The sequence below is a fragment of the Ipomoea nil genome, unplaced genomic scaffold, assembly GCF_001879475.1.
Source record: "Ipomoea nil cultivar Tokyo-kokei standard unplaced genomic scaffold, Asagao_1.1 scaffold0117, whole genome shotgun sequence".
NCBI lineage: Eukaryota > Viridiplantae > Streptophyta > Magnoliopsida > Solanales > Convolvulaceae > Ipomoea > Ipomoea nil.
The window spans coordinates 1,296,492-1,368,580 of record NW_017616545.1 but is presented as its reverse complement, the minus strand read 5'-3'; the positions used below and the strand labels follow the sequence as shown (position 1 = coordinate 1,368,580).

The following is a 72,089-nucleotide window of genomic DNA, read 5'->3' as shown; positions in this document are numbered from 1 at the left end:
AACCAGAACTTTAAAAAACTGACGATGGACCATGAAATTACATATATATCCTCAAAAATCACAGTCAACAAACGGTCAAATAGACGGAGGACCAAATTGTGTTAAAATTACAAAGTTAAGGACTTAATTGGTTGAAATTGAAAGTCAAGGACCAATTTGTGAATTTAGCTATAGTCGAGGGACCATTTTGGGTATTTACTCTATATTATTTGTCCATTCTTGAGGCATTACACCAAAAACGTTATTTAGCAGCAATTATTTTGTTATTTTGCAACGATTTATAATTGTCACTAAATTATTTACCAGCGGTTCTTCAACCGTGACTAAATAGTGTGTCGTGAAAGATTTAGCGGCGAATTTAGACAACCGCTGAAATTATTGACCAGTATTACTTTTAGCGGCGATTTTGTAACCACCACTAAAAATAAAGTACTTTACTTTTATTTTTAGCGGCGGTTTTAAAACCGCTGCTAAATATATCTATTTATTTATTTTTTTCAATATTAGTGACGGTAATTAAGTGTCGTTAATTTTTTTTTTTAAATATTAGTGGCGGTTATTAAGTGTCGACTTATCGCTAAATATTTATTTTTATTTATTTTTAAAATATTAGTGACGGTTATTAACTGTCTCTAACTAATATTTTGTTTTCATAATTAAGTATAATTTACTGCAGTTTGAAAATCGTCATTCATATATATTTTTATTTTATAGTTTCATTATTATATTTATAATTATCATTTAATTATTTTCAAAAATCATTATATTCAAATGCATATTACAATCACAAATAAACTCTATATACACATTTAATTGAAAATAAACTTAATTATAACTAATATTTGTCAAATAATAACATTCAATAATTGTTAATAATATTTGAGCGTAATAGCTACATATTACGGAGTAATTAAATTCTATACAAAACTAAAAAAAAAAAAAAGTATTTTTTTTATATGAAAATATAAAGTATTTCTTATGTTTGGTTTGACACTTTGAAAAACTCAACGAGCCATCCGACTTTGGCAGTCTATTTTCTGAACTAATCCATGGGAGAGTTGCAAACTCCTTGCAACTTTTGCCTCCATAAATCCTGCTTCTCTAACTCCTCTCAATTGATCAATAACCTTAATTCATCACTACACTATCTCTGCAAATACATAAATACCCATTAAACACCAGATTTATTGAACGCAAATCCCTAATAACTCATATTATAATCCAATTGCAGTCGCAATCAGATTGAAATTTGAATAAAATTGAAATTGAAAAATGATCTCGGGTTTTTCGATCTCTTACTCTCTAGATTACCTGTATAGTGTATACAAAAACAGTCAAACATATTAAATGAAAAGAAAAAGTGGAGAGTTTTCTTACCAAATGTATATGCACTTGGAAGTCGTTCCTTGCATTTTGTCTCACTTCATAGATTATTCTCCACCAATGGCTCCCATTTGTCAGAAAGTAACAAAAAAAAAAAAAGAGCAAAGCTTTAGGAGACGAAGCATATATTCAATCCATAATAATTAACCAAAACTAGAGAAATGCACAGAAAATTAACAATAGATGACAAAGCTAGATGGACCATAAAACTATAGGCAAATTGTAGATGTGACAAAATTTACCTATGGCGAATCAATATGATAGTAAACTGTAATAGTTAGCCTAGATAGCTCTAAACAAACTTAATACAAAGTTTTAAAAAGTCTCTCAAATATATTTATATGGAGTATTCATATATTCATCAGAAAGTAAATTATAGACACCAAACCGCCAAAGCCTTAAACCTTCCGCCAAACGCCATACTGGATTTCAGTCTACTAAATTATATTATTATTATTATTATTATTATTATTATTATTATTATTATTATTATTCATCACAATATTATTATTATTATTCATCACAATATTACTAATGAAATGTGAGTTTTCATATAACAGTCATAGTTTTAAAGTTATATATTTTATATGACAGCTCTAATTTTATTATGAAAATTTTATATATAATAATGTCACGTATAATATAGTATCATATATGCCGTGCCAATTATGATTTCTTTTTTTAAAAAAAAAATTAACACAATTATAATAATTGGCATCAGTTATATAGCTTAATCAAATTTTATCTTCGTCAAGTTTTATTATTTTTTTTTTAAGAAAATAATATAGAGATCTCTCTCTAGAATTCTCTCTAGAGTTCTGCCTCCTTGCTAGGGTTTCGAAAACTTTCTTGCTTTCTCTTCGTCGATTCACGGGCGAAAGTTACTGCTGGGAGAATAACGACGGCAACGGCTTACGGTAGAAGGCTGCGACGAACGAACAGATGGATCCGGTGGTGCATGAGATCGACGAGGAACCTCCGGTGCTCGAACGGGCGGATGAGGTCATAGAACGCTTAACACAACGTTGGGGCGATATAGCGCTGGAGGAGGAGGAGGAGATCGGCTTTGAGCCGGTGGGGGAAGGCGTTGGAGTAGTGGCGGAGGAGGAGGAACGGCGATGGGTGTGTGTTGGCAGGTTCTTGACAACAAAGGTGGTGAAGTTGGAGTATATGCGGCAGGTGATGGCCTCGGTTTGGCAACCGGTGTGGGGTATGCAGGTTACGGAGATTCAACCGGGGTTGTTTATGTTCATCTTTTATGATGAAACGGATATGCGGAGGGTCCTCGATGAAGGGCCGTGGTCTTTTGATAATAGCACCCTCGTTTGTAAACAAGTGGAACCGGGTACAGGGCCGGCAGCGGTTGAATTAAACTCGGTGGATATGTGGGTACAACTGTATGACTTACCGTTGGGATATACATCGGAAGTGGTTCTTGAGCAAGCGGCCAATATTATTGGTTCAGTTGTAAAAATTGATGATCGTTATTCGGGTGCACCATGGAAGACGTTTCACCGGGTCCGTGTGTCAATACCGGTGGATAAGCCACTAAAACGGAGGATGAAACTTATTAAGCGAGATAAGACAAGTTGCTGGGTAAATTTCCGCTACGAATGCTTACATAATTTTTGCTTTTATTGTGGTTTACTGGGGCATGCCTATAAATTTTGTAAGCTGGCAAGGAAATCAGGACTCACTGCGGATAAATTTCCATATACGGCGGACTTGAAGGCGGGGGGAGGTAGCCGGGGGCCAAGACAAGTGGGGGATCCATGGTTGATACCGCTAGATGGGAAGGGGAAAAGTGTGAGGAGAGGGGAGGGAAAGATGGGAGATACGGCATTGGGTGATGGTGCGGGAGGAGGGGGTGTACCGGTTGGGGAGGAGAGGGCGAGTGAGGGGGTGGTGGTAGCGGCCTCTAAGAGAAGGAGGGGGGATGGGGTGGATGGTGGCAGTATAAGGATGGATGCAGGAGATGTGGTGATGTCTGAGTTCTCAAAAAACGGATTTACGGCGGGTCCTGGTGGTCAGGCCCGCCCATCTCAATGAGTACAATAAGCTGGAACTGTCGTGGCTTGGGCAATCCACAGACAGTTTGTGAAGTGGTGGACATGGTGTCTCGTAAGAAGCCCGATTTCATCTACTTAATGGAAACAAAAGTATCTCGGAGTCATGCAGAAAGACTATGAATTAAGATTGATTTTGAGGGTCTGTTTTATGTGGATCCAGATAGGAGAGGGGGTGGCTTAGCATTATTATGGAAAAAGAATAATACTGATAGGCTGTTGAGTTATTCAAAGAATTATGTGGATGTGGAGGTAGCTATAAGGGAGAAAGTATGGCGAATGACATGTTTCTATGGGTTCCCACAGAGGCATAGACGCAGGGAGGCGTGGCAATTGTTGAGTGGTTTGAGGGACAAGTCTACACTGCCCTAGGTGGCTTTGGGAGACTTTAATGATTTGTTATACCAGCGCGAAAAGAGAGGGGGGAATCCTCACCCGGATAGTCTTTTGAGAGGCTTTGGAGATACTGTATACAATTGTGGGCTTGTTCAATTGCCAATGCGAGGTCACCAGTTTACATGGGAAAAGGGGAAAGGGACTGATAGGTGGATGGAGGAAAGGCTGGATAAAGTGTTGGTGTCTACACGATGGACTACTTTGCATACTGAGGCATGGGTCGAAAATATTCTAACCCGAAAATTTGATCACTCCGCTCTCTTCCTGAACACTGATATTGTACGGGACCGCAGACATGGGGGACCGAAACAGTTTCGCTTTGAGATGGCATGGGTTCATGATGACGGTTGTCGGGGGGTGGTGGAGACTGCCTGGCAGGATAGTAGGGATAAGGGGCTGTTGATTTGTCAGCAGCATTGTGGAGGAAGGCTAATGCGGTGGGGTGGGGAGCATTGGCATAAGTTTGGTGACCGCATAAAGCAATTGAGGAAAGAGCAAGATGAGGTGCGTCACAGACGGGATTTAGCTGCATTGGCCGAAATTCGCGATATTGAGGAAAGACTGGGACAGGTGGAGATGCAGGAGGATGTATTTTGGAGGCAGCGGGCGAAGCAGCACTGGCTGCGTGGTGCGGACTGCAATACCAAATTCTATCACAGGTACGCTTCCGCTCGTAGAAGGAAAAATTATATTCCTAGATTAAAAAATGATGTGGGTGCATGGGTGGAGGGGGATAATATGAGGAAAGTTGTCTTGGAGTATTATGTTGCTATTTTTACATCGTCTAACACTGAATGTGAGGATCCCATGCTTGATAATTTTGCCCCCCGTGTGACTAGTGAGCAGAACACTATGCTCCTTCGCCAGTTTGAATTAGAGGAGGTTAGGAGTGCTTTGTTTGCAATGTTCCCTGACAATGCACCAGGACCGGATGGTATGAACCCTGGGTTCTACCAGGAATATTGGGATATTGTATGGGGAGATGTGTCTGAATTTATTGTGAATTGCTTAAACTCAGGCTCGTTGCCTGAGGGATTGAATGATACTACTGTGGTTTTAATTCCGAAGAAAGATGTGCCTGAGACAGTAGTTGATATGAGACCAATAGCACTGAGTAATGTTCTGTACAGAATCATGGCAAAGGTAATAGCCAATAGGATGAAACCACTTATGGGGAACCTCATCTCAGAAGCCTAGAGTGCTTTTATTCCTGGGAGACTTATTACTGATAATATTTTAATAGCTGCAGAGGTGGGACATTATTTAAATAGAAAGCAGTGTGGTAGGAAGGGGTGGGCGGCATTGAAGTTGGATATGGCCAAGGCATATGATAGGATGGAATGACGGTTTCTGAGAAGAATGTTGGAGGTAATGGGTTTTGATGACTAGTGGATTAATTTGTTGATGCAGTGTGTTACTACTGTCCAATATAACATCCTGATTAATGGTGTTAATAGTGGGAGTGTAACGCCAACCAGGGGACTACGACAGGGAGATCCTTTGTCTCCATACTTATTCACTAGTACAGATATGCACTTCCGCTACCCTTGTACAAAGCTAGCGGATGTGAGGGACGCTGAAAGTCATGAGCTTTCCGCTACCCTTGTATAGAAGGGTAGCGGATTCTCTTATTTTATTTTATTTTTTAAAGCACCCGCTACCCTTCTTTAAACATAAGGGTAGCGAACACTATTAATTTATTATTATATTTTAAAGCATCCGCTACCCTTCTTACAAAAGAAGGGTAGCGGATTATTTAATTATTTAAAAAAAAATTATTTTATTTTAAATCCCCCAATTTTTTAAAAATTCTATACGAAATTCATGCACTACATATCAACATAATATTAACCATCAACACAATATTATCAACAAACTATCAAAACAAAATCTTATCAACATAATATTTAATCTAAAACAAAAATTACATGCACTCTTTCAAAAAATATTTTGCCCATAACTCTCGAATCTCATCAATTTCGTTGGTAGAGTACGAATTTCCTTCCAATGCCTGCAAAATAATTTAGTTTATCAAATTACTAAATATGTTAATTAATAATAAAATATAATTTAACTACTACAAAGCAAAATGCCATATATCACTCATTAGTAATTCCCAATTTCATTAGATCAGATCCAAGCAAACTCCCAAGAAAGCATGTTTCAACTCCATATAAAGTTATGTGGAACCTATGCAGACCAACACCCAAGAGTATCAATACTATGCTAACTTATTATTGTATAACCTTAGCTCCTTGTGGGTTTAACATGAAAAACTTCTAAAATTCAAGTTCATTTCTTTAATGAGAAAAGATAGCTATAGGCACAACATACTAAAATAAACCACTGACCCATATTGGATGACATCAGCTTCTCCACGAGCAAGTCCCCGAGAAACAGCATCCTGAAAGAGATTAATTCTTAAGAAAATTAAAGAAAGACAAGCAGAGAAACAAAAGTGTTAGAGCGCATTCTTAATTCAGGAGAACGGTTGTTTGAAAATAACAATTTATGTCTTAAATCTGTCCTAAGAATAGGATCTTCTTCAAGTATATTTAAAGATGACTAGTTTAACAGGGGATGCCTTAATGATCTAGAGCCGTCAAGTTTCTTCTTCTCCAGCAACCATGCGGCAAACTCTACTGCTATTTCTTCTGTAACTGGCTTTGTGAGGTTAACAGGTTCTCCTTCAACACCAGCAACAATAACACCACGTATATCATTGCAAAGTACAATAAATATCAAAGAGAAATCACTATTTTTATGAAACTGCTCATGCAAATGCATCCGTAGAAATGCTGCATTGTAGGTCATCCAAATATACATATATCACTACTTATAACTGATCAAGTAAATTTTTTTCACCATATTGTGTTACATAAATGGCAGATGTCATGCAACTCGTGAAATACAAGCATAAAACAATAATTGAAACAAAGAGATCAAATAAAGAAAAGAAGAGAAGGACAAATCAGCAAAGCAAAGCTAGATACCTGCCATTTTGAAGCTTAAGAAAATCAGTTTTTTCACCAGTTGACACAGCTGTGTTAGATGGTGCAGCTGCATCAAAATTTAAATTCATGAATATTATGTGTGGTTGATGAAATATCTTCTATTGGATGCAGGAACAATATATCAATAACCATCATTTCTATCATAGGAAGGAATTAAGTATATATCAGTAAGGATAATAAGCAAAGAGGTGTTAGTAAACAATCAAATATTCAAAGGGATTGGAAACCTATTATTGAATCTGATATGAACCTGAATAGTGAGATTCCAGAACAGACAATTGCAATAAAATTTTCCTCGGTTGCATGGTGGAGTTGCCATTCCATGCCAACTTCCCTGCTAAAGGGGAAAGAAAGTCAAGCCTAATAAGGTCAACATGGTCCTATTGCGACCAGAGTATGTTGGACAACCTTCCCCGATAGTGCTGCATAAAATTTGAAAATTTCAACATTGTAAGATTTCTGATTGAAAATGACTGGAAGAGTGTCAAAATCATTGTATTATTTTGATGCATAATTTAAAAGAACATGAAGATGCAATTTATACAAAATTATAAATCCTTTTAACAATTTATACAATTATACTGCAAGGCTACAAAACAGAATCATTGACAGCTATGTATGAAAAGTATCAATGCTTGCTGAACTTTCACAGTAGTACTTTTGGAATCTAGAAAAATACAAATTAGAATATCAATGTAGTATTTATGAAGATAAGTAGACAGTGGTATGTCAGAAATTATATAATTCACTTAGCCATTTATACTAAAAGGTTATAAAGCATTGTGTCATTGACAGATAAGTGGTAAAAGTATCAATGGTTGCTGGAATTTCAGTAAGAAGATAACAACATTTACAAAAGCAAGAAAATCAAGAAAAATACTGCAATATTTATGAAAACAAGTAAACAGCTTTGCTCAAAAAAGTAAACAACTTAATAAAGCACAAGACTAGAAGCTTGCCGCTGCCCTGCCCGAATGCATTATCAAATATATCAATGACCACAAGATGGTGTAAGCACAAGACTGAATGAGGGAAAATGTAAAAGATTTCTAAAAAAAATGATACTAGTCTTCGGTATGTTTGATGCAGGATAATAAAGTTTAATTCAAGATAAGAATATAAGATGAATATCAGAACTCAGGCCCATATCTCCATTCCAATTCAAAGAATAAAACTTTAATAGTCTTACTAGAAGCAAAGTGAAGATAACCTTACCTGAACCAGGTACACACCCTCTTCATATGGTTCGGGCTCAATAGTAAGTATGATGTTAATTGTAGTATTAACTGGTTTCCACAAGTAGATGAACAAATATTACCGTAAAAATGCCGAATAAAACGTCTAATTACTTTCTTGGCACAGCCTTCACAATGCAAATCGGCCTTTAAAACGACGATGGTTGCCTTTAAAACGACGGTGGTTGCCTTCACAGCAGCAACGCTGCCGCCGCACTTTTTCTCCCCACCTTCCTTCTTCGGTTCTTCTTTCTGGAAAAAAAAATGATGAATCTAGCTTTGAGCATCGACTGTCATATATATATGATGAAATACAATGGCAGAGATTCGTATGATAGTGAATTAAGAGCTAAGAATTACCTGACCCATGGCCGGAAACGTGTAGGCGTCGATGGAAGTGGCGGAGGCGTCAGCAGTATGTGGAGGCATCGTTGTTGGCTGGATCTGGTCACCGGTGGCTAACGTGAAGAAGAGAGGCGTTGCTAGCGATGTCGTTGGTGGCTGAGAGGGTGGTGAAGTCGGCGGCGGAGATGAGAGGTTTTGTGGAGTCTGGTCGATTTCGCGATCTACAGATGTAGGTTTTGTAGTTAATTTATATTAATTTTTAATTAATAAATTTTCCGTTCCCCTTTCTAAGAAAATGGGTAGCGGAAAGTTTATTAATATTTTATTAATAAGTTTTCCGCTACGCTTTCTAGGAGAAAGGGTAGCGTTTTCTTATCACTTATTTACCATTATGCCACCGTGCTGTTTTTTTAAAACAATAAACTACCTTTCTTTTAAAAAGGGTAGTGGAAAGTTAGTCTTCTTTGTTCTATTTTGTACTAGTGATTTCTCATATGTGTTGAAGGGTTATCTATGTTATTGCAAAGAGCGCAAATGACTGGCTTAATACATGGCTGCAGAGTTGCTAGGGGAGCCCCACAGATATCACATCTGTTTTTTGTATATGATAGCCTATTATTTTTTAAAGCAGATAATAGAGAGGCAGAAGTAATTAAACAGTGCCTGAGACGATATGAGGAGCTTTCAGGACAAAAGGTAAACTATCACAAGTCCAGTGTCTGTTTTAGCAGAAATACCAGTGTGGAGGATAGGGAAGTGGTGGCAAGTTGCTTACAAGTAGACCAGGCACCCGACTTTGGGAAATATCTGGGGTTACCATCTTTTGTGGGGAGAAATAGGAGGACAGTGTTCTCATATATTGAGGATAAGATAAAACAGAGAATAAGCTCATGGAACAAGAAATTTCTGACACAGGCAGGGAAGAAAATTCTATTGAAAAGCGTGGCACAATTTATGCCTACCTTTTCAATGAGTGTCTTCTTGATTCCAGACACGGTCTGTCTATCAATCCAGAGAACAATGAACAAGTATTGGTGGGGCACTGGTATGGATAGAGGAATACACTGGAAAGCTTGGGATAAGCTGAGTATCCCAAAGAAATATGGAGGAATGGGATTTAAAGATCTCAAGAATTTTAATTTAGCAATGTTGGGAAAGCAGGCATGGCGTCTACTCACAAGTCCAGACACACTTGTTGCAAAAGTCTATAAGGCAAGGTACTATCCGAATACCACTTTTATTGATGCCAAGATAGGAGGATGCCCAAGCCACTCATGGAGAAGTATTATGGCAGCTCATGACATGGTGGTGGCACGGGTGCGCAGGAGGATAGGGGATGGTAAAACGACACTAATCTGGGGACACCCATGGTTACCTGATAATCCTAGCCCTTTGGTACAGACTAATACGCCTGTGGAGCTCAGGCATGCTAAAGTGGTAGGTTTAATAGATGAACAAACTGCTACCTAGGACTCACATATTTTAGCAGACTTATTTGATGAGGATGATGTGAGTAGAATACTGAGGATACCTGTCAGTCCGGGATATGAGGACTCATGGTATTGGCCCGATGACCCCAATGGGGTATATACGGTTAAAAATGCTTACAAGAACATTATGGAAGACTATCGAATTGCTTGTCACCGTTTATGGCAGAGGCTTTGGCATGTAAGGAAGCTCTATCCTGGCTATTGGAAAAGAATATAACAACAGTATCCCTTCAAACAGACTGTTTACAACTCAGGAATGCTATATGACAGAGATCAGCTATCATAATGTCCTATGTTGGAGTAATAGTAGACCAATGTAGGAATTTAATTTCGTCTTTTAATTATGTCTTGTTAAATCATATTTCTAGGCAGATTAACGCGCATGCGGATACGTTAGCTTCGTTAGCTTTTGTTCAGGATCAAGCTATGTATTGGGATTATATCCCCCAGACTGCATTGCAGCTTTGATTCATTAATACAATCATTCATTGGTTGGCTTTCAAAAAAAAAAGTTTTATTTTTTTTAATAGTTAAAGTTTTACATTTAGGCAAAATACACATTGAGTTATAAGGCAAGTGTAATTTTCATCTCTAATTAATATAGGAGTTAATTACCTATTTGGCCCCTCGACTATTAGGATTTCACCACTTTAGTCCTTGATTTTTAAAATTGTCCAATTTCATCCTCGACTATGAAAACGTTAACCAAAATGGTCCTCAGATCAGTCTGTTTTACCATCTAAATGCAAGGGTAAAATAGGAAGTTCCAATATTCTTCATCTTCCATACAATACCTATATTTTCTTTGCATTCTCACCAGCCATGGAGATGACGAAACCACCAGACCCACCCGAAACAGCCACTGAAATTGGCCTCCGTTTCATTATATAGCACATAAAGTTATGGTACTCATATTGCTCAATAGACACCAATACACCATTTGTGATTCTGAGTCAAGTGTGAGACAAAGATGGCTAACAGTCTACTGTTCAAGAGGCAACACAACAAGACATCAACTGGAGATCAACACTGCTTTCGCTTCCGCTCCTCCCACCTCCATCCAATTTCACTTTGCCACTCATTCACCACCCGTGTTTCCTCATTCCAATTGCTATTAAGCAGGGTGTCCAACTCCTTGAGAAATTTGTCTTCAATCCACTAACCTCTCTAGATGCTTGTGCTTTAATTTGGCCATTGCGCACCAAGGTTTTGGTCCCTTTCTGCAAAAACCATATGATTGAAGTGATCCCTTATAAGAGCTTTTATGACCCTCTTTTAGATAGTAGCTAGGGGCCTAGGGCACCAACGTTCATTGCTCCTCTAGCATACTTAGGCCTTACAAGTCTAGCTCAAAGGCTATCTTTTTGGGTAAGAAGCCTACAACCAATTTTGTCTAGGGGGGCCATATTCATATACTTGGAGTTGAGAAAGCCTAGTCCTCGTCACTCTTTGGGGCTTGTAACCAATTCCCAACGCACAAGATGGCATTTTCTTTTGTCTCGGTGCTGTACCATAAGAAAATCCTAATTTTCTATCAATGAGATCATTGTTATGAAACAAAACAATATATGTGGATGTCCAAACTAAGACTCAAACTCAAGATCTTCTACAAAAAAAAAAAAAAAAAAAAAAAAAAAAAAAAAAAAGATAAAGTCTCCTTCCACTAAACTACCAGCTCAACAATAATAAGAAAAGATAAGGGGTAATACAGGTTCCAAGAAAAACTACAAGCTGGAGTCAAACTCATGACCTATAGAGGTGGCATGACGCCTAATCTACCAACTAGACTAGTCTCAACATCTATATACACTAAGCAACATATAATATTTGTTTATTATCAGTCTGGTGCTATAAATACCTATCACCCCCTTATGTAAATCATCTGAACATATACGAATAAATATATATATACAGAGTCCATCTTTTCCATCTCCAATCTGCTATTCACATATATTATATATATTACTATCATTGTTATTATTATTAAATTTATAACAATCACAAATGCTTATTGAGATGAGGGTTATCTGCTTCGTATAATAGGGTATAGTGCAAAGTGTATCTTGCGCAAATACGAGGCGTCCCACAAGGGTTAACATTTTCCTTTTCCGCTCCTCCAATTTGTTGTTCAGACGATCAATAAGTTGGCCAAAAAGATTGGTTTTCACCCTAGAATAAGGGATCCCATAGGTATCTCCCTAGTTCTATATGCTCTTCGGATCCCTACTCTCTTCTCAATTTTATGTGCACCTCCTTGCTCATTCACTTAGAGAAGTAGATATGAAACTTGTTAAGGCTCTCTCGTTGCCTAGAAAAAATGTCCAAGCACTCATTGATAATGTGGACATGCTTCTGCTATGCCTCAGGGAAAAAAAAAACACCAAATCATCAACAAAAAATAAATGGGAGAGGATGGATATATACCTAGAGATCGAACAAAATGCCTTTCCGTTTGTGCTTGTTCACTGCTTCCAAATCACTTGGTAAACCTTTTGACGTCTAAGACAAAGAGGTAGGGGGATCCCTTGTCTTACTCCTCTGCTCGACTTTATTCACTCAAGATTTTCACCATTACACAAGATAACATGCCTACCATTTTGAACACATCACTTGATGTATGTTCCTGACCCACCCTTCATTCACTACAAGAAAAATGCACATAGACAACGGTTATTAACCGTTGTCGTAGGGGTATAATTTCTGTTGTTGAAGCCAGTGTTGTTGTAAGTCCCGCGCATAGACAACGGTTTTTTAACCGTTGTCTTTTCTAGAAACAACAACGGTTTTTTAACCGTTGTCTATTCAGTGTTGTTGAAGCCGGTGTTGTTGTAAGTCACGCACATAGACAACGGTTAATAACCGTTGTCTTTTCTAGAAACGACAATGGTTTTTTAACCGTTGTCTATTAAGTGTTGTTGAAACCGGTATTGTTAAAAGTCACGCACATAGACAACGGTTATTAACCGTTGTCTTTTCTATAAACAACAACGGTTTTTTAACCGTTGTCTATTAAGTGTTGTTGAAGCCGGTGTTGTTAAAAGTCACGCACATAGACAACAGTTATTAACCGTTGTCTTTTCTACCAACGACAACGGTTTTTTAACCGTTGTCTATTAAGTGTTGTTGAAACCGGTGTTGTTAAAAGTCACGCACATAGACAACGGTTATAAACCGTTGTCTTTTTTACCAACAACAACGGTTTTTTAACCGTTGTCTATTAAGTGTTGTTGAAATCGGTGTTGTTAAAAGTCACGCACATAGACAACGGTTATTAACTGTTGTCTTTTCTACCAACGACAACGGTTTTTTAACCGTTGTCTTTTAAGCGTTGTTGAAACCAGTGTTGTTAAAAGTCACATACATAGACAACGGTTTTTAACTGTTGTCTTTTCTTTAAAAGACAACAGTTATAAATTGTTGTCTATTGTGTGTTGTTGAAATCGCTTTTGTCACACCCATAAACTGTTGTCTTTTGTAGAAAAGTCAACGGTTTCTAACTGTTGTCTATTGTAAAATAGACAACGGTTTTTAACCGTTTTTCAACTGCTTAAATTATAATCATATAAAAAAAAACAATTTATCCATTCACCATATGTTTCAAAGTGTAGTTACATAATTGTGCACAAGCTAATAAGGTTCAAAATAACAAGTCAAAAGACTTCCATGACCAATTCTAATTATCATCCAAGTCATAATACTACTACACAAAAAATAATTCCCCGAACCAATTCAAGTCCAAATAATCACAACGTTCTAATGACCAAATCATACCTACTCTATATGACTTGATAGAATATCGGCCCATTCAGAACGCACCATATCAATAACCGCTCTGTCATAATCAACTTGTTGAAACTACATGTAAAAAGTAAGAAAATAAATTAGTATAGATATAAATAATTTGCAATGAAATGCAAAATAAGTTAGGAGTAATTCGGAAAGCTCTCCAATCTGGAAGGTTATAGTACAGAAAAGCTAGATAGGAAACACTAAAATGGCAACTTGCTAGACAGGAAACTAAAATGGCATACTAGAGTCTATTCATGTAGAGTAAAATCAATGCATTGGCAATACAAATCTCTTCCTCAAGGCCCAAGCAAAACAAAACACATCCTCTATATAATGCCACTGCAACCAAGAACTTGACAATCTGGATTGATGAGAATCCTAATTTGCTCTTTAACTGTATGCAAATACTATCAAGTCAAATAGGCTCTATACCAAAGTTGGTTGACTTGTTTCTATATTCTGCCATATTTCCATGAAAAAGATCAAATCTTTGTAATTGAGTGTTTATAAGCCGGCCGGATTTTGACACTTAACACCAAACCACAAAGATTAAGCACACTTTAGTTTATAAGACAAACATGATTAAATAAAAGCTTCACATTATATTTCTGCCATAGCACCATACATTAAGATAAAATTAAGACTTCTTGAACGATACTACATTGAAGTGCAAAATCAAACCAACAAAGAGAACTATATTGCAGTAAAATACTTGGACTATACTATTTTGTGTACTTTGAACCTGCAGATATACTATTGTAGGTTTCCCTTAAGGAAAAGTTTCTTCTTGATGTGTCTTTGTAGATGATACTTATCCACTTCTACTGCTCCCAGTTACCCACTGATAGTTGATAAACAACAGGTTTTCTTATTACTGCCCTCAACTTAGTTAAGTGTTATCTACATTAGTTGAGATTATTCATTAAATACTTACTATGTTCTGTATAGGCGGTTTGTTTGGATGCTTGCAAGAAGCTCCATGAGATAGGAACATTTACTGATATGCTCTTGCCAGATAAGGGAAGTGGCACAGAATCTGAAAAGGTTGAGGAAAATGATGAAGGTGATCCCCTTCCTGGAACTGCCAGGCATAGGGAGTTTTATCCTGAAGGTGTAGCTGACATTCTCCGGGTTAGTTTCACTTAGTTTTGTTTTTTTGCTTTTTGCTTTTTGCTTTTTGTTTCTGTTTTTCCTTGTTTGACACTTCTGAACAGGTATTGGCCAAAATAATTAGGTGGTAGAAATTGAAGGGGAAGAAGAAAACCCCACAGGATCATTTTCTGATGCTCATGATGTGTGATGACTTAATAAGATCTATTGTAATTACTTGCAAAGCAGACACAATTGTCTATATAGTATTTTTCTTGTAGGTGAAGTCATTTTTTTCTAGTGAATTCTTTTTTTAGGTCCATGCAAATGAAATTAAATGTATTCCAAAGTTCCAAAGGGTCTAAAGTTGCAACTTGCAGCTCAATGACAAGTTTCTTATGCAGCACTTTGCACTTTGACAAATAAACAACTCGAATACAATGCGAAAAAAATCAAATATCACAGTTTGGTGCAGAGTTTAAATTACAAGGTTCTTTATTTTGTAGTTTAAATTTATTTGTTATAGTAAAAATCATTAAACAGATGATATGAAGAACAAAGTTGTCTCTCATTCTCAAAGACTTAAAGTGTATATATACACACGATGAAGCTAGAATAGGAAAGGAAGCACTAGCTCATGAAAAAAGGATTCGAAAAGAACTTGAGAAACAGGATCTTTTAAGGAGAAAGGTATATTTTTATGTTCCTTCAAACCTTTGGATTTTATTATTATTATTTTATTATTTATTATTATTATTATTATTTTTTTGCAACTACTTTCTGCAATTTTACTTTTGAAATCTGAAACAATTTTCTTTTCTCACTTAAGAGGGAAGAACAAGTGAAAAAGGAAATGGAAAGACTGGATCGTGAGAGAAGGAAAGAAGAACAAAGGCTAATGCGTGAACAACAGAGGAAGGAAGAGAGGTTTCAACGTGAGGAAAAGCGTGAAATGGAAACACGAGAGAAATTTTTGCAGAGAGAGCTTTTGAGGGTATGTTTGAGGGCGGTTTTATTTTAGTTTCTCTCCTTAAACTTCTGCTATATTCAGTGGCTGATAGCTACCATATTTCTTGTATATTGAGTCCAGGCTGAGAGGAAAAGACAGAAAGAAGAGCTTCGCAAAGAGAGGGAAGCAGCAAAACAGAAGGCTGCTATGGAGAGGGCAGCAGCACGGAAATTTGCTAAAGAAACCATGGAGTTAATTCATTTGTTTACACATTATCAAAATATACATGTTTGTTTGACTAAAAAGAGCATAGCAGATTACAAAGTAACCAGTTGAGGAAGCATAACTAGGACAGCAAGGCTATGAAGCCATGTGTTGTAGAAAATTTAGGGAATAAGAAAATTCAACGATCAAGAACAAGCAAAAGATTGCAACATCACTGTCACTGTATCAAGCACGGATCCTCAGAGTTTCTAGTGAAGAGTTAATGAGTAATTGCAAAAATTATTATGCAATAGCCAATAGAAAAAGCAAGCAAGGAGTTGATAATCAATCAAGGATATGCAAACAACTGAAACACAAAACACACCTAGTAATATATACTTGTATACACCTGGTAATACAGAGTTGTATAAAGAAGACAAGGATTTTGGTTTAAAAATTGCATAATATCTAATACTCCATAGCCAAGTTCGGTTGTGAGGGAGTTGGAAAAATTACTGCAAAAACTATTGTCAGTACAAAACAGAAGAGACAAGGAAGCAATAATTTGATTATCAATCTGGGATATGTAAACAACTCAAACACAACATAATACTAGCAATATAGACTTGTATACCGACAAGGATTTTTGGTAAAAAGAAAACATGTAGTATCTAAATGCCAAGCCAGGGGGAATCAGAACTTGGAACATCAACCTTGATGAGCTGAAATCTTATATTCATGGTGGATGATACACTCTGAAGATAGATGACATGAAAAATATGCACAACTGTGTATCACAGAGACATAGACAGACCTCCAACATAGTATCATAAGAAACAACAGGGAAACTCAGGACAAAGTTCACATCATCAGTGTCCTTTGACTCCCTTCATATGGATAAAACACCCCAAACAACTACAGCCTATTCAAGCAATTCAACACTATAAAATTTCCAGGAGTAGTCCACATATTTCAAGGTTTCTTCAGGTAAAGAAACCCAAACAGAACCATCCACTGATTCATATATAATATAGACACACACACTGTATTAAAAGCTTTTAACTAAAGAAAGCTCAAAACTGCAAATTCAAACTTTCAAAGAAGACATTTTAATATTTCTACCTCACGCAAAGCTCAAGGTAATACAATTAATTTAGGGAGTAAGAAAATTCACAACCTAATAATCCAACAATTAATCTAGGGTTTAGGACTAACCTGTAGGTTTGTGATGGGGAATCCAACGGTGGAAGAGTAGGGAGGAGGAGATGGCGGTAGAGGAGGGAAGAGGTGTAGGTTGAGAGCGACGCTGACGGGAGACGGCGGCGCAGCTGACCGCGGAGGGCTTCTGTGTTGTCGACGGCGACGTGGACTCAGCGACGGCGACTGCGGAGAGCTTCTCTGTTGTCGACTTCCACCCAGGCTCAGCGACGGCGACTGTGGAGAGCTTCTCTATTGTCGACTTCCACCCAGGCTCAGCGACGGCGACTGCGGAGAGTGGCGGTCGGCGGAGTTTGATGGAGTTGTATCTGAACGAGTTGTTGTCTGATATGAGAGGGAAATTTTGTCTGTGCGAGTTGTTGTCTGATCGGAGAGTGGCGGTCGGCGGAGTTGTTGTGCGAATTTTTGTCTTAGAGGGAAAGACAAAAATTTCATTCCCAATTTTGTTTTAGAGGGAAATTTTGTCTTAGAGGGAAATTTTATCTTAGCTTAGAGGGAAATTTTGTAACAAAATTTTAGTTTAATTAATTACTTGGGTCGCTACATCCGGTTAATTAAAATAGTTCCGGGTATATAGGTACAAAACACGAGATTCATAGATTTCTATAATGTAGTTAGATTCATAATAATTTCTATATAGTATATTTCTAATTTAAATACAGTTGTATAGATTAATAATTTCTATACAGTAAATTCATAATTTCTATACTGCAGATTCATAATTTCTGTATTGTTGATTGATAATTTCTAAACTGTATAGTTATCAACAATTGGAAATATGCATTTCAATTCAAAAATTATGAATATATAGTTTGGTATTTATGAACATAAAGCTAATTAAGATCGCGGCAAAAGAAATGGGATATAGCTAACTGTACAGCATCGATCAACTACTCTTTCATATTCATTCTCAATGTGTCCCAGGCATGCCGGAAGGGTCGATTACCAACATATAGCTAACCTTGTTAGTCATGCGCTAGCCGGAAGGGTCGATTACCAACATAGCTAACCATGTTAGTCATGCGCTAGTCGGAAGGGTCGATTACCAACATATAGCTAACATTGACAGTCACTAGCCGGAAGGGTCGATTACCAACATATAGCTAACCTTGTTAGTCATGCGCTAGCCAGAAGAGTCGATTACCAACCTCGGCCCCTATCATACCGCCCGTAACCCTACACATCATACCGCACCATTATTGTTTTTTATACTTGATAATTATTATTGTTTTTTAATTCCTAGATTGGTCTTAATTGTAATATAATTAAAAATAAAACTTTAATAATGAATTATTTTGAAATTTTGGTGAATAATTTTATATATTTAAATATGAACGAAAATAGAACTATTAAATTAACTTTTGAATTGTATTCTTTCTTTGTTAAATTATAGGTAAAAGATAAGGTGTAACACTTTAATACATAAGAGTTGGTGTGGCTTGGTGGATTTAGTTTTGTTTGTTATGTTATGTTAAAGGTCTTGGGTTCTATCCTTCGTGGTGGTATTCTTAACCTATTTTATACAATCATTGTCTTGGTTCTTAAAGACAACACATAAACAAACTGGTAATATACTAGATGTTGCACTCAAGTACACAAGTGTTGGTGTGTCTTGGTGGATTTAGTTTAGTTTACTATGTTAGAGGTCTCAAGTTTTATTCTTTTTGGGGGGAATTCTTCAACTATTTTCTAAAATTGTTGTTTTGGTTTTCACAAACAAAACAGAAGGAACCCAGTTATATACCAGATGTTGCACCTTTAGAAATAAGAGTTGTTGTTGCTTAGTTGGTTAGACTGCTTGCTTGTTAAGTTTGAGGTCATAGGTTCGACTCTTGTTGTTAACATCCTAGTTTTTATTTTATATACCTGTTAAATAATAATGCGCAAAGACAACAGAATTTTTAAAATCGTTGTCTTTGTAGTGTTGTGTATTTAAATACGCTTAAAGACAACATACCAAAGACAACGGTTAAATAAAACCGTTGTCTTAAACAAATAAAGAACACGCAACGACAACGGTTATATAAAACCGTTGTCGTTATAGTGTTGTGTATTCGAGTGCGCTTAACGACAACACACCAACGACAACGGTTAAATAAAACCGTTGTCTTTTTTTAAAAAAAGAGCACACAAAGACAACGGTTGTTTACAACCGTTGTCTATCTAGTGTTGTGTATTCCATTGCGCTTAAAGACAACACACCAACGACAACAGTTAAAAAAACCGTTGTCTTATTTAAAAAAAAACGCACATAGACAACGGTTTTAAAAAACCGTTGTCGTTGTGGTGTTGTCTTTTCACAAAATACACAAAGACAACACACTTATAACAACGGTTAAGTAAAAACCGTTGTCTTTGACAAAAGTGTTGCATCAAAGACAATAGTTTTGGACTAAACTGTTGTCTTTTATACAAAAGACAACACTTTTCTTAAAAACTGTTGTCTTTCTAATGTTGTCTATGTGCATTTTTCTTATAGTGATTGAAATTGACGCCTTGGAGAGTATCTTATATGAAGTCCCAAGATAGGCGATCACTTCTGTGCCCATAGATTCCCGCATTTGAACCAACAAGGTGGACCCCTCGTATTCAATTAATCTTTAGACATTCCCTCTTAACTCAAATCGCACAGGAAGTGTCTTAGTGATCTTCCCTCATGACACCAGAAGGCTCATGGCATCATCTATTTTCTTTGGTTTTCCAAATTTTGCTGCTATCTCGAACAAGACGATATGATTATAGTACTCGATTATATTGATAGCCCCGAGAACCTTACCCACACTAGACGGCCTTTCCTCGTATGGTCCTTCATGGAGTAAAAAGTTAGAGATCAGACCCACTCCTTAACTATTAGGTAATTATTCCAGATCTTCAATTCCATCAACATTCACAGATCTTCCAACTTTGGGAAGTTGTAGTTGTGAACAGATGAGAGTTGAAGTTTACCAGAAAGCTAAGTATTCGTTTTCCAATGTCACTAACTCCATTATCCTAGATTTTGGTCTCTGGAGGACAGTACGTGATTCTCCTCAAGAGATATGTGTAGCCCATCTTCCTGACCATCATGCATAATCAGGGATTGCCTCAAAGGTTTGCGGAGCCAGGATTTCTCTTCTTTAGTTTGGATAGTTTGATCATCGGCCATTCTTAGCTTGGTACGTCATCCTCCCTTTCCTAATCTTCCTCGCTTCGTCATCTTCGTCTAGACAATCCTGTTCCCTCTCGCCAGTCCCCACGAGGACATTCCAGTAAGTGGTGATAATCCCTTTGGCCCTCGAGACTTCCCCTTCCGAACTTGCATCTTCCCATAGCGGTACGGTCTTCATTCTCCAAAGAGAGACCAACAATAACTTTCAACTCCATAACATTAACCTATATATATCCGTAAATGCGTGTCTAAGTGTTAAATAATGGAGAAACGTCCACTCCAACATCACTAAATTAAATAAAGTAGACACTTCAAAAAACATGAGGAGTGTGGTTGAATTGAAGGGATTCATCCATCATCATTGGCTTTGAGTATGAAAAATGCCAGGTTTAAATTTCAGACCAACTGTCCCATCCAAAAGATGTGTCTATAATTCAGTGAGCCGCAAAGAAATTAATCACTGACAATGGACATTAAACTCTGGGTACATTAAATTAAGAAAAAATAAAAATTAGACACTACAAAAACTCACCAAAATATTTGTCAAAGAAAATTGCATACCATATAAAGGTCAATCACACAACAAAGATAACAATATCAATAAGTAGCATTTTTCATCCTAAATGCTGCGAATGGAAACACTAAATTACAATTTAAGAGATTAAAACTTACAATTTGGTATTTCTTTTGATCCCAATAATTTCTTACTACATATTGGAGATTATTTTCGTTGAAAATTTTGTCAATTTTGGATTAAAAAAATAGAGCATTTGTGAAAGTTAGTCATTATCTAAAAATAATTAAATTGTTAATAGTTCAAAAATATATAAAGCATTCTAAAGTTACTAAAATTTTCTCAATAGTAGCTCATACAAAAAATATGTGTGAATTTTTTCACCAAAATAATACGAAGTAGTATATGTTATGATTATATATACTACCTTATAGACTATTTATGAGTAAAAGTGTAATTCTATTAATTAAGAACGAAAATTACGTTTGTCTAAAACACATTTTTTCCTAACATATATTTCAAATTTTGATATAAAATTATAAATTTTGAATGATTTAAATAAAATTATCCCGAGAACAGGACTTTTTTTTTTCACAATACTCCGTTCAATGATTAAATATAATCATTTTTTAAGTATTACAGAATGACGTGGAATATATAAAAACACCACCTGCATAATTATAAATGAATATGAAATTGACTCCTTCAACTTTCAATTATGATGGTCCCAATCAAGCATAGATAGTGAGAAAGGACGAGTAAATTTATTCTTTTTCAAAACTTTATTACAAGTGGTGTGGGTCCCAAAGGGTTTGGTGATTGGGTGGACCCACATGGGAGCACTGCCACATCATATGGCTCACAAATCAGCAACCACCTAAAATTAAGGCATAATTACTTTACAAACTCTTTAATATTTTATTTTATTTTTTAATAATAAAAAGATAATCTAAGGGAGTGCTTGTACACGTGTACAGCTGAGAGGACGTAAAAGAATCCACCCTTTTCAGGCAAATCTTGACACGTGCCACGGCGACCTTCTGGAAGCTGATGACCCAACATTTGCACCTACTACCCCTGCCCAATCCGACGCGCCACTGTTCTTTCGTGGGGCCCACGCTCTTAATTTCATGTGGGGGCCACAATAAAAGGCAAAGGGCTACTTGGGCATTTTTTTTTTTTATTATTTTTTTATATACTTATCTACAGACTACAACCCACATAGCCACATGTACACCGTAATTAATCAGTGAGATATTATTTAAATATCTCAGATGAGATCATGAGATGACCAAAATTTGATACTTTCTAAAGTGCACACAATTTTTGCAAAAGAAAATTGTGTTTAAGTGATAATGGCCCTTAGCTTATTAGTCAATTTTAATTTATTTGATATTAATTAATTATTTGATTTGGTTAAATATTTAATATAAATATTTGATTAATTAATTTTTTGTAACGGCTTTTTGCATCATATTAAAATGTAAAAATTTAAAAAGTTGTTCAAAATAGTTTTTTTCGATCAATTTTTTAAAAAAATCATTTTACATGTAATCAGCTATCAGCTAGCAGTTAATTTATCAAACATTTTTCTACAATCAGCTAATGCTATCAACTACTCAAACACACTAACTCAATCAACTAACCGCTAACAACTATTTACGAAATACCCCGAATAACTTTTTGTTTATTAATTATTAATATTTTATCTTATTTTATATTTAAAAATATATTTATCAATTAAATACAAATCATATGTTACCAAGTCAAATAGTTATAGATTTTGGTAAAATTTTTGTCTTTGTAGCTTGATTTATTTTAAAGACCCATTCTTCTTTAGAAATAGGAGAGTGATTTTAATGTTATTTGTGTGAAATAAAATAATAATTAAAAAAAAAGAAAAATAATTTAAAAAAAAAAAACTTTCTTTGTTTACTCTTTTTTTTTTTAATAGTTTACCTTCTATTTAAACAGAAAGTAATTAAATATATAAGAGAACTTGTATAGTACTGATTGCTATTGATATTCAATATAATAATGTGTACTTGATGTCTTGATATATTATATAGAATGTAGTATTAGTATATTTACAAATATTTTATAATTGCAATTGCAATAACTTTAAATAATTATTTTGTGAATAAGACAAGGATGCCATAAACTATGGGGGAAAGTCTGAATTACCGGAATCGTGATTGTGTACCCTATCAAAGTTCAGTGTAATTAACCACAAATTATAATTGTCAATCCAAATTAAAAAATGTCAAGTAGACAACTGATGACAAACTATAATATAATATAATATAATATAATATAATATAATATAATATAATATAATATAATATAATATAATCTATTCAATGGATTGGGAAAGATAAAGATAAGCCAAGGATGGGTGGTATCTATGAAGTGGACGTAGGCCACATCTAATATATTGACAATAAAGGAAACACTTTTCAACACCCAAACCTAACTTGTGTCTTTTGTTTTCTTTTTGCCTTTTTTTTTTCCAGACCTATTCCCTTGTCGCGCTTTATTTTTTTATTAAGAAAAATGATAAGTATATTTTAACCCAAAAAAAGTATCGCTACATATTTTAATTTTATTAAAAGAATAAAATAAATGGGATAAAAATCTTAACTCATTTTTTCCTAAATTAATTAAAATATGTAATGTTAGAAAGTGTTTATAAAAAAGTAAGAAGGGAAAAAAAATTACAATGTCAAAAAAATAAAGTAGATGCGGGCACAGTATTACTCCTTTATTATTGTAGGCAGACTTTCAAGACTATTAAAATCCTAGGCTTGCAATTCGTTTGGGGAGATTTAGAGTAAATGTGTTTTATTAATTTACAAAAAAAAAAATATACCACTTGATAAAGTAATAGCCCGCACATGTAGCTTTAATTAGTTTCTAGGGGAAGGATGTCACAGATTGTGAGTAGAGATTCAAGATCGAGTCGTAGCAATTATAGTATGGGACTATGAGAGTCACACTCGATATGATGATGAACTCTTTGTAAGTGTCAGACATTGATTCTCTTGCTTAATGGATAGTTGAATCGCGTCAATTTATTACTTATACAAATCTTATGAAGTCAGATCGAATCGCAACAGTTACAGTATGTGAGTCACACCCGATATGATGATGGACTCTTTGTAAACACCAGGCACTGATGGCAAATTATGCTATGCATCCATATGCACCATGCAAAAACGACGTCATTTTATTAAAAACGCGCGTCTCCCCTTAAAAAAAAAAAAATTCAGGTTCGATTCCCAGCAACAACATATGAATTAAAATTCCAGAATCGATGAACTATAATTCCATAATCTAATCTATGAACTAAAAATTTCAGAATGAATGAACTAAAATTCCAGAATCTATGAACTAAAATTTCAGAATCGATGAACTACAATTCTAGAATCGATGAACTATAATTTCAGAATCGATGAACTATAATTCCAGAATCAATGAATTAAAATTCCATAATCTATAAACTAAAATTTCAGAATGAATGAACAACATAATATTGTTGCTGGGAATCGAACCTGAATTTATTTTTTTTAAGGAAAGACGCACGTTTTTAATAAAACTGTTAAGAAAATAATTAGTGGCTCATATCCATGAAGACATTTTCCCTCTTTTGTTGGCATTGCATGCTCCATGTCCATCTTGCATGTCTTCCGTAACTTGCTCTCCTTCTTGCAATTGCCGCATCTTTAGTTCATTTCTTATTGTATAAATAGCATTCTTTATTTGCTTTGTAAATGCACTCATTTTTCTTACATCAATTTGAATACATCAATTGTAATTCATTTTTCTTTGTCTTCAAGTAGATATATATATTATATTCTTCTTCTCAATTCCTCTTTGAGTTATAATATATATTATATATTTTCCCATTTTATTATATTCTTTGTCATTTATATATTTTCCCTATTATTTAACTTCTATAATTCTCAATTTTTGATTCTTCACTTCCGCATTATTCCGCTATATTCCTAACAAGTGGTATCAGAGCGGTTTATTTGAGAATTATTTTCAAAGATGTCGACTGTTACTAAGTTCGATATCGAGAAGTTCGACGGGAAAATTAGCTTTTCTATCTGGAAGGTTCAGATGGAAGCCGTTCTAACCCAGAACGGTTTGAAGAAAGCGCTAGCTGGGAAGAAGAAGAAACCGGCTACAATGACAGATGTAGATTGGGAAGATCTGGATGACAAGGCACGTTCAACCATTCTTTTGTGCCTGTCTAAAGAGGTTCTACGTGAGGTGTTAAGTGAGACGACTGCGTCAGATTTATGGTCCAAGCTGGATACGCTTTACATGGCCAAAACTCTGGCGAACACGCTACGCCTGAAGGAGCGTCTGTACACAATCCGTATGACGGAAGGTACTTCTATTAAATCTCACTTGGATGAATTCAATTCTATTTTATTGGACTTGGAAAATATTGATGTTATAATTGAAGATGAGGATCGCGCTGTTTTATTGCTTGTCTCTCTCCCTAGATCATACACGCATTTCAAAGAAATTATGCTGTATGGTAATAGTAGTGATACCCTTACTTTCGACAATGTTAAGTCGAACCTATTGTCCAAAGAAAAGTTTGACTTTGAAATTAAGTCTGAGGACAAAGGTGAAGGCTTGACCGTAAGGGGTCGTTCACTTGAATCAGGGAGTAGCAATAAAAATTCTAGATCCAAGTCCAAAGGACGTAAGTCCAACAAATCCTGCAAGTACTGCAAGAAGCATGGTCATGATGTGACTGAATGCTTCAAGTTGAAAAACAAGCAAGAGAGAGAAAAGAAGTCCGCTGAAGCTAGTGTTGTTGAAAGTGATTCAGATGGTGATGTGTTGTTATCTGTTAGCTCCGGTGAGAAACGGAGTGAAACTGAGTGGATTTTGGACTCTGGTTGTACATTCCACATGTGTCCCCACAAAGATTGGTTCATCTCTCTGGAACCGGTTGATGGTGGAGTTGTCTTGCTGGGTAATGATACCCAATGCAAGGTTAGTGGAATTGGAAGTGTTCAGATTAAAACTCATGATAACGTTGTCAGGACTCTTACCAATGTTCGGTATATTCCTGATTTGAAACGCAATCTGATATCATTGGGCACCTTGGAATCTCTGGGGTGCAAGTACATAGCTGAAGGTGGAGTTCTAAAGGTCATCAAAGGCTCTTCTGTTCTCATGAAAGCTTCTCGTTCTGGAAGCTTGTATGTCTTGCATGGCAGTACTGTGACAGGTTCAGTAGCGGTATCCTCATCGATGTCTGATGCGAATCTCACTCAATTATGGCATATGCGTCTGGGGCATATGAGTGAGAAAGGCATGCATCTCCTGAGCAAGAAAGGTCTCCTTGGTGGTTCAGGTACGGGTAAATTACAATTTTGTGAGCATTGTATTTTTGGGAAACAAAAGAGGGTTAGTTTCTCTACTGCTACACACCGTACCAAAGATGTATTGGAATACATACATTCTGATTTATGGGGACCAACTAAATTCCAGTCTATGGGAGGCTGTAGATATTTTATGTCTATTATTGATGACTATTCTCATAAAGTCTGGGTCTATTTCCTGAAACATAAAAATCAAGCGTTTTCTATTTTCAAGACGTGGAAAATACTTGTTGAGACTCAGACAGGTAAAAAAGTCAAGAAGCTCAGGACAGACAATGGCTTGGAGTTCTGTGAGTCAGATTTCAATGACTTTTGTGCGGCAAATGGAATTGCCAGGCACAAGACCTTGCCTGGTAAACCCCAGCAGAATGGTGTTGCCAAACGTTTGAACAGGACTCTATTGGAAAGAGCTCGTTGTATGCTCTCTAATGCTGGGTTATGGAAACGGCGTGATTTTTGGGCCGAGGCCGTTTCTACTGCTTGCTATTTGGTAAATAGATCTCCACATTCATCCCTTGATTTCAAAATTCCAGAGGAAGTTTGGTCAGGTAATCCTGTTGACTACTCTATCTTAAGAGTTTTTGGATGTCCTGCTTATGCTCATTCCAGTACGGGTAAATTAAACCCGAGAGCTGTCAAATGCATTTTCCTTGGTTATGCTTCTGAGTCAAAAGGGTATCGTCTATGGTCTCCTGATTCTCGGAAAATTATTCTGAGTCGAGATATCACTTTTGATGAAAATGCACTACTTTCTTCTGGAAAAGTTCCCAGTACAGGTGAGACGCAAAGTACTGGTGAGAAGGTGGAGTTTGAGTTCAGGCCTATTGATAGTGTTACTACTGCTGATGGTAATACTAAGGATGATGCATCTACTAGCACCGCACCTCTCGTCGAGCCACAACGAGAGTATTCCATTGCTATGGATCGTTCTAGGAGGACAATTAAAAAACCTGCTAGGTACGCTAGTGACGATGAAACCAATATGGTTGCTTATGCACTTTCAGTCACACAGGAAGTTGATGGTGATCCATCCTGCTATTATGAGGCTCTTCCTGTTGCTAAGTTCAACCAGTGCTTGAGTTTGGTCGGCTGTTCCAATTATTAATTTTTCACAATGGATTTGACCCAAGGTGGAGATTGTTAAGAAAATAATTAGTGGCTCATATCCATGAAGACATTTTCCCTCTTTTGTTGGCATTGCATGCTCCATGTCCATCTTGCATGTCTTCCGTAACTTGCTCTCCTTCTTGCAATTGCCGCATCTTTAGTTCATTTCTTATTGTATAAATAGCATTCTTTATTTGCTTTGTAAATGCACTCATTTTTCTTACATCAATTTGAATACATCAATTGTAATTCATTTTTCTTTGTCTTCAAGTAGATATATATATTATATTCTTCTTCTCAATTCCTCTTTGAGTTATAATATATATTATATATTTTCCCATTTTATTATATTCTTTGTCATTTATATATTTTCCCTATTATTTAACTTCTATAATTCTCAATTTTTGATTCTTCACTTCCGCATTATTCCGCTATATTCCTAACAAAAACGATATCGTTTTTGCATCAGTATGCACCATGCATGGTGCATACGGATGCACAACATAACTATCCGGCACTGATCCTCTTGCTTAATGGGTCACTGAATTATTGTCATTTACTACTTATACAAATCTTGTCAAGTCAGAATTATATTTCATATTTTGTGGGTAAAGAAAGAATTGGCCCACCGTTTCATCTCTCTATTAGTGACAAAAACATAGTTCCCACAACGAACAATGGGCCCCACCCATGAAGCAGTGTAGCTTTGTAGTGTTGTACGTTCTCTCTCTCTATATATCTCTTTTATGGCTTATCACCTCACACAGTTTACTAGTCTGCTGCTTCATGTGAATTGAAGCTTGCTATGATGTGATTGTGACAATGATATTACTCATTAGCACTAGATAATTTAAAGCTAGGGAGGAAAATCAAGAGATCCAACAAATGTATTCCTCATGTATGTATACCAGAATTTTTTATATCATACCATATTTTCAAAATAAAAATTTTTCTTAAATTTATTTATGTATAATTTTAAAGAGAATAATAGTGATATGTGACAAAATTCTTTAAACTAAAATAGAAAATGCTATTTGTACTTTTAAAGTATCATGTAATATGTATTAATTTGATGGAATAAAAAGAAAAAAAAAAGAATTTCGCAAAATTAATAATCAACAAACACATTAGAATTAAAAAGTATTTTTATGCATCGAATACAATTGAAAAGCATTTTAGAATGGTACCAGATACTGCAAGAAGTAGTGTATTCATAATGCCCAATATAATCAAGAAAGCATGTATTTTGTCTGTATTGGCTTAATTTAGTGGTTTAACAGACAGTATTTGAGAGAATAGACCAAGATTCAAAATTCGATAGTGACGGTATGAAAATTATTTTAAAGTAAGAGATTTTTGTGCGCAATAATATTTGGCATTATTGTCTGCTGATCAACAATTGTGCATAGGATAGGCAAGTGCCCCACTCACTATGAGCATTAACTCTAAAGAATCCATCCATACGCAACAATTATATATATATATATATATATATATGGCCCCATAAAAAACCAACAATAATTGCTATGGCAGATCCTTAGAAGACAACAATTATATATATATATATATATATATGTATATATATGGCCCCATAAAAAAACAACAATAATTGCTATGGCAGATCCTTAGAAGAGAAGTTGTCCCAGGACAGGCATTACAACATGGCAACATCACTAATGGGGTGTTTGGTAGGATAGAATAGTAATTCTATGGTTTGATTGGAGTGAATTACAATTCTTAGGATTTTTCCTAATAATTGTAATTTCATACGGTAGAATTATAATTACATAATAAATGACTTATTATTATTATATAAGAGTATTTTAGTCTTTATTCATTTCCCTTTCAATTCTCAATCATTATATCTATCAAACAATGTAATTTAAATTAATACATTATTATTATTCTATTGAATTATAATTTTTTTCCTTTTAATTTCCTCTTCCCAACCAAATACCCTGGAAAAGATTACATGCATAAAAAAATAGGCAGAAAAGAGAAATTCAGAGTTAACCATTAAGCCATTAATTAATTAATATGAGCTACACATCCGCACATTATATATACATCTTTCAATCAATACATATATCTATATATGTTCCAAAGATGCTGTCCAGAAAACTTCTATTTCAGCCCTCCTAAAAGAGAAGAAAAACCAACCTTCGCTGTCCTAACCCCAAAAATACAGAAGAAAGATTCAAACTTCACATTCTTCTTTCTCATTTCTTAGCTACACTCCTAGTCATTCAAAACAATGATCATTCTATCTCAGGTAGTGATGGGCTATATATCTTCACTGCTGGCGTGCTTGGGGTGGGGGTATATGTTGATTTTGTGGTTGATGTTACTGGGGCTGAGATGGCTCTTTGAGGCAGGAAAATTATGCAAATTCCCATTCACAGCATTTCCTTGAGGTCGTTTCCGCTGGTTCCGCCAAAACTCAGCCTACGTCTACTCTTTTTCTTAATACAAATTAGTACAAGATGAGCAATTGTGTGATAAGTACAGTCATATTCCTCAAGATTTTTCACAACCCAACACTTGTTACTCTGTCCCTTTCTACTAATAATCCTAGTAGAGAAAAGATAGGATTGTTCATAATCTCCAACTATAAGACTCGCGTGGGACTTCTCGTTGAATGTTGTAGTCCTTTGAGCTTGATCTTGCAAAGTTGCTTTGGCTATCTCTTCACTGGTCTACTGGATGAAAACTTGTTTGCTTTGAAATGCATTTAGATTACTTGTTCGCAAAAATGGCAAGCACCTCTCTAAGACTTCAATGAAGGTATTTATAGACTTGTTTAGAAATTTATCTGTTGGAGGGAAACAAATTTCAAACGTTTATTGTCTTGTGGGTAATGTAGTAGGTTGCTTTTTGTCATATTTTCAATCGTTAGAAGTATTGTCTGCGTCTGCTCCTAGCTTTCTAAGCTGTGCAAAATGTCTTGCCTTTTTCGAAAATTTTCCTTAAGATGTGTACCTATGACTCCTTTTGCCTTGGTAACATTCTTCTTGTATTATGAGCTTTTGGGAATGTTTACTATTTGGTCAGAGAATGTCCGAACACTATATGCAAAATGGTAACCTTTGACTTCTCGTAGTTAACCATTCGAATCCTTCCTCAGCAACCTCTCAAATTTGACTTAGTCCATCCTTAACTATCCGAAAATTAACTTCTTGCTTAAGTTAACTTTTCATGCCCCCTACTTTCCGGTTAAGATTGGCCATTTCACTTTTCGATCATTGAACCTTCCGGTCTTCAACTTTTCACTGCTTCAACTCTTCGGTCTTCAACTATTTGTAGTCTTGGATGATATTTTAGTTTCTCAAAAATAACTTAACTTTTTGTAGGTCACTTTTCGAATTTGTTTACTTTATGGATGAATTGAATTCATGGTTATTAGTAAGTTTCATTCTTAAAGTGACATTTTGAAGACTAAAAATATCCTAAGGTTACTTTTTGACTTTGTTTTCTTTCTGGTTAATTAACATTCCAATTAGTAAAGTTCATTCTCTAAGTTAACTTTCAAATTTCTATTTCTAAAAATAAAATAGGGACTAAAATTCCTAACATAATTAGGCATCACCAAAATCTAAAAACACTTGTTCCTAACATTCCTCAATATTGTAACAACTACTATACATTCGCAATGGCATCTGCATCACATTGCTATAATATATATATATATATATATATATATATATATATAACCCGAACTGAAATGCTCACTTCTAACTACAATAACCAACAACTATATATTAAATGTAAATTAGACTTTTAAAACAAAAATGTAATAAGCTAATATATATCAATAAGTTACTCAAAGTATCTTTGTCAGTTTTAATTAACTTATTGGCATCAATAGGCCAAGTTAAAAAGCTGTTTATATTGTTTACCAAACACTAAAGTTGGTCATACATGCTAGTATATATCAATCAAATTTACCCAAGCAACTTGAGCTTCAAAGCAGCCAATTCCCTCTCTTGCTGTTTCTTGAGATGGCGTTGTGCAGTTGCATTCAAAATTTTAGCCAAAAAGTTGAATATCATGATGCATACAACAGCATTCCATGCAGAAGCAAGGGAGTAGTACTCCCAATGGCTCACCTGTCAATGCAAAGTTAAAGAAACTAAGAATATGCATGCATGCTTGCATGATATGATGGATAATATAATTAATTAGCTAGACATATAAGCAATTCAAGCAACCTTAACATTTGAAGACGCATGAAGTTTGGTTGTCATGTAACGGTCCTTCATGGAATGAAGCTTGGCTACGAGTTTTGGTAGGATGGAATCAACTCCAGGCACAGAGCTACCAACCCACATCAACTCATTTTCGATCCATTCCAGAAGCTGATTATTGCACACTAATATAACAAAAGCTGCCTGCAAATGAGCTAGCTACTTAATCAGATCTCCAGATCACATGATAAAACCACTGAAATGATCCAAATTTGCATAACTAACTAGTATTAGGTCTTCTCTAATAATTAACAATTACTCCCTCTCTCTCAGTCTCTCTCCATTTACTTTTTGTACTGTTTTAATGTTACTAAACAAATGTTACTAATAGTAAACATGATAGGTAAAATGAGACCGAAGGAGTATGGTAACTAGTTATGTTCAATTTTGAAAAGAAAACACTATTTTAGGACAAATGGAAAAGGAATGTAAGGCAGGTAAAATGGGACGGAGAGAGTATTTAATTGTAATAAGGAAAAGAAATTGAAGCAGAAACTGAGACTTTAATTTGGGAGCGGAGATGCACACAATCACCTGCATATAAGTTTTAATGATACCCTTTCCAACCAAAGTAGCAATAAAGAACTTCCAGAAAGGAATGCCAAATTGTCCACACATTACACCAGCCATGTCAAATAGCGGATTAGGCACCTAAAAAATTAATCAACACCATAAACAATAAGCTTAATAAAGACATGCATGAAGTAGCTTAGCTTGAAGATAACGTACTACAAACAATTAACGCCACCACATTCTTAACCCACATACACTAAAATATGAAATACTGTTTGGGCGGAAGTCAGTAAAGGCCAGTCTAGTACTCGGTGGTTAGGGGATTATTAGGCGAGGTCGGTAAAGGGTTTAAAAGATCAAGTTTAGCACTTGGTGTCTCAAAAATGTGCATTAGTATAAGAAAATAAAGTTGCGCCTTCACTATGAGCTATAATTTTTGGCGTAAGTGGTAAGCGCTTGATCCTAACAAGTTGGTATCAAGTAACGAGATTATTGAGTGGAGGTCAGTAAAGGGTTTAAAAGGCCAGTGTGAGGTATAGCTTTTGACAGAAGTGGCAAGCGCTTGATCTAACAAATACACAAATGAAAAAACCTAAGTCAGGAAAAATGAAATGAAAATCTTCCTCCGCTCCTTGGATACCCTTTCTCTTTTCTCATTCAGATTTTAAAATGGTAAAAATTGCATTTTTAGTGTGATGAGGCTAAGGATTTTGCAGTCGTTATATTATAGACCGCGGTGCACCGCGGTCACGACGCCGTTTCTTTAAGTAAAGAAACGGCCCGCCGTTAGAGTTAACGGAGTCCGCTTGTTTGGTGTATTAAACACCAACTGACACTACAGTATATTCAAACCGACATTGCAGTTATATCAAAATGATACTGTAGTTATAGTGAAATGAAACTGCAGTGTATATAAACTGAAACTGAATAACATTTCACATATTTGAGTGTATATTGTACAATGAAGCTGTAATTATATCAAAATGATCATGTAGTTGTGTTTTAATGAAACTATATTGTATATAAAATAAAATTAAATAACATTTTCACATATTTGAGTCTATAAATATCGAATGAAACTATAGTTATATCGAAATGAAACTGTAGTTGTGTTCAACTGAAACTGCAGTGTATACAAAATGACACTGAATAACAGAGTTACTTTTTACAAAAGGGTGCAAAACGGCGGAAACAAACACTGTTTATTTTCATTTAAAAAAGACGCGCGGTGCATAATCGATTATGCACCGCGGTGCATAATATAATTTGCCAGGATTTTGGGATCAAATCAATAAGTGAAATAGGCCAAGAAAAAGGGAATTAGGCCAGTAACACCAAAAATATGAGGCCGGCCAAGCACAAGATCAATTGGACCAGGGTCTAATATACAGAATTTGACTTCATAATATATAAAACTGTTGTTCATAATGCACATAATTCATATTCATAATACACATACATAAACATGATATAATGAACGAATTCTGTGCATTATGAATATGGATTCTGTGTATTATGTTAAGTGTTTATGTATCTTCATTATATCGTGTTTATGTGTAAGTGTATTATGAACATGGATTCTGTATATTATGAAGTCAAATTTTGTGTATTGGACCAGGGTCCACAGTGCACTGTGAATCCTGGTCCATGATATAAATTGACTGTGGACCTTGGTCCATGATATAAATTGCCACACAAGATGCATGGTAAATTTTTATCTGGACCATGGTCCACATAACTCTATATAGATTCTAAAAAAAGTATATTTTTAATATAATAAAAGTATATTATTTGTGTACTTAACAACTTAATGTACAACTAAAGACCTTGTTGTTAAGTGGCATGAGGTGATTCTCTCAAGTGGGAAGTCATGAGGTTAAGCTTCCCTGGAGGCGGTATTGACTTGTTAAGCTTCAGTAGCTTAAGAAAGTATATATGAATAGATACTACATATAATAGGGTACATGGTACTTTAAAAAAAAAAAAAAAAAACCTACTTAATGAACATTACATAAAAAAAAATATTTTTAGTATTCAAATAATACACTTTCTTTGAATACAAAATACATTTTTAATATGTTAAAAATATATTATTTGTGTACTAAATGTATATTCTATGATAATATATTAAATAATATACTTCAAATACTTAAATAATATATTTTTTGTACATAAATAATATATTTTTTATTTGTGGTCCACACAATCATGCAAACGACTTGCCAAGATGCATGGGAATCCTAAGGAGTAATCCTAATATGTCGTCTAAGATAAGAAGCCAAGAAGGGTGTAGAAGGAATAGGAATTAAATTCTTGTCAGGAATCTTGCATGTACTTACCTTAGCTTGTCCGAATAGGACAGCTTGCATAAATCTATTCCTATAAATAGAACTCTTGTGCGTAATAATTTCTCTCATATAGCTATAATATCTTCCTACAAGTTGTGCATAATAATTTGGTATTCAACCCCTATAATTGGAAATCCGAGCTCCATCATAGTCTAAGTTATAGGGAACATTACAAATTGGTCCCGTGATAATTAGAAGTTAGAACAAGCCAATGTTTTCCTTAAATTAGTGATTTTGGTGAATCTGCTAATCGAGCCTTACTTTCAGTCCATTGCATGTAAAGAGCTATCCTCGTTCATCGTCTCATGGCCACTTTCTCTAGTATACTCTTGGTTGTGCGGAGACTGATAATATAAAAGTCAAGTTTAGCACGTGGTTGGTGATTGTTGGGCGAAGGTCAATAAAGGGTTAAATCTAACCCCCAACGTCTCGAAAATGTGTGATGGTATAAGGAAATAAAGTTGCAAATTCGCTAATAGCTATTGCTTTTGGCATGAGTAGTAAGAACATCCACATCTGTGAATTATGCACGGTTTTTAAGAGAAGAAGAGCCAACATAAAGGAGAGAGAGGCAAGAGAGAGCGGGTTGAGGTTTCTCTGCAAGGGTGTGGTTTTTGGCAGAGATGTAGGACCCACAACAGAAATGGAGGCGCGCTAACAATTACTTTTTTTTTTTTTTTTTTTAAATCAATTTTTTTCCCTCTCTTTTTATCTTTCCTAATCACACTAATAAAAACTCCTCAAAAATCACAAAGAAAAAATCTAATTATTATGGATGCTCTAAGAGTTTGATTCTAATAAGTGATGTCAGAGCCAAACCGCAGGTTTGAGTCCCATAACATTTAAGACTAGTTGGTGTTAGGAGGGGAATTGCTGGGTGGAGGCCGGTAATTAAAGGGCAAGTCCAGATAACTAGGGAATTGTTGGGTGGAGATTGGTAAAGGGCAAGTCCAGCAACTGATAACTAGGGAATTGTTGGGCAGATCGTAAAGGGCATGGTTGCAGTAGGCGTTAGGCGCTAGTCGGGCGCCCGGACAGCGCCTGGCGCCTAGGCGGTCTAGGCGGCGCCTAGGCAGAATCTAGGCGGGCGCCAAAAAAACAGTGGTAGACTTGCAGTTTGACAATTTTAATGAGGTTGTTTTCAACATTTAATCAAATAACACATCCAAATAAATGAATTAATGATAATTCATAAGTCATAACATCAAAACAATGGTTTTCAAAAAAAAAACATTAAAACAATATTAAAAATTAAAAATACTCATATATGAAATACTCAAATACTTCAATCATCCAAAGATTCAAAGTATCAAACTAGTCTACGAGTGTATATATGTCATATTATATATATATGTATGCGCGCGCGCGCACACACATATATAATAAAAAAATAGGTCGAGCCGATCGGATTAACTCGACCGAAATGGACGAGTTAACTCGACTAACTTAGACGCTAGGCAGCCAAATCGGCCGAGTTAGGCGCTAGGCGGATGCCTAGGCGGCCGGTAACCTAGGCGGGCGCCTAGAGGGGAAATCGCCACGGTCTAGAGGCGCCTAGACAGATTTTTACAACCCTGGTAAAGGGCCAAGTCCAGCACACAGCCTCTCTTTCGCTATTAGCTATGGGGTAAGTGGTAAGGAAAAAAAAGTTGTTTCTTCGCTACTAGCTAGCGCTTTTGGTGTAAGTGGTAAGAGTTTGATCCTAACATTTCAAATCAACACATACGATGAACAAAGATGAAAATAAAAATATATAGAGTTGAGAATCACTAACTGTAGCCAGGATTATGATTGTGAGCAGGTTCATATTTTGTGCATGTGAAAGAAAGCATTGCTTGATTTTATTTATACGAGTAACTAGAAATCCAACATCTTCTTCAGTGGAGGACATTTCCAAATCTTCAACTTGAATGTTTGAATTTCTTGCTGCAAAAGATAAGTGATATAATATCAAGTGAAAGAAAGTGTAAGTTTTGATATAATAATAATCCATTTGTGTACATATATATATATATATATATATACTAACCTGCTCTTGAAACAAAATATGAAGGAATCTCTCCTAGGGCTGTCCCAAGTCCCCTCAAAATGGCTTCTAATTGCACCTGCTGTAATATAGTGGTGAGTGGAACCGAATGAGAAAATAATGGAGGTCCAAACTCTGAACAATTCTTGCCCATCCATGAAGGGCTTCTGTTAAACTGCATTGTATCATATGGAGCAGTTTTTAAGTCAACTCGCCCACACTTCATTGCTTTTATAGTGAACAAAGCAATGTGAGGACCTAAATACAGAACAAATGTGTGCAAACCTGACCCTGCACATAAGCCCAAAAATCATATCAGACAGAGAAGATGCTTGCTAGAACGCATATATACCAGGGCAGCCACCAATTGTTGGACTTGACCCTTTACTAGCCTCTACCCAACAATTTCCTTTTCGATGGCACTTGTCCGTTTTAATTGCACTTTACAGGTTCCCGCCAAAAATTACTTCTTAGGATAAACGCTTACTAGCCAAAAACTATAGTTGGAAGCAAAAACACAAATTTATTTCTTTATATACCGAGAGGTAGAGTGTTGGACACAATTCCCTAACATAACCATCAATTGTTGGACTTGCCCTTTTATCGGCCTCCGCACAATAATTCCCTTCTCAGTTTTAAGTGCACTTTACCGGCTTTCGTCAAAAGCTACTTCTTAGGATCAAACGCTTACTACTACGCCAAAAGCTATAGCTGTAGACACAAATTTATTTCTTTATATACTGAGAGGCTGGGTGCTGGCAAAGTATTGTGTGAACCATGAACATCAAGAACATTTTTAATATATTAAAAGTACATTATTTTTGTACTAAAGGTACATTATTTTTGTACTGAAGGTACATTATATAAAATAATGTACCCTTAGTATATTAAAAATGTACTTTAAAAAAATGTACCTTATGTAGATAAATAATGTACTCTTAGTATATTAAAAAATATACTTTTTATTTATGTTCCACACAATTGTGTGGACCGTGATCCATGCAATAATGACGCAAATTATGCCATGGAATCGTGTTCACCGAGAATGGTGAACACAAGGCAAAACGACGTGGAAAATTTCGCGGATGTGGAGTTAACGGCGCGCGTTTGATCAAATTATGAATTTTCTGTTATGAGATTATGAATTTTATGAAAGTTCATAATCTCATAACAGAAAATTCATAATCGCATAACAGAAAATTCATAATCTCACAACTGAAAATTCATAATCTCATAACAGAAAATTTATAATCTTATAACAGAAAATTCATAATCTCATGGTTCCAAAGTGAATGTGTAGGCATGGTTCCAAAGTGAATGTGCAGGCATGGATTCATAATTTATGAATGTCCGTGATTTCGGACGGGAATATGTAGGCATGGTTCCAAAGTGAATGTGCAGGCATGGATTCATAATTTATGAATGTCCGTGATTTCAGACGGGAATATGTAGGCATGGTTCCAAAGTGAATGTGCAGGCATGAATTCATAATTTATGAATGTAATGAAAATTCATAATCTCATAACAGAAAATTCATAATCGCATAACAGAAAATTCATAATCTCATAACTGAAAATTCATAATCTCATAACAGAAAATTCATAATCTCATGGTTCCAAAGTGAATGTGTAGGCATAGTTCCAAAGTGAATGTGCAGCCATGGATTCATAATTTATGAATGTCCGTGATTTCGGACGGGAATGTGTAGGCATGGTTCCAAAGTGAATGTGCAGGCATGAATTCAAAAAAAAAAAAAAAAAGATAACGGTGTACTAACACCGTTAGAACCGTGTTCACCATTTCCATGGCATAACGTCTGCAATAATGATTGCAGGTGCTTGACTTGGCCATTCATGGGCCTATGCCCTACAATCACTTAACCATCAATTCTTGGACTTAACCCTTTACCGGCCTCCGCCCAACAATAATCCTCCCCGGTTCCAAAATGAAGCAAGAAATTAAAGACAAGGGTGACGGCTGAGAAACTATTTAGCCTTACCAAATCCAATAGATGATGCAACACCAAGGGCCACCCACCATAATCCATATTGAGCATACTCAAACACTTCTGTTAAATAATGCTGCATAAGTGTAACCCATACAGCAAACACAGCTATTCCACTCAAAAGTGTAAGCCATACAGCACGAGCATGTGACAAAAGATATGTGAACCACTGCCTCAGGTACTGTAGTACAACCAAAATGAAAAACTTCACTGTTTTCAAGGGCTGTGTCACAACAGTCAAGTTTTGCAATTCCTGTTGATGCTTTGATTCGAGGCCTGCAAACAACAAACATCAATTATATCTATATCGATGAAAGACAATAAGTTTTGAGAAAATATTGATGTACCATTCTTCATTATAGTCCAATTATATCTTTACTTTAAGTTTACACAAATAATTCACCCAACAATCAAATTAACCATCCAAAAATGTGGTTACCCAAGTGATATTATTGTAACATCTAATATTTGCATTGCAATAGAAACAACAAAGATACCAAAGAGAAGAAACATACTTGCAATTAACAAATTATTTGAAGAAACAGCGTTTTCCTTGGAAGCCATTTTGTATTCTCCGTTTGTTTTCCTTTTCTTCTCTACGTGCTCTGATCTCTGCTGTCATCTCATTGTGCCTCTCTCCATGTGTGTTTCTTTTATGTTGTCTGAGCTTCGTGCGGAGTATACGATGAGTCTAGAACTGGGGGTTAGTGGGATTACAGAGAGCTAGCGATGAAATTGATGAATAAAAGAAGCGCTTTTCCTAAGCTAAGCGATTTAAGTTTTGAGTTAGGTGTCAGGGAAAGTAAACAATATTTAAAATATTGATTGATGAATGGAGTTGTTACTACCATCTCTAACGCAGTAACACGCCACCTGCAAGAGTGAAGAAATTGGAAAATGGTGTATTTGAGTAAGTTAGATTGAAGCAGGTGTGAGAGTGTTGTATTTGTCTAATATAAGGATTAAGAATATGAGTTTGTCTCATATAAAGAATAGGAGTGAAAGGGAGATTATATGCCTATAAATATATTGAATATATCTCATCACCTGGTACACCATCACAAATAATAAGAGAATACTTTCACTCCTGTGGATGTAGGCACATTGTCGAACCACGTAAATCTTGTATTCTTTACCTTTCTGCCATTATTATTTTTCTTGTTCTTGTTAATCTCAACAAATTGGTATCAGAGCACTGTTGAGATGACCAGTTCAAGTACAAAATTCGAGGTATCAAAGTTTGATGGTACATGCAATTTTGGGTCATGGCAATCTAGGGTAAAGGATTTGTTGGCATATCAGGGCCTTCTGAAAACCTTGAGGGCGGAAAATCCAGCAAATCTGGAAGAGGTTGATTGGAAGGAGTTGAAGAAGCAGGAAGCTATGAACGTGGTTCATGCGGATGACTCTTATTATAGTGAAAGTGATGTTCTAGCGGTAACTAGTAACAAGTTTGAACATTGTTTGGACTTGTTGGGTGTTTCTAGATGCTAGATGAGAAAGTGGTGAGGGGCGCTGTGGTATTGGGCAGCGCGGATACCAGGAGGGGTCGCGGACCTGGTATGGGCCAGTATGGCACTAGCATGGGTCGGGCTTGGCATAAGTCATGGATCTGGTTTGGCCGGATGCTTCAGGATGAAGCGGTTCGTGAACATGCACTGGGAACGTTTGATGCTGCGTGGTGCGTGTTGCTAGCTAGTGGCAATTACTGGTTAGTGGAGCATTGGGCAAGGCACATGGGTTTAGTGTGACTTTGCAGGAGCGCTGTTGTGTTAGGGGCAGCGTGGACACCAGGAGGGGACATGGACCTGGTATGGGCCAGATTCAGGAGGTCAGCTAAACGGGACAGTAAGCATGAGTTGCGGCTGGTATAACAGGTCGACGGCTGATGGGCGAATGGCTTGGGACAAAGCGGTTCGTGTACATGCTGGAAAATGTTTGATGCTGCACGGTGCATATGGCTGGCTAGTTGGGATAAACATGGTTGTTCCTACCCATGTGTATATGTGAGATAAATATTTTTCTCCTAAAGGGCATATTTGCGAAGGTGGAGATGGTTAGATAAGTCTTTTCTCCTAAGGTACATATTCGCTAAGGTGGAGATCTGTTGAGTTATCTTTTCTCCTAAGGGACATATTTGCCAAGGTGGAGATAGTCTTTCTCCTAAAGGGCACATATGTGAAGGTGGAGATGGTGAGATAAGTTTTTTCTCCTAAAGAGCATATTCGTCAAGGTGGAGATTTGTTGAGTTATCTTTTCTCTTAAAGAGCATATTCGCCAAGGTGGGTTGTCTCATATATGGATTAGGAATATGAGTTTGTCTCATACTAGGAGTAAGAGTGAAACGGATAGACCCCTTGTACAGGGATTAGATGCCTATAAATATATTGGTTGTATCCCTAAGGGGTTGTGTCACCACTATCACCATCACTATGAATAAGAGTATTGTTTCACTCCCGTGGACGTAGGCACATTGCCGAACCACGTAAATCTTGCCTTCTTTACCCTTTTTGCCATTATTATTTTTCTTGTTCTTGTTAATCTCAACAAATTGGTATCAGAGCACTGTTGAGATGACCAGTTCAAGTACAAAATTCGAGGTATCAAAATTTGATGGTACAAGGAATTTTGGGTTATGGCAGTCTAGGGTAAAGGATTTGTTGGCACAACAGGGTTTTCTGAAAACTTTGAAGGCGGAAAAGCCAACTAATCTGGAAGAGAATGATTGGGATGATTTGAAGGAGCGTGCGGCAGGAACCATTCGGTTATGCCTGGACGATGGAATTGTGTATCACGTTATGGCCCTGGAAGCCCCAAAAGAAATTTGGGATAAATTGGAAACTCAGTTCATGGAAAAATCTCTAACGAACAAACTGTATCTAAAGCAAAGGCTTTATGGGCTTAAGATGCAGGAGGGTTCAGACTTGGTGCATCATATTAATGTCTTCAACCAGATAATCTTAGATCTGGCCAGGCTTGATGTCAGGATTGAAGATGAAGACAAGGCGATGATCTTGCTATGTTCATTACCTTTTTCCTTTGAACATCTGGTGACTACTCTAACATACGGGAAAAACACGATTAAATACAGCGAGATCTCTGCGGCCCTGTAGGCTCATAATAAGAGCATGCAGAGTGTAGGAGATGGATCGTCTGTTGGTGAAAGTTTGTATGCTAAAGAGGGTCAGGATCGTGGAAGGAAGCAAGAGAAGGGTAATCCTGGGAGGAGAAACTCCAGGTCTAAGTCCAGAAATAGCAGGAAAATCCGGTGCTACAAGTGTAATGAGATTGGACACATTAAGAGAGACTGTCCAAAGTTGAAAAAACAACAAGAGGCGGCTAAAGGGCACTATGGAGCATGGTATTGTATTTGGGAGTCAACAGAATGAGCATGTACTCATGGGATATGTGGATTCTGATTATGCTGGTGACATTGATAATAGACGTTCTACAACAGGGTATGTTTTTACTCTTGGGGGTGGTCATGTTTGCTGGAGATCATCAGTTCAGTCTATTGTAGCTTTGTCTACAACTGAAGCATAATACATGACTGTGACTGAGGTAACTAAAGAGGCTTTGTGGCTTTCAGGTTTGAATAAGGAGTTGGGTATTGAGCAAGATGGAGTTCAATTACACTGTGACAATCAAAGTGCCATCTTCTTAGCTAAAAATCAAGTGTACCATGCCAGAACCAAACATATTGATGTAAGGTTTCATAAGGTTAGAGAGTTAGTTGTTTCTGGTGAGATTTTGTTGCAGAAAATTCATACAAATGAGAATGCAGCAGACATGTTGACAAAGGCAGTTACTAGTGACAAGTTCAAACATTGTTTGGACTTGTTGGGTGTTTCTAAATGTTAAATGAACATGGTGGTCCTAATCCAAGGAGACTATGAGATGAGTTTTTTTCTCCTAAAGGGCTTATTTGCGAAGGTGGAGATGGTTAGATAAGTATTTTCTCCTAAAGGGCATATTCGCCAAGGTGGAGATTTGTTGAGTTATCTTTTCTCCTAGAGAGCATATTCGCCAAGGTGGAGATTTGTTGTGTTTGTCTCATATAAGGATTAGGAATATGAGTTTGTCTCATATAAGGAATAGGAGTGAAAGGGAGATTATATGCCTATAAATATATTGAATGTATCTCATCACCTGGTACACCATCACAAATAATAAGAGAATACTTTCACTCCCGTGGATGTAGGCACATTGCCGAACCATGTAAATCTTGTCTTCTTTACCTTTCTGCCATTATTATTTTTCTTGTTCTTGTTAATCTCAACAGAGAGCAAGAACAGTATTAATTTATTCACTGTAGAAAACATTCAATAAATAGAGTACAAAGCATAGGAAGAGGAAAGAAGTTACAGCAAAACCCCTAGGTTAACACAAACTAACAATAGACTAAGTTTCAACATGCCCCGCAAGATTGAGGCTCCATCGGTGAGACCAAGCATGTATCTAAACCCAATAAACAACCGGTGACCAAGTGATTTAGTTAAGAGAGACTACACATCTAACTCGTAGGGAGCCGAAGGTAACCTGCCCACGAACAAAAAAATAATCAAGGGTCAAGTGCTTCATCCGAGTGGAAAACATGATTCTTGCACACATATGAGGCACTCAAATTATCTGTAACCAGCACCGGTGTAGTCCGCATCTGAATTCCAAGCCCACGTAACAAACTCTGAATCCACATAACTTCAGCAACGGAATTGGCAAGCGCTCGAAACTCGGCTTCCGTGAAAGACCGAGACATCGAACGTTGGTTAGCATACTTCCAGGAGACAATATTAGAACAAAAAACACACAATAAGCCGTAGTGGAACGCCCCACATCACGAATACTACCCCAGTCCGAGTTTGAATAAGCCAAAAGAGAAAGAGGACAACCACGTAGAAATGCAAACCAAAATGCAGTATACCCGCAAGTAGCGCAAAACTCGTTTCACAGCTTACTAATGCAACTTAGTGCGTGATGCCATAAACTGAGCTAGGTGATTTACATCGAACGAGACATCCGGTCTAGTAATTGCCAGATATTGCAAGCGGCTAATAGCACGACGGTATTCCGTAGCATCAAAAGCCGAAGAGTCACCTACGCATAAGTCTACATAAGTACACATCGGGGTGGACACTGCTTTCGCCCACGTCATGCGAAACTGCTCCAGAATGTTGACCACGTACTGACTTTGTGACAAAAATATACCAGTTGCAGTAGTAATAACTTCAACACCCAAAAAATGATACAGTGGCCCCAAGTCCTTTAAAGAAAACAGATCTGCAAGACGTCGTACAAAGGCTCCAATAAAATAATCATCATTTCCTGTAAAGATGATGTAGTCAACATACACCAATAAATATAAAGTCACATCACGAGTGAAATAAATAAACAAGGATGAATCAGCCATCCACTTTTTAAACCCAAAAGAAATAAGAAATTTAGAGAGCTCTAAATACCAAGCCCGCAAGGCTTACTTCAATCCATAAATCTTGGGCAACTCTCGATTAACAAAGCCTGTGGGTTTGCTCCATATAAAGACCCCCTCAAACAATGAACCATTCAAAAAAGCATTGTTCATATCCAACTAGCGCAATGCCCAACCCTGTGACAAAGCAATACTGGGAATGACACGAACAGTAACTAGTTTTACCACCGGACTAAAAGTCTCAAAATAGTTCTGACCAGGTTCCTGCAAAAAACTTTTTGCGACAAGCCGAGCTTTAAACCTGTCTAACGAGCCATCAACCCCACGCTTGAGCTTGAAAACCCACTTACAACCAACTTCTTCACCAACGCATCTGTAACACCTCTAAATTCTAAGTACAAAAAATCCAAAGAAATGTGGAAGCGAATTCAAACTTTATACACAATGGGGTGTTATGCCACACTTGGGCCAACCAAAACCCAAGTGCACAAGCTACAAGGTCCTAACTATAATCCAAATATAAGACAATATCTACTTATTACATTATCAAAAAGGCTATTCTATTCATTAAACAACCCACAACTCAACAACAAGTTAACTTAGAAATCCAAAACCAATCCACTACACAAAGCAATCTAAAAGGGTTAACTTCATTGATACCTATTCAAGTCTATAAACATAAGACTAAAAAGATCACATCATAATAACATATTTCCAATCTCAAAAAATTACGAAACAAAGGTCAAACTAAAGAAGAAAACTATCAAGATCAAGCCTCTATCGTGCTCTCGTCATGCGTCAAACCAAACCTGAAAAGGGTTATAAGGAAAATGTAGAAAAGTAATATGGCATCTACCAGTGCGGTTAACAACCAAGAAAGAGACGAAAGGATAAGGCCAACAATGGCACCGCAACAACCTCAGCCAGGAGTAAACATCTTTGGAGGTTCTCCCCCGAGAGAACAAGTGAACAACAATGTAAGACTTGATGGAGAAGTACCAGGATATGCGGAAGATCGGAATAGAGAAGGATAACCAGGAGAAAGACATATGTGTAACACCCCATGTTACGACCTCTAACCCAAACTAATTATTTAATTACCTACCCTAAAAAGAGAATTAAAATCCATTAATTAACTAAAAAGGGGTCCACCATAGCCCATGGACCTTTATCCCTAAAACCAACCCCTAAGTCCTGTAAGGAAAAGAATTAGCAAGCCCATACCATTTAGACCCTAATTAGGACTCTTAGATATATAAATAAGGGCATAGGAGGCACCTAGAACCCACACCACTATAACTTTCACCACACAAGAATTCCCAAGAACTCCCATAGGAGAAATCAAGAAAGAAGAGATCTTAAAGAAAGACCCTTCATAGCCAAGGGATCTAATTAAGGCTAAGAGGTAACCCATGTCTCAACAAAACCTATTTTCCTTGCTATAAATCTTCTTCTTTGGCTCCTTATTCTATACTTGTGTCTTGATGAAATCTTCTATGATAATTGTGATATGATCTTGATAATTGTTGAGATGATTTTATGTGTGCTCTTGATGATCTTGATGATGATAAGAGGATCTTGATAATTGTGTGATGTTCTTGATAAATCTTGATTTTTAAAGATAAAGCATGATTTTGTAATTTAAATATGATTAGAGCCCTAGGTTGAATCATGAATTTCGTATTGGGATTTTCTTGGCATATTTGGGTGGGAATTCACATGTTCGAGTGTTGATTATGTTTAGAAGTCATGTTAGGACGTGTTCTATGTGATTCTTGCTTTTGATCCATTAATTGTCTACGTGGTGTCGTTATTTGCCTTTAAAGGTGTCTAAGCATGGTTTCAGGTTCCACGAAGGATCCCGGGGCGTTTATTTTGATAAAGAGTCAGTGGGGGGTAGGTGGTGGTAGGGGGACCCGCCACCTACCCGCTGCCCAAAGAGATGCCGCCGGCAGCGGGCAGGCGACTGCCCGACGGGCACCCGCTGCCCGGAAGTTTATCACCGGCGGGTGGCCCTCCACCCGCCGGCCACTCTCTGGTTGTTGCCCACCTCTGGACTTTGGCTTCCCCGTTTGATGTTCCCCAATCCCCGTGGTGTCCCAACGGACTCTGTTTGTCGTGCACGAGTCTAGTTGATGTTTCGGGTACCATTAGTAGGATAAGAGAGTCTCGTTTATTGAATGCTAGTTGAATCGGTACCCCGTTGGCCTAGGAGGAAGATGTATGCACCCCTTAGGACTATTCTTAGTATGTGGATAATCACGCATAAGTTTATTTATACTTTTCCCTTTCCCAATGTGCTATTATGTGTTACTATGTGTTATGTGAGCATGATACCCCAATTTGGTTGCGATCGAATTGGTTATTCCTGAGCTGCGGTTCAGAAGTTGGCTGCGGTCAAACTGGTTACTCATGAGCTGCGGTTCATTCTCCTGGCTGCGTTCAGTGACTCACTTCTTGGGCTGCGGTCCACATGGGCCTCGTGTGCTATGGTCCACCGACTGGGCGCGCCAGGCGGTGTGTAGGGCCACTAGCCCGAGGAAGGCCATAGTCCACCGAATGAGTGATCAGGCAGTGTGTAGGGCTATGGTCGGCTGCGATCCACCGAGTGTATGTGCCAGCGGTGTGTAAGGTCGTAGTCCCCGGAGATCATTGCCCACCGAATGAGTCCCTCAGGCGGTGTGTAGGGCTTTGATCAGTTATGACCCACCGACTGAGCTCGTCAAGCGGTGTGTAGGGTCGCAGTCCCCAAAAGAAGATCACAGTCCACCGACTGAGCGCGTCAGCGGTGTGTAGGGCTGTGATCCGCTGTTGAAACTATCGACGGTCTATACAGTTGGCTGCAGTCAACTCCTTCATGCTGCGGTATGAGGTAGGATGCTGTGAGGCCGTGTTAGTACTATATGTACTAACCCTCATGTTCGGGGCATGCGATTGGTCCCGTGGCGCTACCAAAGTGTGCTTGTGTGACATGAATGTTGATTGAAATATTGATGTGAACGATTTGAAAGAGAACTGTGACCTTAGATACGTGTTCTTTATGATATTGTCTCTATATAACTGATTATCATTGTTGAATGTGCTTATCCCTACCTGTCGAGTCTATTCCTGATTTTAAAGCTAGAGTCTCCTAAGTATATATCTTCCTGCTTCAAAATGGTTTTCATATATATATATATATATATATATATATATATATATATATATATATATATATATATATATATATATATATATATATATATATATATATATATATATATATATATATATATATATTTACCTATATTGTATTTCAACGCGTTGGAGTGGGTTACCAGCATCATTCGCTGAACAGATATATTTGGCTTTCAGGCACAGATGATTAGCTTCCGGAGCGCGCTAGAAGAACTTGGATTAGTTAGAAAGTTTTTCCTTTCGGCCTGCGTGCCATGATGATGTACTGAGGATATTTAGTTAGTTTAGCCTGTGCATCTGAGTTCTCCAGCTCAGATGTGGCATAGCACCCCGTACTCTTATGTTTAGTAATACTCCGTTTTGGGATTTAATGAGAATTTACCTTTATTATATAAGTTTTAAAAGTTTCAAAATTTTGGGGTGTTACAATATGAGAACAATCATGGAGTATATGACTCCCGAGTTCTCTATGCACAATTCCATCTATATCCAGCCCATGGAAGGGGTCAACTTTACAATCCATCCGTCTGTCATTAACATGATACAGAGCAATCCATTCAGTGGACTCCCTTCAGAAGACCCGCATGCCCACATGACCCGATTTGTCAGATCCTACAGTATGTTTAGACCTAATGGAGTTCCAAAGGACGTGATCCGCCTTACTTTGTTTCCCTTCTCTGTCTTTGGAGAAGCCGAGACTTGGTTGGATTCACAAGACAATGAACACTTCACTTCCTGGTGACAGTTATATCGAGAGTTCATGAACACATTTTTCCCTCTCACCAAAACAATGAAAGTGCGCAAGCAAGTGCAAGATTTCAAACAGGGAGCGACTGAATCAATGGGTGAGGCAAGGAGAAGATTCAAGACATTAAGGAGATAAAGCCCTCCTGATCTGCTGCACCCTTGGGACGTAATCAGTTCTTTTTACGGAGGTTTAAACGATGAGAGCAAAATGCTTATGGATTCAACATCTAGTGGGGCATTCGTGTCATCATCGCCTGCAGACGCTGAGGCATTAATCGAAAAGATCTCTTCGAATACCACTTTTTGGTACAATAGAAGAAACGCCAATGCGGGGATGTATGAGATATATGGGAATGAAGCCCAAGATGCTAGGGTTGGCGGGGAGGCTGGGCTGTAACAACCCCGATTTTACCAACATTTTTAAAACTTAAAATTCAACAATAAACATCTAATCATCAAGAAAAAGCAGCGGAAGTTAAATAAAAACCGGGAAACGTTATACCACACCCATAAACCATGGGTGCAGAGGCTAAGTCTACAACTATTCAACAAGACAATATCAAGTCTAAGGCACAGATGCCATGTCTAACTAAGGCTCACAGGCCCAAAACTTAACAGTTTAAGGAAGGGGAAAACTACACTAGCTACTAACAACGGCTAGCGCGCTCCACAACTAAGCAAAATCTGTAAAATCAAGGGATTACACCCGGTCAGCAAATAATGCTAGTAACCCATCAATACACGTTAAGTATCCTAATATACATAGATATAATCAAAGCCATTTGGAACTGAGGAATACAGTATATATCATTTTAAAACCAATGAAGGAAGTCAACATCAAAGACTCATCACACTCTCAATAAAATCGAGGATCATCAACCTCATCACGACACAAGACCACAAACATCATAGACAACACAACTCAGGATGCAACCTACCATTCACAAGGTAGAGTACATCAAAGACATGCATAAGCAAGGAACTACAACAAATCACATAATGAAACATTCATGTTTCAAGTTCCAACCTTATCCCTTAGTACAACCCTTATGGCTATCCCCGGCCTTATCACAGTTCCAACCTGTACCTCCGAGTGCCACCCTATACTTCTGAGTCCAACCTTTTCCCGGTCTGGGACCGTCGTCCCCCGCCAAACTTCCGCCAAACAATACCGCCGAACTCATAGTACACGAGGGTACCATTCAATCATAGTCATATACCACCGATCATGTGAGCAAAGCTCAACTTACAAAACCACCAATCTCATTCATAGTCACACATGGTCATCATCATCAAGAGGATTGAGGCTCATCAATAGCCTCAATCAAGTATCAACAAAGGGTGCAACGATTTGTACAAGATAATGTCATAAGAATCAATCAAGAGATTTCAACAAAGTCATGAGACAATACTCAACAACAAGGATTACCATCCAACATCAAATGACATCAAGAATATCAAATAGAAGCCAAGAATTATCATTTAAGTAAGAAAATAGGTTTTGTATAACATGGGTTACCTTTGTAGACCAACAACCACTCCTTTTCACCCTCTTAAGCTTTCTTAGATAAAGACACCCAAAAGATGGCTAAAAATACCAAAAAACTAAGAACCTTACCCTTTCCTATGCTCAAGAAGAAGAAAGTAAGAATCTTGGTGAAGGATCTTGCAAGGCTAGAAGGTTCACCTTCTTGCTTGAAGAATAAGCTAGGTTATTTTAGAGAGAGGCTAGAGTGTTTGAGACTTAGGCTTGAATGATGAATGAATGAAATGAAATGTCTTGCTAGGGTAGCTTGAACAACAATTCATGGGTGAAAAGACACTTTTACCCTTACTATGATTGGAAAGACAATGGGACAAGGGTACAAACCATGAAGCACAAGGTACATTCAATAGACTTATGTGACTAGTCCAATTTTAGTTCCTCGACTATTAAATTTCAGGATTTTTAGAAATGGATTAGCAAAGAGAGCTTGGATTAATTCTTCAATTAATCCTCAATTAGTATCTAGATTTACGGGGTGTCACATGGCCGCTCGACGTCAGCCCTATCTCCAGATGCCTGGGTCGTTCCCACCGGGATTGTGTCAATCTCTTGTACCGAGGAATCCTCTATGGAAACGGTGAATGACCCAACCTCAACCACGTCACCATAGTCTTGAACCGAAAAGTTTTTGAGTGTCGGAGCTTGACATGTCTTCTCCTTAAAGAGTACGAGAGGACGTTTCAATTTGGAGGTTCAGGTTAAAACCGGGCAAAGCGCCATGGGCATCGAGAAACATATTTAATTCGGTCAGTAAAATTATAACTCGGAGTTAAGGACTTATCGATTGCGAAAGGTCTTGAGAGCGGGAAAAGCTAATGCCTCAGGTTTCGGGTGAAACGCTCCGTGCAAGAACAAATGCTCGGGAACGTCCGATCTCAAGGTAGCAATAGAAAGCGTAAAATGGGACCCCCAAGAGTACCCTATTTATAGAGGATAGGCGGCTGGAAAAAAAAAAGCTTCGAATTTGAAAACCACGCCCGAATCCCGAGGAGAACGAGCGCTTGACATGTGCGCAACCAGGCTACCCAGCGTCGATCCGTGTTCACAACGGTACACCTGCACCGCACCAGATCCACAGCGAAAGGCCGGATCAAAAGTAGCTCGGACCCTTGATAGGGGGGCTACTTGATAGGGTTATTACCAGACCATATATCCGATGGTCGGTTATGAACCCTCTACCCTCGGGGGTTATGACCCGACCATGTCCCTTAGTCTCTCGACCTTTTCCTCTTGCTCGATCTTACTGGAGAGCGACCCTGCAGGTCGCTTAGGGGCTGGTTAGAGGACCGACCCAACAATGTCGGTCCGGGTAGATAAACCCCGCTGTGGTCTTATCTTGTTAGGAACATCATGCCGCGTGCCTTAAATCCTCTTGGCCTTTGCTTGAGCCTGTGTATGAGCACCACGTACCTCCTTGCCGAGGTCCCAGGATCTGTCCACTCGCCTCTCCTATAAATACTGCATTTATTACTGATATGAGGGACTTTGCACCTACTTCATAGCAGTACTATATGCTCGAAGATTACCGACCTACTATCTAAGGATCCCGAGCTCGTGTACTTTCACCAACGGGCAAACTAGGTATAGGATCTGAGGCCAGAACTAACCTAAGATCGTACAATATAAACGCGTATACCTTCGTATATACTGTATCAAATACTATGCAAAGATTGACAGTTGGTGCAAGATAGCTTAATGAATAATGATCGATAAACCACTTGGGCCCAAGCCAAATTCGTACTTGGCATTCGATAATACAAACCCGAAACTACCTCGGTATAATCTTTCATTTGCAAAAGGGATGCGGCCAACACTATTGGATCGAACTACTCCAAATGTAATCAGTCTGCTCGGCAAAACGCAGGGCTAAAAAATGCCAAGCGACCATATTCTCGCAACATACCTTGACCGATAAAGTTAGCCAACAAGGAGCAGGAGAAGGGTTTGGTCGTCTTGGGGTTAGCAAATATCGCATTGACCCAATCCTTGGGGTTAGTGAGGCGCCAAGACCACATCTACTCAGAAGACAAGAGAACCTTCTTAACTTTGGCTTTGAGCTCTTAAATTTTTGTCTACCAATGCTATAACATTCAATGGAGCCCTTCACTATCCATACGATCAGCTTCCTCTGCTGCTTTCACATGACAAAAGAGGTTCGCCATGCTACTAGCTAGCTGCAAAAATCAATACGTTAGCCAGTCTAAAAATGGTACGCTCCAACCAATTACTAGTTAAATGTATAAGAAATCATATAGTAATGAATCATAAAAATAATTAATGAGTATGCATTCAGATTAATAAACTCATCAATTCAATAGAAATTTGACCACAAAAATTTAAAATACTATAACGAATAAAGAATCAAGCACAATGTTTCCAAAAAAAAAAAAAAAAAAAAAAAAATCAAACACAAAATCTTTATAAATCAAATCATAGAGTTTTGTTTTCAAAAAAATAAATAAAAAATCATAGAGTTTTAGGGTCCGTTTGGAAAGCAAGAAAATGACTTCTGAAAAAATGATTTCTGGAAAATGAGTCATTTTCCGGAAAACATTTTTCTTTTTCAGTGTTTGGTTGCATTTGAAAAATTGTTTTGGTGTGTTTGGTTCGTTTTCTGGAAAATGAATAGAATGATATAATTAAATATTTTAATTATTTTATTTAGAATAAAAATTACATTTTAAATGTTTAAAACTAAAAAAAATAAAAAAAATCTGTTTTCCGGCGGAACCCAATTCCGCCGAAATCATAGCTATGGTTTCCGGCGGAACTGGGTACCGCCAAAAACTTTTTCAAAAAAAAAAAAAAAAAAAAAGAAATAGCAATGACGGAAAATGACTTTCGTCAAATTGAGCACATTTTTCCCGGTCAACGAAAAATGTTTTCCGTTGACTAAATTTTTCAAGTGTAGCCAAACACCAAAAACCCAAAGGGTTTCCAAACACAGCCTTAGTTTTGGATCGAAAATTAAAAATATAATCCTAACTTTTCATATTTAAGAAATTTACGACAAAGAAAATCAAAAATTGCAGAAGTTTGAATTAAAATTAAAAGAACCGGTGAAACGAGAGACTCCGATCATTACATCGTCGTCTGCTCCTATTATTCTCCCCGTTTTCTGCTCTTCTCCGTTTCTCTTTTTTCGTCTCCCCTCTAAACTGCTGCCGAATATGTATTTAGGAAAACAAGAATTTCGTAGCTGACTAGTACGGCAAATTATTCTGTCAAAGATGTCGACTTTGCAAGGTGTACTTGGATCTAAATGTTTACACTTTATTTATTAAATGTTCACAATTTACTTTTTAAAAATTTACAATTTGTATATTAGGAACACACAATGTTAACATATATGTAATTGATTATCTTGTTTTGTATTCAGAAGTTCCTTTCAAATACTGCAAACAATATTAATATATTAGGATTTGATAACTATGTATTGTATTCACAAATTCCCTTATACAGTTGTTATGTGTTTTGACTTAAAAATATAATTTATATTTTAATAATTTACCATTCTAATACTGAAAAACACAATTTATACGTTATTTAGGAGCAAAATTCACCTTACAAAGTGAACCCTGATCCATGGTATATTCGATTAGGACACCCTCCCTCTTAATTTAACTCCACGTGCGCTACACCCACTAATTACTTGATCCAGAAGTTGGATTGCCCATTAATTAGCCACCCTTCCAAGTTGAAACTTAATTGGTTAACATGAGTTTTTTTGTCAAGATCTTGTGGTTTAATGGTAACAAAGTTATACTTTCATATAGGAAGTTATGGGTTTAAGCTTTAGTGGGGCGGTATTGAATCTTTATGTTTCAATAGGTTAAGAAAGTAATTATGAACAAATACTACATTATAATAGAGTCAGTAACATTACAAAAACATGAGGTTTTTTCTCTCTTAACACCTAATGAAAAAGACATAAAATAATTAACTTGGCAAACCTTTGTCTTTACACGTGGGTTGGGCAGGGCAATAATAATAACAATAATTAACTTGGCAAACCTTTGTCTTTACACGTGGGTTGGGCAGGGCAATAACAATAACAATAAATTAAGGCCTAAAACTCTAAAAGTCCTAATTATTAATTGATACTCCGTATTACTTAGCCCTTATAATTAATCAAAATATTGTCTACTCCTTATCTGCAAAATTGAAATGAGTCAAATTATGCATCAAAATAGTTTGTTTAGAACACTTAATAATAACATATTCAAATAATAAAAATATGATAAATAAGTGCTAACATGTGTGCTTCCCGATCTGAGGATCTTTGTGTTCACTCCTCGATGTAGAGGATTTACATGTGCACTTTTCCGATCCAGAGAGTCTATATGTCGGCTTTCCGACCTAGATATTGGTAGACTTATCTACCTCTATGTAAGTAGATTTACCGACCAGCATGTCACTCCACTTACCAATCTAGCTCTATGTTTGTAGACTTATCGACTTCCATTATAGTGGACTTCTTGACCATCATTGTTGGATAAGTCAACTCGGACATCACTTCAACAATTGCACATAAATGTCTTACACGTGTCAGATTGACCAGAATGCCCAATTAATTGTAATCAATTGTCATGTCATCTATGTTAGTACTTTGTCATCATTATGTCTCATTGCCACTTAGTATAAATAGGGCATTCTTCTTCAGTCTTGAATGAAGGTATTTATAGGCAAGGTTGCAAAAAATGTTAGGCGCCGATTTATTTATTTATTTTTTAAATTTTTTAAATTTTTATTTAAAAAATTAAACTAAAAATTTTAAAATTCAATAGTAAAACATAAGGTTCCTCTAATTTTTCTTACAAATTATTTACGTAAGTGGTTGTAAATTAAAATCGTTTTGAATATTGTTGGAACCATCTAAATACATAAAAAAAAAAGTAAAATTAAGAGCAAAAGAAGCATTTTTTTGAGAAATTAGAGGGCCAAAAGAGTCCGAGACAAATAGATCTCGAAAACATATGCGATTTGAAATTTTTTTTTTGTGTCCGAAACGGACAATCGAGTCAAAAGTTATGCCTTCCCGAACTTTTAACACTTTACAACGCAAAAAAAAAAAAAAATTCAATTCAATTCAACGGCCGAACTGGCAGTCTAGGCTGCCGCCTAGTCGCCCGGCCGCGGAGGAGGCCAATTCTGGCCGAATCGTCCGCGGCCGGACGGCGCCTAGCGCCTAGGCGCGATTTTTGCAACACTGTTTATAGGCATTTTGAAATGAATCTGTTGGAGGGAACCCCATTTCAAACATCTTTTAACCATCGGGTAATGACCAATGGACAACTCGAAAGGTTACTTTTGTGTTAGATTTTTCAGCCATTAGACCACCTTTTATCTGTTGAACATTACTTTTTGTTTTGTCCCTATTGTCTAGGCTTTTTAAGAAAAATCTCCCTTGGGATGTGTACCTAGGACTTCTTTTGCCTTGGTCACATTTTCTTACAAAGCTTGTTTGTTTAAGATTTCGAACTGTTTGCTTAAAGAATGTCTCGAGCAGTCCTTTCGAACAGTTAACTCTTAACGTTTCAATTCGAACCTAAAGCTTTTAACCTTTCATATTTGAATAGTTGTTCTTACTATTCGAGCTATTACAAGTCCCTTCTATTCGGTAAGGCATGCCCTTCCAAGCATCAGCCTTTGCAACTTTCCAATCTTGTACTCTACGGCTTCTACTCTTCGACTATTTGTCTCGAACTCTTCAAGTCTTCAACTCTTTACAGGATGCATGTAACTATTCGAGTTACTATACGGACTATTCTAATCGAATAAATAGAGTTCCTAAGTCTAAGAATAAAAACAAGTTGGGGACTAAAATTTCTTAACTTTGGCAAAGACGGAGTCAGAAATTCGGTTGAGGGGAGGCGAAGCAGTAGGGACGGATTCAGAAATTTTTTTCAGTAAAAGTGAAACATTAAAACAAAAGAGATAATTTTTTTAAAAAATAAATAAATTACCTAAGAAATATAGTTGTAAATATTGATGGATATGGAAGAAAAATAAAACAAATAGAAACTTTATAAAAATATTCATAACAAAATATGAAACATAATTAATTTGATAAAATAATTTGAATAGAAAACTCATTATAAATTACACATCTCACTATTAATATAAAATAATGATATATATATATATATATATATATATATATATATATATATATATATATATGTGTGTGTGTGTGTGTGTGTGTGTGTGTGTGTGTGTGTGTGTGTGTGTGTGTTGAACCCTAGAGAAGGAGTCAAAAAAAAACTGTAAAACTATATTGATACCAAAAAATTCAAACCCTTGACTTTTACTATTATAAAACATATGCTCTACCAACTAATCTAACTCATTTCTTATTGATATTTAATAGTTTTTTTATACTAATACTAAAACTTGTACTATATATGTTGAAAATTTTGTTGGTATAACCCAATAATAATCCTACAAAATAAGGATTATTATTTTATGTAGAAAAAAGGAAGGAAATAAGATGTAGAGAAAGGCTCGTGTTGATGTAGGATTTTTAAAAAAGAGTCAAGCGATCACTCTTTCCTTAAAACCTTATTTGCTACCTCCCACAAGTGCTAAGAGCGTTGTAGCCTTGGCTTTCCGGGATAAAACTTGCTACGATTCAATGTTTGAACACCTAAACAAAGAATCCGGCGAACTAGAGCAATGTTTTGAACACAATTCGAGTAAGAAAGGCTCATGGATTTTCCCTTTTCAAATTTCCATGTAAAAGATCTTGTTTTGTCATTATTCTTTCCTACTATTCACTTCTACAATGTAAGCTGACCCCAAGCCTATTTATGCTATCAAATGGCGCCATCTATATATAGAAAGGGTGACGAAAAGTCAGTGTTCTCTGATCTATCAGATGGTCTCCCAACCTCACCATTCTTCATCAATGTCGTCCGGCCATATAATTATGGTTTCAAACAAATATTTCAATATAATATGTTTCAATACAAGTTATGTCATTGATTTTTGTCCATTTTTTATATGCTAATAAATATATACATTTTGTTTTAATTGATGTACATTTCATTTGTATTGGTCAAAATCACCCTTACACCGTTATAACACCGTTAGTATTTAATATGTCCACCAATCTTACTATACACCTACATCTATCATATCTTTTTCCTATTTTCAATTATAATTTTATTAAAATTATCATATAACAATTAATTTAATTATAAATTATATTTTAATTAAATATTTATATGAATGTTAAATTATATATGTGTATCAAAAGCATCATCACTTTAAGGAATTGCGAAATATAATTTTAACTAATCTTTTAAATTTTGTTACTTAACAATATTTTAATATTGAGTATAGGTTTTCGCGCATCGCGTGTATAAAATACTAGTATTTCAATAAGAGCACAAATTATGCCTTATGTCACACAGAAAAATAAATAAATAAATAACCACCAAGAGCAGGATAAAGGATTATATAATCATAGGCCAGCAAAGCATCATAAATCATAATGAAAAAAATTTGGGTAGATGAAAATACAATCAACTAAAAGGACTTGGAAAGGACCTGCTCATAAATGCAAAATGTTCCTGAAGAAGCTATCTGCTCCACATAGATGCAACTATCTGATAATGAACAAGACAACCATTGACACCCAATTGCAGGAGCCTGCGAGAGTTCAATACATGAATCATTATAAGGCATAATAGATCCACAATTAGCACTTTCCAAGTTCCATATAAACTTGCTACCCATTTAACACACGCACATCACCCACCCCGCCACCCCGCTGGAATCCGTAAAAACCAAATTGGCAACAACCACCAAACCCAGCGATACCCCACAAAACCCTAATGCCCTCGGCCACCACCGGCTCACCCTACTGGCATCGACCACGAAAGAAAAATAAGAATTGAAAAACAATTGAGTAGAAGATACCTTAACCACCACTCGAAGCATTACTTTTCGACACTTTGACCGCCTGATGAAGGAGCTAGACATGGATAATCCCGGTACTTGAAACGTGTCCGATGAAATTGACGGTGAAGGGATAAATTGCGAGCCGCTGGAATGGAATGCGATATTTGCGAAACTAGAAGAATGGCGTCTCAGCGAGCGTCTGGAATAGAATCTTTGCGGGAAGAATGGAATTGCAACTGCAATTCTCGAAACAAAAGTAATAAAAAAACGCACAAGGAAAGGAAATTAAGATAACAATTTTGATACACAATAATTAATGCGCGTGTGCAATTACTCCTCTACCCCTAAATATATTAGGGATCAGCTAAAATCAAATAAAATAGCCCACAAATCTAAACCGTTCAAATAATATATATATATATATATATATATATATATATATATATATATATATATATATATATATATATATATATATATATATATATATATATATATATATATAGAAATCGGTTCTCGTGCGGGTGAGCGCTTCAGGTGCGGTTGTGCGGTTTAATCTGAGCTATTCATCTCGCTTTAATCAACGTCCAAGATTATCAAAATTAAAAAAAAAAACGCGGTGACAATTTTGTAATTTTTGCATCTAGGTCAAAATTAAGGTGAGTGATTTTGTTATTAATGTGCGCGAGTTTTGTATATAAGTGTGTGAGTCTTGTGCGTAATGTGCGTGAGTTTTGTGCTTAATGTGCGTGGGTTTGTGCTTAATGTGAATACTTGTTAAAACTTTAAGTGTGGGCTTTTGTGCTTAAGGTGCGTGAGATTTGTTCTTAAGGTGAGTGAAGTTTGTGCTTAAGGTGCGTGGGGTTAGTGATTAATGTTAGTAGTTGTTGAAACTTATAGTCTGTGAGTTAATACTTAAAGTGCGTCAGATTAATGCTTAATGTGCGTGAGGTTTGTGCTTAATGTGCGTGGATTTTGTACTTAATGTGCGTGAGTTTGTGCTTAATGTGAGACATTTAAAATCTTAAGTGTGTGAGTTTTGTGCTTAATGTGCTTTGTTATGTGCTTAAGGTGAGTGATTTGTGTTCTTAAGGTGCATTATTTGTGGATTTAAGGTGCGTAATGGTATGTGTACTTAAGGTGCGCCATGTTAATGCTTAAGGTGCGTCCAACTGCACAACTGCACGAGAAGCATCAACCGCACCTGAACCCTTCCATATATATATATATATATATATATATATATATATATATATATTGTGAAAAATAAAATATTACATTTGCGCATAGAAGATGAAAATTTAAACTTTGTGAGCAAAAGAATTAAAATAAAGCCTTTTGAATTTCATATACATGACATATGTTGATGATATTAAAGTAAAATAACTATTATAACATAAACATCAACTCTTCAACAAAACAGGTTTATATTACATACCTCAGTTTTAACAAAACACAGAAATCTAGCATTACCAGAAATATGACATTCACAACAATCTGATATTCCCTAAGATAATCTGACATTCCGTGAACCAAACGACCCCTAAATGTTATAACTATACAATAGTTATGAAACTAAAAGTGAAGTTATCTCTAGATAGTACTATGATTAATTGATGCCAAACTATTAAGATAAGATCAAAATGTATTGTAACATGTTAGAATAAAGTTGATAGTCTAACAACACATCTTCTATCACATTTCTTGAGTTACAATGCCCCGAGCCATAGGGATTGGTCAACATGATTGAGATAAAAGAAGTCCATAGGTTGGTTTAAAAGTTAAGTTGATCTTTTATTTAATTGATTGTTCTCGAATTGAATTATGTTGTATAATTTGTGGGAATTATAGCAGACTTGAGTACAATGAGTTCAGTTAGGGGGGTAGAGCGCCTGCAAAATGTATATGTAATTGTTTGTTTATTTCAAAGAATAAAACTTACTTAGTGAATAAAATATCTATCATCATTCAAAAAAATTAAAAAGAAGATTAATTGAAAAAAAATAAGATTTATGTTCAAGTATATTTTGTTTATCATTTATTTATTTACTGTATTTTTTATTAATAAAAACTATTTCGAAGAAGTTCTCCAAATTCAAAATTAAAAAACATGGGTGCCCATGTTTTGGAGCAATAAAATTATATATACATATAAATTAGGGGAGCAATTAAGATGATCTAATCCTAAATACGTAAAATTTGAAACTCATCAATCGCGATCCACAAATTCCTGAGTCGTTGGATCCATGCCTCAAGTCTCTGCCACTGTGCTTTCTTAGTAGTTTGGGTTTGATTATCTTGGCCATGACATGAAATGTCTTTTTCAAAACCTAGCATTAAGGGTCTTAGGACGAGACACGAGATGAATAGAGAAAAATGACTCACCAAAAGTTAGAACAACTTCTTCCTCCCTCTGAAGAGTTAATATCTCCATTAGCTAAACTACCCCTTCTTACCATGACTTTGGATTTGTATTTTGTTCGAACACAATCAATTAAGGCCTTGCTGACATATATTGCAGTGTCTCCAATGGCATGCTCTTACTTAATTTTTCCCTTAATAAGTCATTACTTAATTTTTCCCTTAATAAGTCATCACATTTGGATGGCATGTTAGACTAAAATATCACAGATGCATCACTATAACTGAATACCATAGCAACATTAATGTTATCATTAATTAATTATTAATAGCAATAAATAACATTATAATCACTATTAACATTAATATTAACGACAAAATAAAGTATGGTAATGCACTTTTTAATGTTTTCATTTTTCTAAAGATAAAATATATGACTAGTCCAAATTAGCGGTTAACTGTAACTGTAGCACTAATTATCAATAATAACCATAAAAGATAATTAATGGCTAACCTTAATGATGCAAACCGCATCTCCCCATTGCGCTAACAACAATGATGATCCACAAGAGAAGAAAAACTCCAGAATTCTCCCATCTTCAATGTCGGTGTCAATAGCCTCGATGCAGCGTCCAATGGTACATTTAAAAATTTATTGGTAGGACTTAATTAAATTACCAACATTAATAGTCATGTAAAATGATGTGGTAATCATGCTAATGTACCAAATATAGCAGATTACCATGAAATGATAATTATTATGAAAAGTAATATTATTATTATTATTATTATTATTATTATTATTATTATTATTATTACTAGTAATTCACCCGCGCGATGCACGGAAAAAAATTATGCTATTATAAATATAAATAAAAAATAAAAAAACTAAAATATTTTAAATTATTTAATATAATAATATTTTTGAGCTTCCATTGGTCAAGTATTTATTATTTTTATAGAATACAAAATTAAAATTAAAATTAAAATTAAAATTATAATTTTGTATGGTTAATATAATCTCTAATTATGTGCATATTCAAATAAACTTATAGAGATAATTTACATAATTACATTGATTTATTCTTAATTGTATTTCATCTATATTATAATTTTCACAATACAAATAATAACTAAGATAATTACATTTTGAAAGCAAATTTCAAATTTTGTATGTGTAAATTTAAACTCTAATTGAACATATTTTTTATATGATTATATAATATATAGCTATTTTATTTTTCAAAAGTATATTTTTTATATGATTATATAATATATAGCTATTTTATTTTTTAAATGTTGTGCCTTTTTTTATATATATAATAAAGGATGTTGTGGCATTAATTATAACATTAATTATTTCCCAAACCATATAGCTTTATTATATAAAGGATTATTATTATTATTATTATTATTATTATTATTATTATTATTATTATTATTATTATTATTATTATTGAGACAATGTCTCCCGCTACCATATTACTTCCTACAGTATTATTTTAAAAACTAAAATTTAAACTACTAAAGTCTGTCTGTTTTTAAATATGGTGTGTGTTAATTGACTAAAAAAACTAATGAAATCTCAATGTCTTTTCTTTTAGTTAAATAAACAGATATGATTAAAGAGCACTAATTATTATCCTCGTGAATCTAACCTTATAATTGTTATTTGCTGCCCAGAGTTGGCATAGCCATTACGGCATCATATGATGTATTCTAAGATTTCTCCCATTTTTAACTTGTTTAATGTGGTTTTTGTTCTTGGAAAACGATTTTCACAAAACATTCTTTAAGCTGATCTCGATCGATCCACTATCAAGATGTCCATTGTTTTATATATGCACAAAAATCGAGAGAGTGTTTGGCAAAAATCGAACTCTATAATGATCTTCAAATAATTCTTCACTCACTTGACCACTCTTTAGTCCTTTCGGAATATAATGATATCTTTTGATGATTTGATTTACAGTGAAATTATTGTGCTCTTGGACGGACTTGGATTGCTTGAAAGAAATCTTGTGAAAGTACGTAAGATCCACAAGCTTGTCTTGATTATGGGACCTAACCAACAAAGTTTGGTTAACCGTTTTTAACGGTTAATTCAGTTTGAAATTGTCGGTTAACCGAAATTATATATATTCGGTATATATATATATATATATATATATATATATATATATATATATATATATATATATGTGTGTGTGTGTGTGTGTGTGTGTATGTGTGTGTGTGTGTGTGTGTGTACACACACACACACACACACACACACACACACACACACACACACACACACACACATATATATATATATATATATATATATATATATATATATATATATATATATATTCCGTTTGTAATGTTGTTATGTTATTATTTTTGTATATTTTCTTATGGATTTATCATTATTATATGTATTATATTATTTTAAATAGATTTATTATTATATGTATTATATTATTCCGTTTGTAATGTTGTTATGGTATTATTGGCAGGAGACATTGCCCCAATATCAATAATAATAATAATAATAATAATAATAATAATAATAATAATAATAATAATAATAATAATAATAGTTAATACCCATTTTGGTCCCTCGACTATTAGATAATAATAGTTAATACCCATTTTGATCCCTCGACTATGCTAAAATGACACTTTTGTCCCTCTCTATAACGGTAGATGGATGGAAATTGTAACGGAGGACCAAATTGTGTATGATTTTACAAGTTAGAGGACTAAATTGGGTACTTTTAATAGTTTGGGACTAAATTATGCATTACCTAATAGTCGAGGGACCAAAATGGGTATTAACTCTATTCAAAATGTACATGATATTCATGGTCCACACAATTTGTGTGGACCATGGTCCATACAATAATTTGCCATCTTTATAGGTGAGGTGTTGCCTAATAAGAATAATGGAAATCTATTGTGTGACACCCAGAAAATCCAATTCCTAAATAGAATTAACTATGCAATTAATTCTAAGTCTTCCTTATGAATTTTCCCCTTCCAATTTCTTAATTGTAAAGTCGGAAGACTTGAATTAACCAATTCCTTGGATCTTTAATGGCACTGTGTGTGCTGAGAGTTCGGCGGTATAATGATTGGTGGTAAGATTGGTGGGGGACGACGGTCCCAGGCGGAATAAGGCCGGACTTGGCGTTTAGGGTGGCACTGGAGGTAATGGTTGGAACTAAGATAAGGTCGGGGGTAGCCATAAGGTTGGAACAGGGCATAAGGTTGGACGTGGAACTTGAACCTTGATATTTGTTTATTGATTATGTGTAACACCCCAGATTTTCAAGACTTTTAAAACTTATAAAGTAAAGGTGAAATCTCATTAAATCCCAAAGCATAATACAAGAGTACGGGGTGCTATGCCACACCTAAGCTAGAGAACTCAGGTGCACAGGCTAACTAACTAATATCCTCAATAATGTAAACGCATAAACATGACACGCAGGCCGAAAGGGAAACTATCTACTTCTACGCTCCAAGTTCTAGCGCGCTTCAGTGACTTACTCTTCTGTGCCTGAAAGCCAAATATATCTGTTCAGCGAGAGATGCTGGTAACCCACACCAACGCGTTGAAATACAATACATATAGATATATATATATATATATATATATATATATATATATATATATATATATATATATATATATATATATATATATATATATATATATATATATATATATATAGATATATGAAAACCATTTTGAACATGAAGATATACCCTACGAACTCTAGCTTTTACAACAGGGATAGACTCCACAGATAGGGCTAAGCACAGACAGCAGTTATACCAAGCATATGCAGTTTACAACAGGCAAGACAGATAAGGTAGGCACAATTAATAATCATAACCCAACATATACGAATCCCAAAGTCACATCCCCAAGGCACTCATAACAACAACTCCTCCATATCTCATCATATAGCACACTTTGTTGGCGCCACAGGACCAATCGCATGCCCATACATGAGGGTCAGCGCATATAGCTCTGACACGGCCCCGCAGCACCCTGCCCCGTATCGCAACACGGAGGGGTCGATCGCAACCGACCGATGAACCGCAGCTCATCATAGTGTTTGATCGCAACCAAACAGTGGACCGCAGCCCAAGAGTATGTCATCTGACCGCAGCCAGGAAATATGAACCGCAGCTCATGTAGAAACGTTTGATCGCAACCAAACGGTGGACCGTAGCCCGGGAGTGTAAATCTAACCGCAGCCAGCTTCTGAACCGCAGCTCAGGAATAACCAATCTGATCGCAACCGAATTGGGGTAACATGCACACATAACACATAGCAAGCACATGCAACCCACATTAACACATTAGGAAGGGGGAGAAAACGTATAACAAAACCTGTGCGTGATCCTTCACATACTAAGAATGATCCTAAGGGGTTCATGCTTCTTTCGCCTAGGTCAACGGGATACCAATTCAACTAGCATGCAATATATAAGACTCATACAACCTATGAACGGTACCCGAAATATCAAACTAGACATAGGCACGATAGACGGAGTCCGTTGGGACACCACGGGGGTCGGGGGAACATCAAATGGGGAAGCCGGGATCCCAAATTGGGTACAAACCAGCGGGTAGCCGGTGGGTGACGGTTCACCCGCCGGCTGCCCGCCAGCGGCAGCTATTCCGGGCAGCGGGTGCCCGGCGGGCAGCTGCCCGCTGCCGGCGTTGCCCAAGAAGGCCGCGGGTCGGTGGCAGGTCCCCTACCCCCACCTACCCCCCACTGACTCTTTTACACCAAAAACGCCCCGGGAACCTTTGTGGAACCCGAAACCATGCTTAGACACTTTCAAACGCAATTGATAACACACGTAGACAATTAACGGATCAAAGATCGAGAAACATATGGCACATAACCTATCATGCTTTTCTAAACATAATCAACACCCAATCATGCGAATTCCCACCCAATATACCAAGAATAATTCCATACGATACAACCTAGGGTCTAATCGTTTTAAAATCAACAAGGACACAATTCATCTTCCAATATCAAGATTCGGTAAGAATATCATATGAACATCAAGAACATCCTACAATCATCAAGAATATCATATAATCATCAAGAACACCATAATTATCAAGAACCCCTCATCATCAAGATCACCCATGGAATTATCCCATCAATCATCAATAATAATATCACAAATCATCAATACACAATAATATGGGGAAATCCTACGGGGGAAATCATAGCTATGAAAATAGGTTTTGTTGAGACATGGGTTACCTCTTAGCCTTAATTAATTCCTTGGCTATGAAGGGTCTTTCTTTAAGCCTTCTTCTTTCTTGATTTCTCCTAAGGGGATTCTTGGAACTTCTTGTGTGGTGAGAGATTATGGTGGTGAAAGATCTAGGTGCGTCCTATATCCCTATTTATATATTTAAGACTCCTAATTAGGGTCTGAATGGTATGGGTTTACTAATTCTATTCCTTATAGGACTAAGGGCTTATTTTAGGGATAAGGGTCCATGGTCCATAGTGGACCATATTAATTAATTAAAGGGAACCCTAATCGTAGTCTGAATTGTGAAAGGCCTACTTCCTTTATTCTTAATAGATAACTAGGTCTAGGATTCCTAATTAGAATCTGAATAGTAAAGGGTTTACTTTCTTTATTCCTAATAGGCTTAGGACTCTAATTTAGGCAAGGGTCCACAGTTCACGGTGGACCTTATTAATTAATTAAAGGAAACCTAACCGAATTAAATCATATTTAATTATTATTAACGGGATTATTTAAATAATTAATCCGGGATTGAAGGCCGTTACACGGGGTGTTACACTCTCCCCCCCCTTACGAGAAGCTTCGTCCCTGAAGCTTGGAAATCATTGCGGGGGTAACGAGTCCAACGTAGTACGGTGATCCTATAGCGAAAGCATTCTACGGGGAAACTATATAATTGTATGTTTATGTGTGTTGGGTTTTTGGGAACGATTGGGTTTAAAGGGCTAAGAGAGTGGGTTTCAAACCTGAGGACAAAGTGAATTTAGGAATTAGGATCAAAGTTTTCAAGGTTGCAACTTAGGGTGTGAGGTTGCCACCTTGTATGGAATCATTAAAATAGGGGATCAAGAGTTTGGTTGAAGGGTAGAAAGGGTTTTGAAATAAGGAGGGGGCCGATTTTCCGAGGGAGGGAAGGGAATTCGGCTAGGATGGGTTAAGGGTTCTCGATCTTCAAGTGACTATTCTGGTTTGATGCTTTGATCACGACGTATTGACGAACTGATGATCCTTCTTCCTTCGTGTTGGTACTTGCTTGACTTTAAGATCCTTGTTAGACCTTGCTTCCCAGGCTAAGGTTTCATCCTTCTCCCCTATCTTGAGGGAATCTCCCGTGATGACTTAACACTTACTTCTTTAATGCGTCCAAGGTCTTGACCAAGTTTGGTCAACCAAGCCAATCTCTTAGGGCGCACTTCCCAAATTCTTCCCAAAGTTTTCTTGAGAGTCGGTAAACCTTGGGTTGATTTTCCCTTCTTATTGAATTTCATCTCCTCTTTAGTGAATGAAATTCTTAGTAAGACTTCATGTCTTCCCCGGGGTTCGACTAGTTGTGCCTTTTTGTGTTACTTTTAATGGTGAGGGTGTCCTTGCATGCTCTTTTTCTTTTTGAAGCGCAGTTGGTTTCCTAACCTTGGTGTGGAATGACTCGGTGACTTTACGAGTCATCTCATTTCCTTGTGGGTCCTTAATGACCCTTGAGATCTTGGCACAAATGTGCTTTTTACTTTTTGCCTAGCACCACGGACTACGTAGTTCTTGATTCCATACAACTTGTAAGGAGTCCTCTGATTTGCTTGAACGATATCCATGGTTTGAAGGAGTCCCAGTCCATCCTTAGCATTTTGACTTTTAAGGTTTTTGTGAGTCCTTAGCACGAGTTCCCAATTCGCCTCCTTGGTTTGCACAATCCTTTATGCCAATCATCCCTAGTCGGTTGCATCGTAGAGTCCAACTTCAACCCCACGTGTAATGCAATTGGTTGTGCTTTTCCGATGGTGTCTTGCGTGTCAAGGTCTTTTACCGATGACACCATGTTTGGGCGACCCATGGTTCTTTACCCAAGACTCGCGTTCATCAATCAAGGCACACAAGTGCGCCATGAATCAATAAAGTGAGGAGTTAAGAAATCAGCACATTGTACCAGTGGGCGCGAGGTGGGGGTCGTCCGCCTGCCAAGCTCCTGTTGGGGACCCGTCAAGGTCCCGTTGGGGACCTGCGGGAAGGTGACTAGGAAGAGTGAATTCCTTCGGGGAAAATCCCAAGAATGCACAGATTCAAGTCCCGACAAGCCTCATGTCCATGTACACAATAGAAGGGACTTGAATACATAGGGTGGCTCATCGTATAGTTTTATTGATCCTTAGGTACGAGTTTATAGATGTGTCAAGACTCTCGCATGTTCTTTTTGCTCAGTAGGTTGGGTCCGGTTTCCAATTAGCAACCTCGTCACCTTCACCGGGTGGTTGGTTATAAGCCAACTTTGTCTTTGCCTTGCTTGATTAATGATAAGCCTTCTTGGTTTTTCTTGGAGTTAGGCTTGTCGCTCGTTCTTTGTTCAGTCCTTTGGTGACCAAGTGCTTGGTGATGCATTTCTCTTCCTTGGAATGCATTGATTGACTACCTTTGACGTCGCATGGTGTTTTGGTGATTTTGTGTGTTACATGTACTTCTTACGGTGTCATAAAACCATGCATCAAGGTCCTTGTTCCCAGGTAAGACCCTTATCGCCGGGAGGCTCTAGTTGTATGATACTTTCCATACGTCTGTTGCCTCTTCTTGTCATATCGAGTCCTTTTCGACAATTCGTGCTAACGATTGAGAAAAGGCGTTGTTTATGTACTACTTTTCTTTCTTGCATTTAATTGGCGTTCCCGGTCTCCGGGCTGGGATAGTTGCGCCCATCCTTAACCAGTTCCGGAAGGGTTCGCTCATGCCGGAGGGAGTGGTTCCCACTTCCGTTACTCCTTCTTTCGGGTTTGTCCCTAAATTCCTCGTTTGGTAGAAGTTGGCATTACTGGTGTAGGCTTCGTTGGGTGTGCGGGGTTTGCTTACAATTAGGGCCTTCTGGGTTTCGTAGTTGTGGTCTGTCACAAACTTCTTTATCTTGGTTGTCTTTGTAGGATCTAATTCAGGCGCGAAACGAGCCAGCTGGAGGGATCGTTTGTGGTATTCCCTGATGGTGGTCATCCCTTGTTTTAGGTGGAGGATTTTCCTTGTACATAGTTGCCCTTACGGGTGCGGGGTGGAATCGTCCCCGTAGCCGTGCCCCTAGGCACTCCTAGTTGAACCCCTAGTTGTTGCCCATAAGTGGGTTCTTCGGGGATTTATCAAAGATCAGTCTCGTGTCTTGAAGTGGAATGAGGCTATCCCTACGCGGCGTTCCTCTGGGTATTCCACTAATCCCGAGGACTTTGTTGAAGGTTCGGGTTCATTCTTCGAGGAGTGTGGGATCCTTGACTGTCTTCTTGTTGGCGCCATGCTACTGGTTTTCAGGGTCAATATTTATTGTATCGATGAGTCAGTGTGCTGCACCCTTACCTTTGTGTGGTAAGCGTAGGGGAAGTTATTTTAAGTTGGAGAGGGATAAGGTGAGGGGAGGTTACGTAAGGGGTTTCACAATCTCACCGCGCGTCCTAAGATTCCTGAATCCTATGTTCCTAAGTACCTAGAGTTCAAGCCTAATGTCCTAAAGTCCGGTCTTAAGAGTCTTATCCTAGGGTCAAACTTAGGCTCTGATACCAACTGTAACACCCCAGATTTTCAAGACTTTTAAAACTTATAAAGTAAAGGTGAAATCTCATTAAATCCCAAAGCATAATACAAGAGTACGGGGTGCTATGCCACACCTAAGCTAGAGAACTAAGGTGCACAGGCTAACTAACTAATATCCTCAATAAGGTAAACGCATAAACATGGCACCCAGGCCGAAAGGGAAACTATCTACTTCTACGCTCCAAGTTCTAGCGCCCACCAGTGACTTACTCTTCTGTGCCTGAAAGCCAAATATACCTGTTCAGCGAGAGATGCTGGTAACCCACACCAACGCGTTGAAATACAATACATATAGATATATATATAGATATATGAAAACCATTTTGAACATGAAGATATACCCTACGAACTCTAGCTTTTAAAACAGGGATAGACTCCACAGATAGAGCTAACCACAGACAGCAGTTATACCAAGCATATGCAGTTTACAACAGGCAAAACAGATAAGATATGCACAATTAATAATCATAACCCAACATATACGAATCCCAATATGAATCCCAAAGTCACATCCCCAAGGCACTTATAACAACAACTCCTCCATATCTCATCATATAGCACACTTTGTTGGCGCCACAGGACCAATCGCATGCCCATACATGAGGGTCAGCGCATATAGCTCTGACACGGCCCCGCAGCACCCTGCCCCGTATCGCAACACGGAGGGGTCGATCGCAACTGACTGATGAACCGCAACTCATCATAGTGTTTGATCGCAACCAAACAGTGGACCGCAGCCCAAGAGTATGTCATCTGACCGCAGCCAGGAAATATGAACCGCAGCTCATGTAGAAACGTTTGATCGCAACCAAACGGTGGACCGTAGCCCGGGAGTGTAAATCTGACCGCAGCCAGCTTCTGAACCGCAGCTCAGGAATAACCAATCCGATCGCAACCGAATTGGGGTAACATGCACACATAACACATAGCAAGCACATGCAACCCACATTAACACATTGGGAAGGGGGAGAAAACGTATAACAAAACCTATGCGTGATCCTTCACATACTAAGAATGATCCTAAGGGGTTCATGCTTCTTTCGCCTAGGTCAACGGGATACCAATTCAACTAGCATGCAATATATAAGACTCATACAACCTACGAACAGTACCCAAAATATCAAACTAGACATAGGCACGATAGACGGAGTCCGTTGGCACACCACGGGGGTCGGGGGAACATCAAACGGGGAAGCCGGGATCCCAAATTGGGTACAAACCAGCGGGTAGCCGGTGGGTGAGGGTTCACCCGCCGGCTGCCCGCTGCCGGCGTTGCCCAAGAAGGCCGCGGGTATGTGGCTGGTCCCCTACCCCCACCTACCCCCCACTGACTCTTTTACACCAAAAATGCCCCGGGAACCTTTGTGGAACCCGAAACCATGCTTAGACACTTTCAAATGCAATTGATAACACACGTAGACAATTAACGGATCAAAGATCGAGAAACATATGGCACATAACCTATCATGCTTTTCTAAACATAATCAACACCCAATCATGCGAATTCCCACCCAATATACCAAGAATAATTCCATACGATACAACCTAGGGTTCTAATCGTTTTTAAATCAACAAGGACACAATTCATCTTCCAATATCAAGATTCGGTAAGAATATCATATAAACATCAAGAACATCCTACAATCATCAAGAATATCATATAATCATCAAGAACACCATAATTATCAAGAACCCCTCATCATCAAGATCACCCATGGAATTATCCCATCAATCATCAATAATAATATCACAAATCATCAATACACAATAATATGGGGAAATCCTACGGGGGAAATCATAGCTATGAAAATAGGTTTTGTTGAGACATGGGTTACCTCTTAGCCTTAATTAATTCCTTGGCTATGAAGGGTCTTTCTTTAAGCCTTCTTCTTTCTTGATTTCTCCTAAGGGGATTCTTGGAACTTCTTGTGTGGTGAGAGATTATGGTGGTGAAAGATCTAGGTGCCTCCTATATCCCTATTTATATATTTAAGACTCCTAATTAGGGTCTGAATGGTATGGGTTTACTAATTCTATTCCTTATAGGACTAAGGGCTTATTTTAGGGATAAGGGTCCATGGTCCATAGTGGACCATATTAATTAATTAAAGGGAATCCTAATCGTAGTCTGAATAGTGAAAGGCCTACTTCCTTTATTCCTAATAGATAACTAGGTCTAGGATTCCTAATTAGAATCTGAATAGTAAAGGGTTTACTTTCTTTATTCCTAATAGGCTTAGGACTCTAATTTAGGCAAGGGTCCACGGTTCATGGTGGACCTTATTAATTAATTAAAGGAAACCAAACCGAATTAAATCATATTTAATTATTATTAACGGGATTATTTAAATAATTAATCCGGGATTACTTGTAACACCCCCATTTTCAATACTAAATTTTCCTTACAATTATACTTTCTTAATTGAAAAATTCACTAATTACATAGCGGAAGCATTAACTAACCAAAAGAAATGGGTGTTACCGCCACGTTCAGGTATCTCTCTTATACCCAAACGCTAAGGCTAATAATACAACTTCAATAAACAACTCTAAATATGTATTAGTACAAAAACAATTAACAATTCAAATGTCTAACTAATACATGATATATCTAGGTGGTTCGCTCATTCTCATGCCCAATGCTCAGGTATCTCTCTTATACCCAAACGCTAAGGCTAATAATACAACTTCAATAAACAACTCTAAATATGTATTAGTACAAAAACAACTAACAATTCAAATGTCTAACTAATACATGATATATCTAGGTGGTTCGCTCATTCTCATGCCCAATGCTCATGCAAGAGTTCCTGCAAAAACAATTAAAGAACAGAAAACAAAGAAACACACAAATTCACCATTAAGCTTGTAAGATCTACTTCACCCCGTAAAACATTTTGCACATAGTACATAAGAGCAGATAATTGGCATAAAGCATAGACCCTTTAAACATTTAATCTTTTATCATCAATAGAGCATAATCATATAGAACATAACTCAAATATGAAATACTCAGAATTTCCAACAACCATAATTTCCCAACAATACTCATAATTTTTAATACCAAATCAGTAGTTCTCACAATGGATATTTTAGGAACCTTTCAAAAGTAATATATTTATTCCAACATGGAGGAACACCAATTCCAACATAATGGGCAGGGTCTTGTTTCATCAAGCCCTAGTGAACAGTAATCACTCTACTGGACACTACACAAAATCCCATTCAATCTCAAATAATGGGCAGGGTCTTAATTATTTAAGCCCTAGTGAACAGTAATTCTCTTTACTGGACACTACTCAAAAGTCCCATTTAAACCAACCAAATAATGGGCAGGGTCTTATTCAATAAGCCCTAGTGAACAATAATAAATCTACTGAACACTACGCAAAAATCCCAATAAAGTGGAACAGAACTAATACCTTAAGCGTGCACACCCCCGATAGGTTTCCAAGCCCAATGGGTTGTAACTAGTCCTAGTAGTCAGGATACGTTTCTACTGACTACTACTCAACAGGGTAAATACCCAAGTAGTAGACTCCGCTAACCACTCCTCAAAATAACAGGACTGAATGTCCTAGTGAGACAGGATATGTTTCTAC

General features: G+C 36.8%; 2 protein-coding genes and 1 long non-coding RNA gene across 5 annotated transcripts; 2 read left to right on the top strand and 1 right to left on the bottom strand.

The window, feature by feature from the left end:
* The first annotated feature begins 14,672 nt into the window (after positions 1–14,672).
* On the top strand, positions 14,673–15,093 carry LOC109156826. Its single transcript, XR_002050123.1, has 2 exons — positions 14,673–14,849; positions 14,933–15,093. It is a non-coding gene; the product is annotated as an uncharacterized LOC109156826 (long non-coding RNA).
* Positions 15,094–15,415: 322 nt separating this feature from the next.
* Positions 15,416–16,092, top strand: LOC109161524 (homeobox-DDT domain protein RLT2-like). Its single transcript, XM_019309996.1, has 3 exons — positions 15,416–15,497; positions 15,637–15,801; positions 15,898–16,092. Exons 2-3 carry the CDS (start codon positions 15,661–15,663, stop codon positions 16,090–16,092), a joined length of 336 nt encoding a protein of 111 aa, XP_019165541.1. The 5' UTR covers positions 15,416–15,497; positions 15,637–15,660.
* Positions 16,093–31,061: 14,969 nt separating this feature from the next.
* Positions 31,062–39,240, bottom strand: LOC109156635 (vacuole membrane protein KMS1-like). Of its 3 annotated transcripts, XM_019304553.1 has the most exons (8): positions 39,161–39,240; positions 38,989–39,129; positions 38,486–38,767; positions 36,490–36,777; positions 36,235–36,386; positions 32,134–32,250; positions 31,564–31,743; positions 31,062–31,461 (listed from the first exon to the last, which is right to left on the bottom strand). In XM_019304553.1, the coding sequence occupies exons 2-8, from the start codon at positions 39,053–39,055 to the stop codon at positions 31,297–31,299; spliced, it is 1,251 nt and encodes a 416-aa protein (XP_019160098.1). In that variant the 5' UTR covers positions 39,056–39,129; positions 39,161–39,240; the 3' UTR covers positions 31,062–31,296. The 3 variants fall into 3 exon arrangements, with proteins under 3 accessions (XP_019160098.1, XP_019160051.1, XP_019160152.1); XM_019304506.1 differs by having other exon boundaries at positions 38,989–39,240; XM_019304607.1 differs by having other exon boundaries at positions 39,007–39,240.
* Between the last annotated feature and the right edge of the window lie 32,849 nt (positions 39,241–72,089).

Excerpts from the sequence above, each read along its gene's own strand:
- LOC109161524 (XM_019309996.1), top strand. The coding sequence starts at position 15,661 with ATGGAAAGACTGGATCGTGAGAGAAGGAAAGAAGAACAAAGGCTAATG. Across the intron at positions 15,802-15,897 it reads TGCAGAGAGAGCTTTTGAGG|GCTGAGAGGAAAAGACAGAA; the intron begins GTATGTTTGAGG and ends TATTGAGTCCAG.
- LOC109156635 (XM_019304506.1), bottom strand. The coding sequence starts at position 39,055 with ATGGCTTCCAAGGAAAACGCTGTTTCTTCAAATAATTTGTTAATTGCA. Across the intron at positions 36,778-38,485 it reads TGCATCATCTATTGGATTTG|GGTCAGGTTTGCACACATTT; the intron begins GTAAGGCTAAAT and ends GCTTATGTGCAG. Across the intron at positions 32,251-36,234 it reads CAATCATAATCCTGGCTACA|GTGCCTAATCCGCTATTTGA; the intron begins GTTAGTGATTCT and ends TTAATTTTTTAG.